Consider the following 64067-nt stretch of genomic DNA (forward strand, 5'->3'; position numbering starts at 1 on the left):
GAGCCCAGTACCGCCAGCCCAGGGATGGTACCACCCACAATGGGCTAAGCTCCATCAATCACTAATTAAGAAAATATTCAACAGCTGGATCTAATTAAGGACTTTTCTTAATTGAGGTTTCCTCCTTTAAGATGTTGCTAGCTTGTGTCAACTTGATATAATACTATCCAGTACATTGGACATGCTAGTTCATACCTACAATTAATATCAGCATTTGGGAACTGAGGCAGGAGGCCTGTGAATTCCAGGTTCACCAAAAGCACACAGTGAAACCTCGTCTCAAAACAACCTCTGTTCCTCAGAACAGTTCAGTAAAAATTTCCAATAAACGAAACAGCCGGAAAAAATACAAGCTGGTATTAGGGGCAGGGTAAGCTTCATGGTAGAATACTTGACTAGTCTGTGTGAGGCCTTGGAACTGGGTCCCCAGTACCCTCTCTGGTCTGTAGAAGAGCAATTTCTATCCATCAGCATTAGTATTAAGTAGTATTTCTCAAACCACTTACTTAAACCACTAGCTTTTCCTATGAACCAACTTGCTTTCTTCACTCCATTGTCACATCTGGATTTTGTTCTTTGCTTCGCTTTACTGGTTCCTGGGGATTTTGTTTTATTTGTTTACATGGCTCCCACGTCACCTTCCAATTTACTAATCTGTAGCATTTCGTTCTCAAAGTCCTCTTCTACCAGGATTACTTAATGAGATATTTTCAGGATTTGGGAGTATTCATGGCAGTTTCTTTGCAGCTCATATGTGGAAAGGTACTGACTAGTGACAAAGGCATGCATCTTGGCAAAAGGACCAGGCTTAACTCTCGAAGCTTACAGAAAAGACATTCAAGGACCATGTCACTGATTAGGAATGTAAGCTTGCATTTGTTGTTGTTGTTGTTGTTGTTGTTGTTGTTGTTAGCCTGAAGATATAGGAATCCTTAAGAGAAACAGTAGCTAATAAGCCTAAACCCAGGCTAGAACTGGTCTCAAGATATAAAAAACAGATGCAGGAACTTCCCCTTAATCTGGGGTGACCCTTCTGGTCAGGTTGTAGGCTGTGGCTTGAGTCATCTTTGTCCAGCAATATAGTCAAGAAACATCATGTGTCTTTCAGATTTTGCCGTGAGAACTCAGGCTGTAGATTTTAAAATATTTGTCTGGTATAGTCATTTTGGTTTTGAAACAAAATCAAAGTAAATAGTAATCTAACCATTTAATCTTTCAGAATAGAATTAATACTGTATCTGTTTCATAGAACCATTCATAGAGTTTAGGTTTTAAGTACACCGACAGTAGCTTAAGACAGGGGAAAAAACCTGTCACTGCAGGGTTCTATCTCCCAGCATTCTAGTTACACTACAGGGTTTTAGTCTACTTTTAGAATGGTTAGAGACAGACAGCATTCAACAGAACCAATATAAATCTTTCAACTGGGCTAGTAGTTTGGAATCATTGGTATGGTGTTTGATTTAAACATTTGAACTAATTTACTGTTTCGAAGAACAGTGATTATCTGAGGTGAAGTGCTTTTTCCTTCTTTGTGTTTTTTTTTCTTTTTTATACTTCTCCATAGTTCACTTTAGACCAGGGTTAAGTTTCAGCATAGAGAGGCCTACTTGACCATTCTGTTAAAGCACACTTTAGTGTCCACACAGTAATGGTAAACACTGTTCAAGTGAGTCATGAAGAAATAATCTTGTCATGGAGTTTTTAGACAAGACACATTTTAAACAACTTGGTTTGTTTCTGGCCACAGTCCCACTGGGCCTTTTGTGTGGCTTTGGCTCATTTTAGTCACAAATTAGACAGACGTATACTATGTATCAGCTTATTCCTAAATATCTGAATTTTTTATTTATTTGTTTTTCTGTTAATACCTTTGACTTTTACCTTGTTAATTGTATATCCATTATTTTCTGTATTATTTTCCTTTAATATTGATCCTATCAAAGAGAAAACTAACATTTGGATTCAAAGGTTTGTTTCTAAATCAAATGTCCACTAGGTGGAACTATTGTCTCAAATGAATGAGACTAGAAAACCTATTTCCAACTTTCCCTGTTGTTAGGGCATAAAATCTAAAGGGTGATTTCCTTCCCTTTCGCTGGTATTTTATTTTAAATATAAGCAACATTAGCACTCCGAATGCATGCCATCTGACAGCTGATATTCAGGACTGCACCGTTGTGGAGACTTCAGCTAAGATGGTTCAGCCCTCCTGGGCGCTATTCTCTTTCTCAGGCTGAATAATAACAAATACAAATACTTTGCTTAAAATTGTGCCTTAAAACTAGAATTTTGGAGACTTCCTTAATAAGCCAGTAATTCAAAGCTCACAGACATGTAAATATATAAAAATACAAAGTACCAACCAAAAAGTTGAGGAAACCCTCAAGACTGGAAACATGCCCACAAAGAGCAAGTTCTAGTGTCTGTCCCCCACGACTGTCAAATTCTCACAAAATACCACTGTGCATTAATTCACACACTCTTACCCAGTGCACACAAGTTACTTAAATTGTGCAACTTACCTTACTTAATGCAAATAGTGCATAGCAAAGTTGTAGAGCACATTTTGTTCTTATTTGAAGTTTCTGCCCTAAATATGAAAATCCCTTCTTACTAAAATTTACCATGCTTTGCAGTAAATTAAATTGAAATACTTATAATTCTGAACATTTTTTAGATATTTTATTTATTTATATTTCAAATGTTATCCCCTATTCTGGTTTCCCTTCTGAAAACCCCCTATCCCATTTCCCCTCCCCCTGCTCACCAACAAACCCATTCCTACTTCCCTGTCCTGGCATTCCCCTACACTGGGACATCAAGCCTTCACAGGACCAAGGGTCACTGCTCCCATTGAATTTTTAACATTTTTAAAGCTCTTACATTTGAAGGAAATATTAATTTTTAAAGTTTTGAGATATAGTCTCCTTTACATTTACAATCAAAATAATTTACCCAATAATTTAAGAGTCTTAAAAACAAACAATTCTCCAGTCTCCCTTTAAATCACTTATCAAAATGCAATTTTGAACATCAGATTTTGATTTGTTTTATATACAAAAATAAAAGTAGTGGACACTCAGTAAATTTCTCTATCCACTCTGTGGGTTTTTTTTTTTTTTTCACTCTGTGTTTTTAAAAGCCTAGAAATTCACATTCTGGGTTGGATGTTGGTCTCCTGAGATCTCTGTCACTGTAAATACAGACAGCAGGCCCTGGCTGAGAGTCCCCAGCACCAAGGATGTGAAGCATGTAGCCCTCCGCCACAGCAGACAGAGTAGAATACTCACTTTCTCACCCATCCAGCTACTTCACCGTTTATTAACCATTTCCATCCAATTATTTATGGCTTTAGAAACACTCAACATTTTTATGTCTTTCTTTTTAGTATTCTACCACATCTTTCTAAATTCTCAAAATTCTAACTTTCAAATATGGGGATGAAAATTTTCTCTGACTTTTTATTGTATTTTAAAACAAATTCAAGCCCCTAGGTCTGACACTCATGGCTTTCTTCTATACAGCTCTAAATTATATTCTGGGATGTAATACGTATATAATACCGCACTGAAATACCTATGCATCATACCCAAAATAGTTTTTTTGATATTTTCTTTTCACTGATATTTTTCTTCTACTACAAAATATCTTTCAACCTTTTCACATATTTAAGATAAATCTTCTTCCCTAATCTTTCCTCTTTTTGGTTTTTTTCTTTCTCTCTGTCATTCTGTCTCTGTCTCTGTCCCTCCCTCCCTCTTCCTCTCCCCCTCCCTCTCTTTCTCTTTCTCTTTCTCTTTCTCTTTCTCTTTCTCTTTCTCTTTCCTTTTCTCATTCTCTTTCTCTCTCTCTTTTTCTTTCTTTCTTTCTTTCTTTCTTTCTTTCTTTCTTTCTTTCTTTCTTTCTTTCTTTCTTTCTTTCTTTCTTTCTTTCTCTGTCTGCTTGTCAGTCTTTCTCCTTTTATTTCTTTGCTTTGTCTATTTATCGTATCTATCATCTATTTTTTCTTTCTTTCTCTTTCTTTCTACTTACCTCTCATCTATCTACCCATCCACCCATATATGACATCACATCAGATCACCTCACATCATATCTATCTGTCTGACCATCCATCCATCTATTCACCCATATATCACATCATATCATATCACATCATATCATATCATATCACACATGTAATACCATATCTATCATCTATTCATTCATGCTTCCATCTATTTATCATCTACCTAAATATCTGAGATAAGCTCTTGAATCACAGAATACCAAATTTTTGGTATGTACCATGTAGCCAATACTGGCCTGAAATCTTCATCCTACTAAATGCTGGCATTTCAGCTTCACATCACCTTAACTGGCTAGATCTCACCTTCTTTATAAGGTTCAAGTCAATTTCTAATCAGGAACAACCTTTCTAGTCTTTATCTTTTGGCAGCTTTGAGTTATCTTTCAGGTCACTTATTGGTTCTACTTGAGTTGGTTCATTTTCAACTTGACACAAACTAGAGTCACCTAAGGAGAGGGAAACTCAGTTGAAGAATGACTTCCATCAGATTGGCCTCTCAGCTAGCTATCTCTGGGAATTTTTAAAATTAAACATAGTAAGAGGGCCCAGCCAACTGGGGGTGGTGTTGGGCTAGATAGAGAAGCATACTGAGCAATCCATGAGGAGCAGGCCAGTTAGCAGCACTTTTTCATGCTTCTGCCTCAGTTCCTGCCTCCAGGTTCCTTCCTGTAGTCCTGCCCTGACTTCTCTTGATGGTGGACTGTGACATGATGGATGTGTAGCCACATGACTCCTTTTCTCCCCAAGTTACTTTTGGTCATGGTGTCAATCACAGCAACAGACAAAAAAAAATGGAGTAACATTTGCAAATGTTATATTTTCTGATAATATATTTTTCACACTGAAGGAAACAAGAGCTTGATAAATACTAATCTAATTATTCCTTGATTGAACACATGAATTACTCTCATGACTTGAAGGACCAAGTCCAAATACCTTCAGATGGTTCTTAAGAGTGAGCATACTATGACCACTACCCATTACCCTCAGCCATTTTCAGCTCAATATTCCTGTGCCTTTAGCTTGACTTTCCTCAACTTACAGTGGACTTTGGCACCCAAGTTGAAGTTGTCATTGTGGTTCAATCAACTTAGGGATACACATCAAATGGAACACGTTTTAACTACCCAAAATAATTAACCACACAATAAAAATCAATAACCAGGAGTTGTGCTTACTTCCTGAAAATGTCTGACCTAACCTGGGCAAGAGCTAGGCAGAGGGTCATCCTCTTCCACGTCCCTATTTTACACATGAGACCAAGAGAGACCCAAGAGAGGTAAGGTAGCACTTTAAAATATTTCCCACCTCAGCAGCAGATTCCCCATCTAGCATGTGTGGAGTCATCTGTCACTCATACTTCCATGTGTGCTGTCCCTTATACCCTGTGTGTGGCTGTTCCTGACCACTCCCTTACCACAGACTGTGAGACATCCTTTGCCAGCCCCTCATGTTCCCATTTCTGTGACATCATGGATTTTTTTTAAAATATATATTTGGTGTAGTTGTAAGCAGACAAACAAAGGTAATGAAGTGTTATATGGAACTGCAATATAAAATAAAAAGTCAATGAACTATATTTTTTCAGGAAATTTAAATCTTTTTTGTTAGTACGGCTTCATTCAATATGTTTTTAAGGAGAAAACTCTGAAAATCTAGAGTTAGAGAAGAGAATATCTAGTCACAGACATTCTGGATTCTGCCACCCAACCAGTCTAGTGCTACCCTTGGGCACAAAATTGGTTGATATAGCAAAATATACTCTCACTGAGGCGGGCAAAGCACACTTTCACCGAAGTACGCTTTACCTTTTTTTTAACCTAACATACTGGTTATATGACATTTCTGAACCTCAATTTCTCCATCTGCAAAATATATATAAAACCCAGTGCCTGCAGTGTTTGCTTCATAGGCGTCTTATTAGTCCCAGAGGGAATTATGGGTATGAAAGTCTTTCAGAAACTGTAAAAGGTGACCTAAATATGAATGGAACATATGTTTTATTTTACTTTTAGGAGATAAAACACACACACACACACACACACACACACACACACACACACACAAATGCTGCATAAACTTTTAGGATTGCAGAATGATACCGAATGGTAGGCAAGTCTTTCCTGTGAGTCCTGAGCCATTCAGATGGTCTCTCTTAGGACAAGAGAAGTGATAATGTTCTTGTTTGTCCTCCCATAGGGCTACATATGTGCAAGTTACTATGGAATTCTTCATAAAACACTTCTAGTGCCCCCTCTATCTTTCTCTAGCCTGGGCTCTTCTTCCAAATTTTGAAGGCTGAGACCCATGGCTGACACCTGTAGCTGGCCTTCTTGCATGGCTAATGCATTTAATATTAAGAGCCTTTCAATCAAGGAGAAGGATTCTGTCTGCAAAAGACATTATTCAATACACACAGGATCCCCCACCTCACAGGAAACTGGGCCAAGAAAGCCCAGTATGGCAGATCTCTTCTGTTTGGAACTATAACTAAGCTGCGTCCTCTCCCCACTCTCCAGTGGTGAGTGAACCTCGGTCTCCTAAAGTCAGATTCTTTTCCTCTATATTACCTTGCTTAATTTAGTTGAATATAAAAATTATGTATTTGTATTTTCTGCTATATTTGTTTGAAAAAAATTTATTTGAAACTCTATTTTAATATTGTCCTGTGAAGTGAAAACTTAAAGGTTCGTTGGAAAGTCGGTTGGAGGGTGTTTTACTGTGCAAACACGTGAAGGGACATTTAGCTGAAGTGGACACAAGTGAAAGACTTGTGCAGACTCATGGTGAAATGTTTCATTGAAGCAGACACAGGAGAAAGGATGTCTTGCTAAAGTAAGTGCACAAAAGGACATGTGATGAAGAATTCTTTGCTAACTACATGCATGTATTGGTCTGCCTTACATTGTGTAGTTGAGCTTCAGTTGTTGAGACTCCATAGAGAGAAATGTACCAAAAAACTTCTGATGGTGAATTGCAGTTTCTGGCCATTTCCGAGGACTTGGGCTGACGGGCAGAGTAATGTCAGCAGAGGCAAGATTCACAAAGGATATGTGATGTTTGGAGGGCATATAAAAAAGGACTTGGTGGACAGTGATGGCTGGGCTAGGCTTGCTTATAGAGCTAGCTGTGCAGTGCTTGTTGGTCTCACGTCATCACCTATCAGTCACATTACTGAGAGAAGCACAGCTGAGAACTTGTCCTGGCATTCCTGCTGGTCCCTCTTGCTGATTTGTGCTGAGGCTGAAGCCTGGCTTTCTTTGCTAGGTAGTGCCACTGCTGCTGGTTCTTGTTTGCTCTCTCAATTCTACTTATCTGGACTGCTGCTGCATCCGTGAAGTGTTTGCAAGCGGATAGAGCTGCCTCTGCTAACCTGTGAACTAAGCTAGCAATTTCCAGACAACACAGACAGGATTTGTTCCAAAGAACCTTTCTAAATAGTTCTACTCCCTGCCCCACCCCCACCATCCTTTCTTTTCCACTACCTCTGGCAGATGGTGGGCTAAAAGTGTTGTTAAAAGGTTTAAGAACCATCATTAAAAATAGCTGTTTGAAAAAATAAAGTAACAGATCTGGTTTATTAGATCCTCTTTATCTTACATCATATTCCTGAGAATAATAAGCAGACTAATCCCAAATATCAGTATTATAAAATCTACCTTTATGTGTTGTATGTGATTATAATATTACAGTGTATCTCATAATAAAACACTTTTAAAATTTTTTAGTCTCATCTATCTCCCTTTAACTGGATATAGTCACAAAATAAAAGTAGTTCACCAGAGTATAACATCAGGTTTTATTGTGCTTCTATAATATGAAATCACTACATGAGATTCATTTCATTACATGTTCACTACCTCAGATATTTTGTATTAAGAATATTTAAGATCTCCTATTTTAGCACTTTTTAAGTTTGTGGATCATCTTTTGCAATACATGCGTAGGGCTCCAGAACAAATTCCACTGAACTAGAACTCTGTACCCTTTGCCAGCCTTTTCTCCTTCCCCACCATAACCCCAGTCCCAGGAACCAACCATTTTTATTACAACTTTTCACTCATTGAAACATTGGTGTTCCTAGATGTCCCACGTGAGTGAGGACATTCAGGATGTATCTCTTTGTCTCTGGTTTATTTCAGTTAGAATGTCCTGCAGGGTTGTCAGAACATGGCTCACGTATGAAGCTGTCTTGTGACCTCAGGTTGTCCAAAATTCAGAGCTGTTCTTGGAATGTCTTTCTGTGCTCCTTACAGATGTAGCAGATAGGAGTTTACTCCAGCTGTTATACATATGCCTCTATGGGGGAAAAAAAAAAGCCATGTTTTTGTCCCCTGTGGCTTGTCTTTGTGATTTTATATTTAGTCAGGTGACGATTCTTAACTTTCAGAGTATAAATTGTCTGATAGTCTGAACAGAGTTGGCTATTGCATGCGATTTTACTCTGCCTCATTTCTAGGCCCTGTTTCCCCCAGCTCATACCATCACCTAGAGCAACAGCAGAGGGTCATCCCTGCTGTTGTGAGTGACTGGCTAGACTTCATTTCTACAACTGAATGGTATTTTATTGTGGCATTTGTGTGTTCACATTTACTTTATTCGTGTCTTGATGCCATGTCTTTGTGCCATGTCTTTCTTGACTATTTATAGTGATGCTACAAATGTGGGAGTGCTAAATTGTATGAGATGCTTTTGTCCCATGTTTTTGCCAATGGTTATTATTGTTTGTTTTTTATAGTAGCTATTTTAAAGAATGTGAATTCGTATCTTCTTGAGCTTTGGACTTTCTTTCAATGATTAATTCTGTTCAGATCTTGGTTTATCTGTTGATCATTTATAGTCCCAGCCTTCTGAGAAATATCACACCCTGACCATGTTTAATAGGGTCACAGATTGTCTTGCTATTGAGATTTTTGAGTTCCTGGAATATTTTGAAGATTGACTCCTTTTTTAAAAAAATTTTTATTCGATATTTTCTTCATTTACATTTCAAATGCTATCCTGAATGTCCCCTATACCTTCCCCCCCTTGCTCCCCTACCCACCCACTCTCACTTCTTGGCCTTGGTGGTCCCCTGTACTGGGGCATATAAAGTTTGCAAGACCAAGGGGCCTCTCTTCCCAATGATGGCTAGGTAGGTCTTCTGCTACATATGCAGTTAGAGACACGAGCTCTGGGGGTACTGGTTAGTTCATATTGTTGTTTCACCTATAGGGTTGCAGACCCCTTCAGCTCCTTGGGTACTTTCTCTAGCTTTTCTATTGGGGGCCCTGTGTTCCATCCAATAGATGACTCTGAGCATCCACTTCTGTATTTGCCATGCACTGGAATAGTCTCACAAGAAACAACTATATCAGGGTCCTTTCAGCAAAATCTTGCTGGCATATGCAATAGTGTATGCATTTGGTGGGTGATTATGGGATAGATCCCCAGGTAGGGCAGTCTCTGGATGGTCCATCCTTTTGTTTCAGCTCCAAACTTTGTCTCTGTAACTCCTTCCTTGGGTATTTTGTTCCCTATTCTAAGGAGGAATGAAGTATCCACACGTTGGTCTTCCTTCTTCTTTATTTTCTTGTGTTTTGCAAATTGCATCTTGGGGAAGATTGACTCCTGATCAGACATATGGGTTGTAATTTTTTTCTCCCTTTACACAGAATGTCTTTGCTGTGTTTCAAAAATGATTTGCTACAAATGTTCAATTTAGCAATTTTTCCAATGGGGGGTCATAGGCCCCAAATCATTGATCATATCAATGTCAAATTTTGTCCCTTTGTATTTTTATAGTACCATTAAAGTTTTAAGACTGGGGTATGGAGCTATAGCTCAGCAGTTGAGCACTGGCTGTTCAATTGCCAGTACCTACATGGCAGCTAACATTCACCTGTTACTGCAGTTCCATGATCTCCAATCCCCTCTCTGGCCTGTATGAACACTATATACACATAGTATGCAGACCAGCATGCAGCCAAACTACCTATACAAATAAAATGAAAATAAATATATTTACAAACGTGTGTCAAGACTTCTATTTGTATTTTTAATCAACTTTACTTACAGGTTTTCAGTATATAATATGACATATGAATCTAATTTTATTCTCCCACATGTGTTTTCCAAATACTATTTAATGAAACTATTCTCTACCACGCAACCTTGGCATTTTTGGCTGAAGATCAATCAGATGTGTGTCTTTCTCACCTCGGCATTCTTACTAGTCTTAATGCCTTATTGTGCTCTTTGGCTTATTAAGAGAATATTTCATATAGTAAATAATACGTATCTTTGTGATCCAATCCTAAGTCAGAAGCTCTATTTTTTTAAAAACAGGAATTGTTAAAAGAACTAAAATGTAAAAGGTGGTCACTATATAACCACACAGGGTGCCCCTGGGAAAGCAGTTGCAACGTGTGGAATGGAAGAGAGAAAGTGCCAGAACCCAGAAGCTTGGAGAGAGAGAGAGAGAGAGAGAGAGAGAGAGAGAGAGAGAGAGAGAGAGAGACCCTGTGAGGTGAAACTCTGATTTTCAAGGCTAAGGCATTATTTATCTATTTCTGTTGTCTATGACCTTGGGAAGAACATTGGACCTCTGAGGAGAGGGCACTGGTCATTTGGTATTGATGTCTCTGAGGAGCTGTGATGAGGAACCACAAACAGAAACTCATCAACTGTAGCCAGCTACTGTGTCCACAAAATTATTGCCACTGCCTGAAGAGTCATCGATACAGAGAGGCAGATGGCAGCAGGCAGTAAAAACAGGTCCAAGAATCAAAGAGAAGGAATATGCTCCTCCTTCCTCCAGCCCTGTGCTCCTCCTCTACCAACTCATCACTGGAGTCATCTAACAGAGCAGGCCATGCAGAAACATGCCCTACAGAGCCCATCCTCAGGACCACCAGGCAGAGTGCAAGAGGTATGTCACAGCACACTAGCACTAGCTTAACACTGGGTACAAAATGCTACAGAAAATTTAGAAAGAAGTATTTTCAATGTTTAGACTTTGAAAAACAAAAGAGAGAGAGAGAAAAGAGAAAAGAAAACCCTTTCCAAAGTAGAAATAAAGTTTAAAACGTAAAACTTGTTATTGCTTCTGGCAGACTTGGGGACTTTCTGTTGCTAGAGGAATGTTGCTAGAGGAATGTTGCTAGCGGAATGTTGCTAGCAGGATGTTGACACTGTCATCTTTTCTATGCTTTTGAGGTGTCGATATCATGCTAGGGGTATTCTGTGAAGTACTGTCATATTTGTTAATTCCATGCATAGGAATTAACAAGTGACATCCAAGTTAAGTCATAGCTGCTGCGGCTCTACTGATCATTTCTCCTCAGGTAGCTTGGGCAATTGTTTACCCCTTGGAGTGTCTTTAAAAAAAGAAACTAAGATTTTTTTGTGTTTTATTCAGATTGAAATAAACTAAATCGATCATTATCTAATTCTGTAAAGCATGGCATGTCTTCAAAGGGGTGGGGGATTGGTCATTGAGCCATTAGAACCTCTTTCCAATTATGCTGCTGACACTGTACTCAGCTATACTGAGCTTTTAGCATGTGATTATAGGAGCTGGAGTAGACAGAACGTGAGCACAAAATTTTTGTTCTTTTATTGGAGGTAGAGTCTAATTCTTCATGTCTGAAACTGAACCATCTTTGTGAGTTTCTTTGACCAGAAACAGTACAGAAGCCATCAATCCTGTCTATTCTCTACTAGATTTCAGGGGCCTTTCTCTTCAGCTCCCTCCCCCTGCCCCAGACATACCCCCATTTTAGATTCATTACTCTGTCCATAGCTCTACTGTATTTCTTGCTTCCTTAAACTCTTTCAGTGACTTCTCACAACTGCAGAAGCCAGATAGGAATTCCTCTCCATTCCTCTCAGCCGACAACCATCTCACCTCTAATGCATACAAGAAACAATGGCATGAGATATTTTAAGTGATTCCATTTTTTAAAATGTTTATTTTAATGTATATGTGGAAAGGAAAAAAAACATAACCAGTCCATGACACTGATATTGCTGTTTAGGTTGTTAATTTCCTTCTAAAATAAGCTATTTTATAGAGAGAGGGTCTACATCTTAAACAAATCAATCACATAAGTAATAGTAGACGTTATGTTTAAATACAGAAAACCTTGGGGAAATTCTACCTTAAGGCAAATTGGCTTAAATCCCACTTGGTTCAAATCCACAATCTAATTTACTTTCTCTCTTTTCACTGAAAAGACTTCTGACTTCAGAGCTTCCGTGTCTCCATATTCTGAAGTTCTCTTCACTTGTCCTGCCATAGATGGAGTGGCCTTGAGCTACCTACCATTCTGTGTTCTTGCTGCATCAGTGTGAGTCTAAGGATGTTACTAGGACATTCTGGCTAAAGCTTTTCTAGTGTTTTCACTTCGCTCTGCTGTGCCTCTCTGCCATGTCTGTCTTTCCCTCCCTGCCCCACATTTCCTATTCGGTGTGCCCCTCTCTGCCACGTCTGCTTTCCCAGCCCACACTTCCTATGTACACTTTGTGCAGTGTCTGCCTTCCCCTTCTCACCCCACATTTCCTATTATATGCACCCTCAGTGCCATGTCTGTTTCCCACCACACCCACACTTTCCGATCTGCGTGCCCCTTTTGACAGCACTTCCTGTGGTGCTGACAAGCTACATAGCATTGTTTTCTCTTGAACTTGATAGTTGGCATGTGCTGTTGATGATGATGATGATGATGATGATGATGATGATGATGATGATGATGATGATGATGTACTCTGACTAGGGTGAGCTGAAAGCTCAACACAGTTTCAATTTGCATTTCCCTGATGGCTGAGGATATTGAGCATCTTTTTTAGATATTAGCTGTTATTACTTCTTTGAAGAAATGTTAATTTGCTCATTCATTGATTTCATTGCATGTTATTTTGTCATTTCAATTTCATTTCTTTACATATTCTAAATATGAATCCATGTCAAATGAATAGTTGTCAAACACTTTCTTCCACTCTGAAGACTGTTTCCTTCTTCAATTAATTGTTTTCCTTGTTGTATAGAAGCTGTAATTTCATGAAATCCCATTTGTCAATTCTTAATACTTTAGAATTCTATTAAGAAAGGTTTTATCTATGCCAATGTCTTGAAGTGTTTCCCTGAGTGGTTTGAGCTAGTTATTTGACCTTTATACATGGTAAGAAGAGGTGTGAGTGGGGTGTGTGTGAGACTTTAGCCATTTTCTTAAGCTTCTTAATATCTAGTTATTAACGAGGCCATCTTTGCTTCACTTCTACACATACTCTAGAATGTCAGCTGGTCATCTTTAATGTTGCTAATGATTTCACCTACTCTCTCACATCTATGATAAGTTCTTAATTAGTATTCCCTTTTCATCCTTCCTACTTCCTTTCCCCTTCGTAATCTGCTATGACCCACTGATATTACTGCTGTTCACTTTGTTGTGTTTTTTTTCACTATATAATGCATTGTCTTGAAGTTAAGATGAGGAGGAAACAGATTCACAAATGTGTCTTCTGGGGAAAAGACAAAGAGAGTCATACTGCTGTGGTTCTGAAGTTCTGTCTGTATTTGAGGCATGGCTGGACTATGTGGCCTCCTCCTTTGAGAAAGTCACACCCGGTATTAAAAGCACTAGCCCAAAGTTGATTGGCTGTAAGTTTGTCTCCAGTCTGTGAGTGGCACTCTGCATTTAGCACAACTTGCTCGTTGCTCGTTAGGTGATTTCCAGTTCCTCACAGAGGTGAGGTGTTTAAAGTTTTTCTTCTTTCCTCTTCCTCCTCCCCCTCTTCCTCCTCTTCCTCCTCTTCCTCCTCCTCTTCCTCTTCTTCCTCCTCTTCCTCCTCCTCCTCCTTCTCCTCCTCCTTCTCCTCCTCCTCCTTCTCTTCCTCCTCCTTCTCTTCCTCCTCTGCCTCCTCAGATGCATAAGTAAATTTAAGTTTCCCATCATCTGAGTCTCATACCTATGTGAATTCTCATTTTGCTCTCTTCTTTTCTCAATTACTGGGAAATATCCTACCTTTAGTAGTCTCTTTGAACTAGAATCCCCTAGGATTTTGATTCAGCTGTTTGAGCTTGGAGGTGAGAAGTGATAAAACATCAAAATTGTCACATTACTGGAAATCCGTCGCTTCAGAAATCCAAAACAGTACATGAGAACAAGACTGGGAACAGAGAGATGCTCAGGATTCACACTGGGGCAATGACAGAATTTTAGTGATTTCAAAGAAGAGGGCAGAGCACATAGATAAATAAATCACTGTGGGATATTTTAACTGACTTAATCTTCTCCACTTGTGGTCTGAAAGGTTGTAGCTAGCATGATACATAGCACACAACTGGCAGAGGCAGCTCCTGCGATGGATCCACTCTTATCAAATGCAAAAGGGGCTCTCAAACATATTCTGTGGTAAAGCCTTTTCTTTTAAGCCTATTAACATGAGAAGAGAAAGAAAACAGAAATGAATTTAAAAATAGTTGATAGAGTAGTTCCTGGCACCGTCCCAGGATTGACAAAATTAGTTGAGAACACCATATTTGAAGTTATGCTGAATGAGACTCAGATCCTGGCTTAACCACTGATGGCCCAAAGCTTCAGCTTTGTCATGTGAGAAGTATAAATAAATGTGCTTTTCTCACAATGTGCTTGTCAGGGATGTGACGTCAACTTTGCAGAGATGTAAAGTCGTGAAGAGTTCTTAGTGCATTTTGTCAAACCTGAAGCTATCATCTGGATGTCCTGTATGCCAGAGCCAAGCAAGTCCTTTCAATTTATTATTCCTTTACATTTTTTTTAATAATCTGGATGAAGCAGATGTCCTGTGTATTTAATTATTTTCTATGTGCTTTACTTGTCAACATTGTTTAATCCTGCTAATAACACTCTGAGGGAAATGTTACTTCCCATGTTACAGATGAGTGGTGACAGCCTCAGAGAGATTCCATGTTTCAAGTTCATACTGTCCTGTAGCCTCTGGAATGGCAGTGTGTGGGAAACAGAACCCAAGATTTCTAGATCAAAAGCCTGTGTTTTTCTCCACTCCATTTGAATCCATTCAGATATATGACATTTAAAAATAAGTAGACTTTGTGTTTGTGTGACCTTAAGGCAAAATGACATCACTGGGAAGTAACGCTAAGAGACTGGACCCAAATTTCTCACGTGAAAGACATTCTTTTTTTCCTTCCGCTTCATCTAAACAAAATGGATTAAATAAGGCCATCCTCACATGAATTCAATTATAGAGACATTATTTGTCACACAACCCCTTATCCTACTTGCATGTAAGAGCCCCCATCCAAGTCTCTCTTTGTGCTCTAGGCTGGTACTGTACTTCCCTCTCCTCTTCCCTGTGTGTGCGTATCCTCAGTGACATCACAGTGCTGGGCTCTCGTTCTCTGTCTTTGTGCTAATAACACAGTTAAACTAGACCAGAGTGCTGGGGCATCACCGACTTCTGCCATTGCCGACTGTAGAAGAAAGAAGGCTCTTGGGAAATATGATTCACATGAAAAGCACTTGGATGTTTTCTTTACCATCTAATGGATAGAGTATAATATATAAATTAATAAAAATGTCCACAGGAAAAGAGATGACTGGGAGAGTATATGCTTTGGAGTGGAACAAATAGGAATTCTATGTGTGAAAGTTCTGTTACTTGAAAGTCAAAAGACTATCTCTGTTATAAGTCACCAGTGTCCTTCTTAAGTGTAGAAAATGGTATTTTGTTTCTTGCTTTTTCTATTTAGGTTTTGTGCATTGCCAAGTGGATGAAGCCAAAGCTTCTAACATGTTATTTCCAGTGTGCCCAGCCGAAAGAACAATTTCTTCTGTTTTTGTTTTTTTTTTTTTCTGGACAAAATCTATTGCAGCAAAATAAATCTATCAACTGCCTCTCAAACGTGCCTTCCTACTTCCTGTCTCTTTCTTGTATATTGCTTCCAGGATTTCTACCCTCCCACTCTCTCCCCTACCAAGTCAAACAGTCCCCAGTGGGAGCAAGTCAGAGCCTGCGTTCTTACTCTTCTGCGCAGCTTCCATTTGTAGTCGGAGGCTGCAACCAGTGGCGGAAAGCCAGCTAGCCTGTTTGTTACGTTCTAAGTTCTCAGAAGACAAAAGTGACACTTATCTTTTGAATCCTATGTCCCCGACTCTGTAAGGTAAGAGGCACCTAAGAAACATTTATTAACTGTCTGGGCAAAGTGCTGTTTTTGGATATCACTGCACCAAGTACTTTGCATGAAGTAGTAGTAGCTCAATACCTTAAAAAAGAAGAACTAAGGATATTGTACGGGAATTACCCCTTGATTTGGTGAAGATTGTAGTTGAGGCTTTAATATATATATATATATATATATATATATATATATATATATATATATATAATTCTTTCTAGAAGATAATAGCATTCTGATTTAAAGTAAATATAATTGAGCATACCATAATATTTTTAAAAGCATTCTAATCAAATTAAGACTCAGTGAAATATATTATTATCCCAATATTTGTTATCAGGTGGTTTTCTATAGTTCCAATTAATTTTTCCAGTTAGTAAGAGTCCCTGAGTGTGTCAAAGTCTAGGCTGTTTCTTGTTCTAATCCTTGCACCCACAGCCACCGAGCTACCAGTTTATATCTATTTAAGTCTTTTCTGGGTGAGAAATTTGTCTAGTGTTGCCGGAGATCAAGCTCCTGCTTCCAACATTTTAAGCAAGTCCTTTACCACTGAGCCACTCTTGCACCCTATCCCTATTTGTTACTTTCTCTAACAATCCTTCCAGGATTTCATCCTGCCAAGCTTCCCCTAGATTTGCATAGCACCTCATTATTCCCCTATACCACATGCAAATTATATATTTCCCTGCTAGACTACAGTTTCTGCAAGGAAAGGGACTCATTTGCTCTTTCCCTTCCAGCTCAATGTGTGCACATAGTAAGCGCCCAGTCTTTTAAGTTGACTGAACTTCCTCAGAAAGTCGGAATGTTGGCTAGGATTTATTTCACCTTCTCACTGGCTACATGTGTCAGAGTAGTCAAATGACCCTTTATGTCTGACAGAACTGTAGAGAATAGGGTTACAACCCCTGCCGCAGAGAGACAGTGTATGGTACTTGAGACATGGAAACTGCATGCATGAACAGGTGTGACATCTGCCAGCAAGACCAGGAGTAAGTGTCTCTTGTATCCATGCTTCAAGGCTTAGAGGATGGTTTGAAATTTTTTTCCTGTCCCACTGCCCCTCCCAGCCACCAGAGGAGAATGTCAACTGTTACACTGTAAAGAATTGGGATTCTTGAAGGATATACTTGCATTTGGTGGGTGGGTAACAAATGTATTACACGATTATGATTAAAATGATGATGCCCCAACCTTGAAGCCCTTACAATCCACTTTTGTGACATGACTGTTTCTTATGCTGTGGTCTTTTTCACTTTACAGGGGACCTTAGATCATGGAATAGAATTGATAGAGGGCCCAGAGGAGCTCAAGTTGCATGAGTTATTTTTATCAATATTTTATATTTCATGACTCAGAAAATTTTAAATATTTATTTCAAAATAACTTATAAGTAAACTCAAGCATCCCCTGTAAAATAATCATATTTTCCAAAGAAAACAATTTAACCAGAAAAGGCATTTTTTTGTTGTTGTTTAAAAATCTCTTTAATGTCTGCATACTAGAAGATAGTTGGTGTTGCATATCTTTTCCATATATGATCTTTTCAGTGTTTACTTTTGTTTGAGGTAAAGTGAGTAAATTCTAGTTGTGTACAGATATACAGCTAGAAAAAAATTAAAAATTAGTAACTTCTTCAATAACTCAAGGTATTCTTTAGTGTGACACCAAACCCAGTGAGGACTAGTCCCTTTAACCTGATCACTGCAGTGTAAAAAAACACGAAGTTGCTTCACTTAGCTTCTAATGCTGTGTTACACTGAAGCCTAGTGGTTTATTTTATGCTTTAAAGGGCACTTTAACTCAGGGCTTATTCTAGGATGCATCCTTTAGAAAATACTGGCTCCCCATTTTATGCAAATCTTGCAAACAATGATATATTTTGCTACACTAAACCACCTCAGATTCAGTACCAGGAGCTATTAGGTTCCCTGGGACTGACTCAAGGTCTCTAAATGTTTAGATTTTGTTTTCACTGGAAATAGATGCTACTTGTTATTACCTTGAAGAGACAGGCTCTTCATTTAAAAATAGTCCATTAGTATACAAACCAAAATGGCACAGAATGTTTACCAGTTATTCTTTAAGTATATATTTCATTCAGAAAGCAGCTAGGGCAGTTCATAGTTATTCAAACATGCCATCTCAGGATAGATGATGTGTGTATGTTAGTGTGCAATGGAAGGGCTTACATACATTGTCTAGTTTGCCCCGGGGAATATTAAAAAGAAATAGAGATGAAATTTCAATAAATGAATAATTTTTGTTGTTTCATCAGAGGCATCCATAACAGTAACTGTCATTTTGAAAATGAAACTGAAATAACCATGAGAAATGTTTCAGGGAGTTGCTTCTTTCAGTTGTGTGCTCACAGATTTCTCCACCAGGGTCTTGGTGTAGCTAGTACCAACATCACTCATGACAAATGGCAAATCAGTGTCTCACAACTGACCTGAAAATAGTCTCCCTTCATAGGAACCAAGGACACCTCTGGGGCACTGTGCCTAAGACACAGGCTTGAATTAGGAGTCCTCTCAAATGAACTTAATGTCATCTCTGAATTTTCCAATTCACTGAATATGAATTTTGTAGTTTTACAGTAAATGTGGACAAAAATAAGCAAATGATTTAATATGTAATACTATTCCATGAGACATGTGTTATAAATTGTTCTATTTTTATATTCTAAAAGCATTAATGTTCAGAAAATGTTTTGCTCTACAATGAAAAGAATTCAAGACTAGAACTAAATATGACGGTCAGTCTAAATAACACATGTCATATCTGTCTTATTCGAGAAAAGGGAGGGACCTTTGATGAAATGCCTGATAGTAGGCAGAGGGAACTTATAGAGCCCACCTCCAGCAGGAAGACAGGGCATCAAATGAGGGAGAGGTTTGCCATCCAACAGTAAGAACACTGACCCATATTCATTCCTGTCTGAAGGAAATGCAGGGATGGAAATGGAGAGGAGCCTGAGGGAAAGAAAGTCCAGTGAAAGGCCCAAAGTGGGATCCACCTCAAAGGGAGGTCCCAAGGCCTGACACTATTACTGAGGCTATGGAGCGCTCACAAAAAGGGACCCAGCATGACCATATTCCAGAAGACCCAACAAGCAACTGAAGGAGTCAGATGCAGATATTTGCACCAATGGACAGAAACTGCTGACCCTTGTGGTTGAATTAGGGGAAAGCTAGAAGAAGCTGAGGAGGAGGGCAACCCTGTAGAAGGGCCAGCAGTCTCAACTAACCTTGGCCCCAAGATCTCTTTAACACCGGACTACCAAGCAGGCAGCATACACCAGCTGATATGAGGCACCCAACAAATACACAGCAGAAGACTGCTGGGTCTGTGTTCAATCAGAGATGATGCACTTAACCCTCAAGAGACTGGAGGCCTCAGGGGGTTTAGAGGTCAGGTGGGGTGGGGGTTGGGGTGGGGACATCCTCGTGGAGACCGGGGTGAGGAGGAGGTACGGGATATGGAACAGTCAGAGTGTTGATGGGGAAGGAATAAACTGGAGTGTAAAAAAATAATAGTAATAAAAAGAAAGAAAGAAAAGCAAATGACCGTAAATGAAGGTGAGTTTAGGAAAGAAGAACTCTGTTCATCACTGGTGGGAATGTAAACCTGTAGAGCAGCCATGGAAGTCTACAATGAAGTTTAAGGAAAAAATAAAACTGAAAATGGGATAAATGGGACTGGATAAATGGCTCAGTGGTTAAGAGCACTGGCTGCTCTTCTATAGGACCTGTGTGCAATTTTCAGCACAGACATGGTGGCTAACGACCAAATGTAACCCCAATTCCGAGAGATCTGATGCCCTCTCCTGGTCTCTGCACGCATCAGGTGGATATTCCAAGCCAGATAAGGGACAGTAGAGTGTTGCCAAGCCGGGGGGGGGGGGAATCTCTCAGCGAGCATGGCAGTAGTGAGGCTGTTCCCTACCCAAATTAGCCTTGGACCTACTCAACTCCAAAGGGACAAAGCCAGTTAGGCTTCTGTTTCCCTACCAGACAACTGGCTTCTTAGAAACCATGTGACTGGCAGTCTGCTAATCTAGCTGGTGTGCTTGACACTAAGGCAGTACTTCTTCCCTTGACCTCTTTCCTCCCCTCCCTAATGACGTGAGCTGTATACGCTAGCCCTCCTATTTCAATAAAGGAGCTGGCCTCTGAAACAGTCTCTTGGGCTGTTCATACCCGCTGTACTCACCAGGTTCCGAGACCCTGCTCCCCAGCTCCCCCCCAGCTGGTGCATAAAGGCAGCTAGGTGCGGGGACCCACAATCGATTATACAAGTGGTGCTTACATGTGCTTGTAGACAAAACAGCCATACACATTAAAAAAATAAATTAATTTAAAAAATTTGAACCCAAAATAGAATTGACTTGTGACCCAGCTATACCACTCTTGACTATGTACCCAAAGGATCCGGAATCAACATACCACAGACGCTCGCATATCTGTATTTATTGATCGCAATACATGTGAGAATGAAATGTGGTATGTTTTATGGAATTTTATGCAGCCATAAACAAAAATGAAATCAGGACACAGGAAAATGGACACAACTGGAAATCATTATGCTAAGCCAAATAAGGAGACTGGGAAAGGTAAGTGCTCTGGTTCTGCTCATGTATAGAACCTAGATTTGACATTGTTTATATGCATACATATATGTGTGGCTTATATATGTGTATGTTTATGGGTCACAAGACTTGAAAAGAAACCATAAGATAGCAGGAAGAGCTCTTAGTAGGAAATAGAGAAGGTGGTAGATAAGCTGTAATAAAGTAAGAATTGGGAGTGACTGGAAAATAAAGGGAAGAGGGACAGCAGTGGGAAGACACATGAGAGCAAAGTGAAATGGCATGGGGACTGTCACCACAGAACCTTTCCCTTGGGGCTGAAGAGGTGGCTCAGGGTTTAAGGGGGCTTGCTGCTTTGGCAGTGGACTTGCGTTCAGTCCCAGCATCTACACTGGGCATGCCCCAGAAGACTGTACACCCTTTTCTGGCCTTCTCAAGGACTGCTCTTACATGCATAACAACACACATACATACCACTAATTAATAAACATTTTATAAACTTGAAAAATTACTCTTCCTCTTAAGCTATTTTTTTAAAAAATGAAATCCCATTTCATTTGGATTCTACTGATCCGTCTGTCACAGCCTAGAATGGTCACCAGCCCCAACTCCTTTGGCTTTACTAATTCTGTTCCCTCCTTGTTTGGTTTTCTTTATGGTCTCTATCTTTGCCAGGCTTTTTTCTTCTTCTTCCTATTTCTGTAGCACTAGTGTCCTGGCGTGATCATTCCCCTGTCTTTTTACTTCTTTCTTCCTCTCAGACTTACAAAACACCTGAATGCGGATGACCCCTGATTCCAACCCGACCTCTCTCAAAAGCCTTCCTCCCTCTCCAGCTGCCAACACAATGCTGAATTCAGACATTACCAACACCCTTACTCCACAAACTTAAAGCCGAGAACATAACCATGTATAAACAGAGACATATATGCATTTATCTATACCTACGCGCACATCTTTATCATCTCTACATCTTTATTTCTCTGCACTGTTTCTTCTTGCTAGTGGCACCACGGCCTGTCGTGTGCCACCCAGACTTAGAACTAACCCTCTTCTTCCACTTCCTATAAGGACTTACTAACCACTGTCAGCGAATTCTAAATGTATCTGAAATGGCCCCGGCCGCTCAGCTTCATTGGTTGAGACCTACTTTTATTTCTACCTTGTAGAAGTCTCCTCACTATTAAGTCACTCCTATTTGTCTTCCTAAGAGATATCAGAGTGACCTTTCTAAATGTATACGCAATGACACAAACCTTATGATCCGCTTCCTCTTAACAACTTTAATCATTTTCCAAACAACGGTCACCTTCAGAAGTTCTGTCTCCCTGAGTCTGGAGCCTGGGGTGGGAGGCCTTGCTCGCTGCACCTGCAATGCAGCCACACCTAACTTCTCCCTGTTCCCAGGGCACCCACCACGTACTCTGGCACGTTCCAAGTTCTTCATTTACTTCTCTGTGGAATGCTCTCCTCCTTCCCCTCCCCCACCCTCGTTTGCCTGGACTCCTTCATACACCAGAGTTCTGCACTGAAACCTATACCCTGAGCACCTTCTAAGCCTTTTATGGCTTTTACAAAACTATGTCACAGCATGGACGCATTTAACAAATCCACCTAGAGTAGTAGTCTCCCTAGCAGCAGAACTTTGGAAAGTGGGCTGAACTGCCTTCCGCAAGATGCTTGCTTTTCAAAGGCATTTAACAGAAAGCCAATAGTTCTAAATAAGGGTTCGATACAGTTGAATTTTATCTTATCTTTGCTTTGATAACAATGGAAGTACATATGCGTTTTCATGTTTTCAGTACAGACACTATTAATAAATCCGGTGTAGTGTATTCTTAGAACTTGATACCCTAGAAGACAGAGTCTGAAGAAAGAAAGAAAGAAAGAAAGAAAGAAAGAAAGAAAGAAAGAAAGAAAGAAAGAAAGAAAGANGAGGGAAGGGAAGGGAGGGAGGGAGGGAGGGAGGGAGGAAGGAAGGAAGGAAGGAAGGAAGGAAGGAAGGAAGGAAGGAAGGAAGGAAAAGAGAGAAAAGAGACTTGCTAATCTAGGTTCTCAGTCACGAAAATGAGATTTCTAAATATTACTCCATACCCCTACACACACCCAGGCTCAGGCCAGGTTGCTAATTAAGCAAGTTCTTCCCATAATTACCTAGTCAGCCTTAATGGCTTTCCAAGTTCTGCTGGGTCTCACTGGTCCTGTAGGGTCATTTTTTTTTTTTTTCCAGTTGTTAAAACAGCTGCTGAGTTTCAAGCCCCAGAGGCTGGATTTGCAGAGGCAAAAGCTCCAGAGTGAAGGCTGGGGCAGGCGGTCTGCGAGAGTCACATTCTGTGCTCTCTTCCTCCAACCTCCAGCCTTCCAACTGAACACTCCGGATCGCTAACCAAGCTCAGAGTTACTCTTCATTGTGTTCCCTGGTTTCTGGACAGTGAGATGGTCCCCCGTGAGCGTCTGGTTGTGCATCATTGTTGGGGGTCTCAAAGGCGCCCTCCCACCCCTCTCCCCACCCCCAGGCGGCAGGGACCTAAAGAAAGCAATGTGTCCTGTGACACCGTGACAACCCCCAACCCCGACCGCAGCCCCACGAGGGTCTTGTGTGAGGAGCACTTGGTCGTTGGACCGGAATGTATGCGAGAAAGAGGCAGCAAAGGAACGTGTGTGTGTGTGTGTGTGTGTGTGTGTGTGTGTGTGTGTGTGTGTTGCACGCTGGCGCGCAGCGGGAGAGAGGGCGCGAGGCACGAAGGGGGAGCGGCGGGCAGAGGAAGGCGGGGCAGCGGGCAGCGGCGGGCGGGCTGGGAGGGGCAGAGGCTCAAGCTCTGCAGTGACACCAGGAGCCAGCGCACACTCCTTGCCCAGAGAGGCGAGAGAGCAGAGCTTAGCGAGCCGCGTAAGAACCGCCGCCGCCTCGGTTGCTGGTGCACCGGGCTCTGCCTCTGCAGCCCGCGCCGGCGTTTAGCGAGCCAGCCTGTCCGGCAGTGCCAGCTCCACGGGCGCGTTCAGTATCCTCCCGCCACCCAGCGCCCGCATCCACCCGCGCTGTCCTGCGACCCCCCAGCCCGGCGCCGCCGTCAGAGCCACTTCGCAGCAACTTCTGCGGCTGCGTGTCGCCGGCCTTCTGCTTGTGTTGGAAGTTTGCAGCGCCCGCCACAAAGTTGGGACACTTGGGCATTACATTTTGCCCTAGAGTGTACGTCCCCTCGGCTCGTGGATCCTGGTATTTGACATCTTGGTAGGATCCCCGGACCTGGGCTTTTTCCGCACATCACACACCCCTCCCCGGGGGAGAGAAAAACAACAACAACCAACCAAACTTTCCTCTTCCCGCTAGAAAAAAAAAATTCTTTAAGGTAAGGAGCAAGATTGAGTCAATTCTCACCTCCCCCGGGCGCCTTCTTGCGCCGGTGCGGACCTGGCCCGACTGCATTTGCATCTAAGGCTGGTTTATGGTCGGGTTTGAGGTGTATCCTCACACAGGGAAGGGAGCGATCAGAGGCTTTCTAGAACACGGACGTGGGCAGCTCTCACTGGGCTGGGTTGGTCGGTCTGTGGCTGGGTCACTGATGTATTAGGTGGGCAGACAGCGCCAGTGCTGGGGAAATGGACTCGCTGCGTCGGGCTGGAGTGGATCCCCGGAACCTCCCGCGTTATCCTAGCCCTGCCTAGACACTGACTTTGGCCGGTTGGCGGTGGGCTCTTGCTTCTCTCCCCGGGTTCGAAGTCCTTCTCCATATATGCTAGTTCTGCGGGACTGAGTGTTGGGGCGGGAGGTGTGTGTGGGGGGCACTAGCGTGAGTCTGCGAAGCTTGCAGGACTCGCGGAGTGGAGCACGGAGGTGGGCTCCGTGCAGACCGTGGCTGAGAGGCGGTGGCAGGAATCTTCTGGGACTAGCCCAGAGACCCCGCGCTTTCTCCTCATTTGTCCTCTGCCAAGCCGACCAGCATCCTTAAAGAAACTTCCCTAAGCTGGGTGGTCTAGGTCCGGCTCATACTTTCCGAAGCTTATCAGAGTAGCTATGGAGGTCCGGACACCCTCCCTCCGCCACAGCGGCCACCCTGTGTGGTGACCTCTCCAGTGTGTGTGTGCCATCCAGAGCTTTTTAGTCCGAGCTACCTTTCTCCTTGTCGCGCCGGCAGGGAGCCTCCAGAGTTAAAGCGCTAGCTTACAGACCGGCTCCGCTCTTCCCGGGCGGGCGCTTCGCGACTGTGATTTGGGGTGCTCTTTCATTTTGTCGCTCGAGCTTCATTCTCACTCTAACTCTCTTCCTCGTCCCAGGCCGAGGTGTGAGAATTCTTGAAGTCGGTCGTTCCAGCTGCAGAAGGGTGGCTCGGGAGCTGGCTCACCCCAATCCCACAGGTCACCGCCCCCCTTGTCCCTGCAGAGCGCTGTTCATTATCTGCTCTGGGGACCGTTAACTCCCTGAAACCAAGACCGTTAGCTCCCTGAAACCAAGAGTGGGAGAATAAACCTTTAAAAGTCGGTTTTGATATATATATATATATATATATATATATATATATATATATATATATATATATATTAAACAGAGTTCTTTTAAGTAACTTGGGGTGGCGGTTTGTTTACTTCTTTTAGTCCCTCTAAATCCTAAGGAATGTTTTATTTGTTTATTTGCCTTGATCTAAGGGTCTCCAACACATAACCTTCTCATTTTCTCTCTACCCCTCCCCCTACTTGCTTTGTGGCCCTCTTTTTCGTTTTTGTTTTTTTGTTTTTGTTTTTGTTTTTGTTTTGTTTTGTTTTGTTTTTGAGAAGGGGGTCTCCACTCCTCCCAATCTCCTCCTGCAGGGTTTCTGAGTGCCTTTGAGACCTTGGAGGGGGGTCATCAATGGTAATAAACAGGACCCCCAAGCCATTCCCTGATCCATTTTAAGCAAGTAAAATCCTCTGCGAGCTCACAGAAGTGGAGATAAAACAGATAAAGCATCCCTCCCTCCCGAGAGAGCTGTTGCTTAGGACTGGATGCTGCCTTTGAATTGTTTTATTATCCTGAAAGAGTGATTGATGGATGCAAGAGGCAATGCGCATTTGGAGCAGAGTGTACTGGGGACCTCCGGTATTTATTATTATTCATTATTAAGTATTAAGAGTGCTAACAAGGCCATCACCCCAGCTGAAGTCAGTGTTTACACTTACTTGGTTTTATGTCAGTCTCTTATTACAGTGATCTCTGAAAGGGCCAACACCACAACTGTATTCATTCCTCACACTCATTCCGCATATGGGATTAATATTAATCAAACTGTCACAAAGGATACTGTCGTTTTACCAGTTTTAACTTGGGATGTTGTAGAGGGCTGCAACCCTATGAAATGCCATTTTCATCGCTTTGACTTTTCAGAGTTTAAAAAACTTGGCAACATAATTAATTATGGTCCCAATTCCCATTTTCAATCTAAACTTATATTCAGGATTATATTAAAATATCTTATCACTCATTCGCTAAAAGGGACTCTTGTGAAATTACATTCCAATTTAGGGGATGGTAGAACAACTGGGAATGTGCCCCCTTCCCAAGTTAGAGGTTAGTACTGTTTCAAATTTCCATCAAAAACTCCTCTTCCAAGGGTTGGAGTGATGTTTCAATGGTTAAGAGCTTTTAATGTTCTTGCAAAGGACATCAGTTCTAGTCCAGCAGCTACAGAGATCAACTCACAACCCCCCTGCAAATCCAGCTGTGGTTGGCACCTGCACATCAGTGCCTGCATACTCATGCACACAAGACGGGCAGACACACACACACACACACACACACACACAGGGGAGAGAGAGAGAGAGAGAGAGAGAGAGAGAGAGAGAGAGAGAGAGAGAGAGAGAACTTTAAAACTCCTCTTTGTCACTTAGAGCCATTGCCCATTTCTTCTCTGCATAGCTCTTTCCTGACTGTCCTTAATCTTCACCATACACTTGAACTTGCAACTTTGTATTCCTATTTTCATTTTTATATCAGAATCTTTTATTCATTAAACTTATATGTCAAAGAATCAGGCAGAAATACTCTTTTAATTAGTAAACATATAAAAAAGAAGCTAAACCTCTGTAATGGGCCTAAATTGTTATTAATTATATGTGGTTTATTATGCATTGATTTAAGTAGAAATAAAAGCATCCTTTAATCACTTGCACACGCAGCTTTTATCTCTGAAGATGTAACAAAATGTGTAATTGCAAACCATCCCTATGAACAAGGGATGCCTGACTTTTATTTTATTTGTCCTGGGTCTTAGCATCCATGTGCTAAACTACAAATCTTAGAGAGAAAAAACTCACATCATAATTTTATCATGTGTTGCAATGGAACGTAACATCCCAAGCAGATGAAACAGGCCATCTTCATGTAATTTAGGGATTTTCCAGTGACATCATGAATTTGGCCTTTCTGACTTTAGGCTTTCTCATATGGACTTATGAACTGGAGTCTGCTTGTGGTGGGGAAAACCATGTATTTTAAAGCTCTAACAAATTGTTTGCAATGTAAGAGAGGTCTGTGTTGGTTTCTTAGCAGTTCTATTGTGCCTCTAACCAGAGGTCAGAATACACTATCTGTTTTGAAGCTGGCTGTATCAGTCTCACTATGGTGAGAACGAAAGCTTTTCAGGTTAACATAAGAACAGATTTTGAGTAATTATCAGAAAACGTGAATGCCATGTGAATCCCACATAATTGCACAGATTCTATTATGGTTGATTCTCAGATGGTTGATGCTTTTTCATAAGTGTTCATTTTCTCCCTGTTTTCTTGTCATGTAGTAGACACAGCACAGATGAGTTGTTTAAAAATTAACAACACAAAACAGTGGCTTCAAAACTAATTTTAAAGCACAACTCTCCCAGTATTTAAATAGTCCCTTAAAAAAATACTCTATATGAAGACTAGAGAGAAGTCCCAGTGACTAAGAACACTTGTTGATCTGGCAGAGGACCTGGTTTCGGATTCCAGAACCCATCTAGTGGCTCACAACTGTCTGTGATTCCTTGTCTATGGAATCCAATGCCTTCTTTTGACCTCCAAGGACAGGAGTCACTTATGTGGTATGTATACATATGTGTGGACTAAAGTTTCATACTCATAAAATAAATAATGAAAAAGTACTCTGTGTTTTATGCTCTGGAGTCCAGATAGTTTTTATTTTTTCCTATATATTAAAAGTGATTTAAAAAGACAGATAAAATAGCAAGATGTATAGAGTCAAATTCCTTTGTTGATTTCCATCTAGGAAGAAGACGAAATTCAGGAAATTCAGTAGTTGCTGTACTGCACAGTAGTACATAGACCATAACCTAGAGCGTGGGGCACAGTATTGCAGTGTGGTTGTGCACGTTCACATATCTTTTGACACATCGAAGATATCACCTGGCACTTGCAAAGAGGTCCATAGTGGGCTGCTCACCTCTTCAATACCAAATTCAGAAACGCCAGACCCGTATCTTTCCTCTCCCTTTACATTCTAATAAAAAAAGCTGCCAAGACCAACTCCACAAATATCACTTTTCTGAAAGATTTGAAAAGCATACATTGTATACGATAACATAGATGTCACAATTAAAAACATTGCTTCTTTTGCCCTTTAGAAATTAAGAGTAGAACATTTGATGGGTGCAGAGAAAGGGGAAACATAGCTTTATGTCCTTCTTCATCTTGTTAGGATGAAGGCACAGGTCTGACCACAGCATTGCTGAACACAGGTCCTTGTAACAATGCCACTGTTGCTAAGGAGCTCATGGAGCAAAGCTCCCTCTAAGCTTCATTTTAAACCTGTGGTCCTCAAAGCTGTAACAAAAGCATGGAGAGCTCAGGATTAAATCCTGTTATTCCTTCCACCTTTTGGAAATAGATTTTAGGTACTTGGTAAATAATTTTAGATTTTTATTTGTTGTTTTTTATTCCTACTGCAAATTTGAATGACACATATTTACCATTTTATAAATTTTTCTGAAGTGTATTAGACTCACATGTAAAACCTCTTTAAAAGTATCTCCTTTATTTTTATTTTCTTTTATTAAGTTATTTATTTACATTACATCCTGAGGGTAAGAAATATGTTATAATATGTTATAATATGTTATAACCCACAAAGTAGTAAAATGTATACAGTTAACTTATCAAACATCTACTTTAGTTTTCTTTGAAATAATATGTTGGTTGAGAATGGTAAAAGACATTTTATTTGTTTTTTTTTATAAATAATTTTTTATTAGATATTTTCTTCATTTACATTTCAGGTTAGTAAAGTTTGGAAGGCCTTCAAATTTTGATTATGCATGAATAGAAATTAACTCACTAAAGTGAAATCCTTGAACACTGTGCAGCATGGAAACTTTTAAACATGGCTAAATTACAAACCTACACATAAGTGTGGTACACGCATGTATACCTGCTTCCTAGCTGCAATAGTGTCAGCTAGTGTCACAGACAGTGGTAATGGACAGAAGTGCAGTGAAGATCCTGCCGTTTGCTCCAAGAGGACTCCAGGTGAATGCTGTCTTCCAGTTGCCATGTCTGAAACACAGACTACAGTTTAAAGGCACAGTAATATATATATATATACACACACACACACACACACACATTTTATTCACAACTGGAAGGCAATACTTCTGGTAACTTCCCTCAGTGGCTTTGTGGCCTTGTCTACAAAGATGGAGCTAAAATGAAACAAGAAGATTAACATTTTTTCTTCTCTTTCTTTTCCTTTTTTCTTTTATTGTTGTTGTTACTTTTGTTTGTTTGTTTGTTTTGTTTTTGAGACAGAGTCTCACTATGTTGCTCTTACTGACCTAAGTTTGCTATATAGACCAGGCTGTCCTAAAAACTCACAGGGATCTGTCTGACTCTGCCTTGTGAGTGCTGAGATTAAGCGCATTTACTGCTATGCCATGTCCGACTGAAGTTTTCTTTTTATAAAATGAACAGTAGTCTCTGAGCACATAATGAAAACAAACTGTAGAATATTATTTCATCTTGTTCTAGCAAAGACTGTGCCCACTTTTAAATTATAACACAATGAGTGAACAAAGTGTTATAGTTAAGAGTGATATTTAGATCACTGGCAAAGATATTGTTTTTTCTATTTACTGGCGGCAGATATGTTTGAGAAATAGTGCTAACTTGAAAAGGCCTATCTGATTAGGATTGGTAGTCTGTCCTGCTTACATGAAGCAAGTGTCAAGAGACTTTTGGCAAGTGAATAGTTACAGTGTATAGAGTATTGTGGTAAAGCACAATCCACAACCTGCTTATACATCTTGGGATACTGATGATGATCCCCGAGATGAACTCACATTATTATACAAGTCAATTTGCACAATATAGACATACACGATCCATCTTTGCTTTAAACTTCATTTAAAAACCCATATAGTAAGTACAGTTTCAGTGGAAAAGACACAGCAGCGTGCAGTTGCATGTCTTCCCGTAGCTTTAAATGCAGTGTGCTGGTCAGCGTCATTCAATGTAAACATTCACCAGACTTCATTATCAAAAGCTTTGGGTTGGGATAGATTCTGACATTTGTGGACCAACTAATTGAAGAGACATTTATTGCCACAGTGGTGACAAAGGTCAGGGGCAGGAGGTTGGCTCCCTGCTGGGCAACTGGTTTCAGTTATTTTTATTCCTTTGCTTCCTTCTAAAAGGTTTATTGGTGACTATTCAAAGTTTGTGGAAATCTGTTATGAAAATTTAATGTTGTTTTTAATGGAAAAATGAAACAGCTTCTTAAATAACTATCAACATCAACAGCATTGGTAGCAGGATTCTCCCGTAACAAATGAGCTAAGAGGTGCCCAGCTGTTACCAAAGTGGTACTGACAGGAAAAAGACTTTTTTTTTTTTTTTTTTTTTTTTACTAATTTAAAAGGAAATTTATTTTTTAGAGTCTTCTATAAAACTAAAAATGCTTCAGCAGTAACAGTAAAATTATAATTATAAATATAAAAATTATAAGCTAAGATCTTAAAAGATAAAGCCAAATAGAAAAGAGACCAATATAACAAAATATGCATATGTATATATATATATATAAACATATTATATATACATGCATGTCCTAAAGCCTCTTCTCTTCTCTTCTCTTCTCTTCTCTTCTCTTCTCTTCTCTTCTCTTCTCTTCTCTTCTCTTCTCTTCTCTTCTCTTCTTTATTTCTTTTTTGAGCAACTTATCTTTCCTGTAGTTTCCTTTTCTAATAATTCTGTCTCTTGTATTTTAACAAAAGTTATAGCTAAGGCCATCTTCATGGGTCACACATACAAATACAAGGGCCTCATGCTTGGTTGCTGCCCTCATTAAATTAATGATGCCCTTCATTCTGATCACAGTTTCTCTTCTCTCACCTCCTCCCAGATCCTGCCAGCCTCTCAACCTACCCAACTTTCTCTCTCTAGAAGACAAACAGGCAAAACAAAACAAACAAAAATCAGAGCGAAATAAAACAAACATATAGAAAAAAGCATGAGAGACTCTCTCTCTCTCTCTCTCTCTCTCTCTCTCACACACACACACACACACACACACACACACACACACATACACAAACACACTATTAAAACACAAAATTGGAAATCATAGTACATAAGCAAAAAAGTACATATTACAGTTTAAAACAACTTTCTAGTTTTTCATGCAAAGAGTGTTGCATTTTGAACTTTTTCTTGAAAATTTGGTTTCCACAAAGTTATCAGTTATTAACTGATATTAAAGTTGTTCCTATATTTTGAATTTTAAACATAGATGACAATGTTTTTACCCATTAACATTAGTAGTGTTCTAGATAAGATTTGTTTGTTTGTTTTTTTTTATGAAACATTTTCACATCCTTTGACTTCCATAACATCTTCCTGCTAATATGATGTCAGCTCAATGAAGACACATAAACTCACAGGAACTTTTAAAAATAGCACTAAATCTTTGGTTCAAGAACAAAGTTGAATTTTAAAATTCTACAAAGTTTGAAATTAATGACCAAATTAATTTGTATAGATAGAATTTGCTTTTTTTCCCTGTATTTATTGACTCTGGAATGTTATTTCCTTATAAAGCCTGAGGACCTGGGCGCTAATTCTTGGGACCCACACAGTGAAAGGAGGCGATGAAGTTTAGCAAGGTGTTCTCTAACCTTCATGTGTGTTAGTGACATGTGTGCACCCCACCCTCCCCGTACACAGAAATAAAGAAAAGTAAAACATTTAAAAACATATATTCCCAATTTAGTTTCCAAGATCACAGTGGTGTGATGTCTACTAAATGTTTTTATTTGTTTTAAAGGATGCTTTATTAAATATTTTAAGGAAAAAATTTTAACTGCTTATGGTTAATTTTTAATTTGAAAGTAAAACAAACAAACAAACAAACAAACAAACCAGCCATTCTGGTTCCAAATAGCACAGAAGGTGAATAGACAAATGTTGGTCCACACCTGTCTTTCTAGAAAGTTATCCTTTTTTTGTTAGGGGAAATCAACTTTAAGTAAAATGGGGTACCCACATACCTCCAACAATGCATTCTGACATAATTTTCAACATCCCCTACCCAACATTGAAGCAAATAATTCTTCACTCATGCTGCTCTGCCGTGGAAAGCACACCAAGTTTTGGTGCTGTTAATCCACCTGTGTTTGGGAAATTGATTCTTGCAGGCTTGCTCTTTTTTCTCTTCTGCCTCCTCTTCCCTCTCACTGACCAGCGCTGGAAGTCTCTGGGTATCGAGTGCTGCCAGACTGCTATTTTTTGAGTCTGTCCTCTGTGTTTCATTATGTAAACGTGTACACGACTACTGACAGGTATGTTACTTTTTGAGTCTTTTCTCTGTGTTTCTTTATGTAAGTATGTACACATATGTACATTCATATGTATGTATTTATGTATAATTGACAAAGATATTCAAGTACTTTAGAATTCATCAGGGAGCAAAGAAATAAAATGAATTTTTTAAGTATGTAGAAATTAATAAGAAAAGCCGGGATTAGAAAATTGAGCTAGACATTTATTTGAGACATGTAGTCTATAATCCTGAAATATTTAAATTATCTTTAGGAACTGTAAACAAAAATACAACTTCTTCAAAACTAATTGTATTTAATTGGTCAGCAGTTATTTTATTCTGTGAACTCTAGTGTTGTTGAGACATAAGAACCGAAGGGAGGTCAGTTCTAAGATTGAAAAAAATTATATCTAAAAACATGAATGAAATTGTACACAGACATTAAAGAAGAGTTTAAATAAAGTGACTCTCTATTTAAGAGGATAATACCTCTCCCAAAAGTCATATGCTATCCAACAAGAAGCCCAGTGCTATGTACAATTTCCTTCCCTTCAAATTGTTAACCAGTGAGCAGACGTCCCAAGACAACACAGACAGGATATTATGCTGCTCTTGGTAACCAAGTACTCCATAGTAAGACCCTATTGTTGAAGCCACCATAGACTTGAGTCCTGGGACACAGGAAAAATCAGGCTGCTGTTGACCTGGGAGCTTCATCTTTACTAGATATGTTTTCATAGTGCTGGAAGGTGCTTCTGCAGGAAAAAAGTTATCAGTTAACTGTGACCTATGCAAGCGCTGATAGTAAGTAGCCCTGGCAAGATATTCCTATTGGTACAACAGTGTCACAAATAAAGGAGTGACCTACCACTTTCCAACTAGATTTAAAGCTTGCTGCAGAAAATGGAGCCTGTGAATGTATTTTAAGTAGGCCAAGAACCTGTGCCTGGATAGACCATAGACCCAGAAAAGAACTTACTATCATTATTTAGCTAAATGGACATAGTATTCAACTCTATCCTAAATGTTTATCTTTATACCCATAAAATAGTGCAGCTCTCAACCTTCATCACAGATGCTTCCTTTTGCAGTATATGGCAATTGATTCATAGACCTTTTGCAGTATATGGCAATTGATTCATAGACTTACAGTTGGTCATAATGCAGAAAATAAGAGACTGTGAAGTGCCTAACCCTAAATGGAACATTTGTATCACTTGCTCCACCCTCAAGGATTAGGGACACCATAGACAAAAAATGGTGGAATATTATAAGGGTCAGGGATAATAGAAGACCTATGTGAAACCAGTGTCTTTGGTCAGGAGAGGAATGTTGCAAGACACAAACTCACAGCAGGTGTGACTGAATGCCCTAAAACTCCACAAGATCAAGCCAGCTAAAATTCCAGGATCAGTGGTGGTGGGGCACTCACCCAGTTCCTCCCCAATATGAAAAGCTATTGGCAGTTGATAGTTGCTGGGAGAGGGAAAATTTGTTTATTTCAGATGTGACCTCCTGACATACAACCCATATTCAAGCAGTATACTGGTAACATGAATGAACTTAGTGGACTTAAAAAATTGGGGAGAAGAATGGGAAGACCCAGAGGCAGAGATGGAGGGGGTGGGTTTGACAAAATCTAACTGTTTCATATATGAAATTCTCAAACAATAGATTTTTTAAACTAAATTTGAAAGTACCCTTTAAGTGCATAAAAGTTTTTAAACCCAAGTTACTAATACATAGGGGAATTTTCTTTTTCCTCTGGAAAAAGTAAGGAAATGTATCACTTTCATTCTATGTGTGGAGTGAGAGCCTAGGCTGTAAGCTTGAAAATACAGATCCGGTAGCCTTTGAAACTCCTTCCCCACCTGTGGTTTTAAAAGTTTGTTATAGACACATCTTTTATTATTTAATCCAGTTTGACACTGACTGTAGCTCAGTGGTATAGTACATGCCTAGTATCAATAAAACCCTAGGTTTCTTCCCCAGTCCCCGGTGTGTGAAAAAAGATTGCATTTGTGCAGCTAGTCTAAGCAGATACCTTACATGTTACATATGTAAATCGAGAACATCTTTAATTTAAAACACTCGTGTTTAATCTGAGGAGTATTGGTCTCCACAGTAGAGGAGGAATGTAAGACTGAGGTTCAGAGATACACTCAAGTTCAAGAGATGGAAGACTAGCTGGCTCTTCTCTGCTCCTTACCCCATGTCCAGCCACACTTTCTTTTCTTTTTTTCACTTTGCTTTGACAGTCTTTGAGCTCTCCAAACATGAGTGAACAGTATAAATTGCATGATAGAGAAGGATGGAAAACAACACAGAACAGGTCCAGACTTAAATCTGTAGGAGATTTTGGTCTTGTATTGATGGGAAAACAAAACGTGAAAGGAGTTCACGTGAGCTGTGGGGATATGAGCTAGATGAGAGAGCTAAATAGAGAAAGTAAAAGAGAACTGTGCTTATACTAGGTTCTCTAAATGACTAGAGGCCAGGAACTTCCTCCTTGGAGGACATTATCTCATCTTTCCAAAATGTGTCTTTGTTTGGGAAAAGGGGCTGGACTTCTATAAAAGAAAAATACATATTTACCAATTATTGTTTTTAAATTTCTTTTTTTACAGTAACAAGACACAAGATGGTAGATATTAATGTTTTGAAAGTTTCAAAATAAAAATTCAGAAATCAAAAGATTCAGAGAGACAAAACCATCTATAACCTGAGTATTTAGTGCAGCCCAGGAGTTACAGCAGTCTTATGTTTCAGGGCTAGTCTGAGGATCCACCCCAGACCTGCTGAAGCAAGTTGATTTGTGTCTGTTAGTTTGAGAATACAACACTTCTTTCTTCAGATCAGAATTTTCAAAGGAAAATAATAGTTACTCCCCAAGTAAATATTGCTATATTCACTGCCAGAATATTTCTATATTCTTCAGGAGAAAAGACACATCTTTCCAGCACATAGCCGGGTCATCTTCCTCATGCCCCTCTGACCACAACAGCCTTGCCAATGGCTGCCCTTTTGATATGTACCTCAAAATACTACGGATATGCTTCCAAGCTACTTAAGTTTCTTATAATAATCTGTTATACATTTGTCAGTTTTAAACTTGTCAAAAGCACACATTCCTTTTTTTTCTCTTCAGCTCAAGCTATTACTTGGTGAAATAATCCCATTTAGTAAAGAGCCCATTTCAATATTCTCATTTTCATTATTTTATGAATTCCTAAAATGCTATGAGCATCTGTGATTAGCATTATTAACTGTAGAACACCTGGGAATCTCATGTGTACAAACAGAATTTAAGATGGTTGTCAGTAAAAATGTATGAGTGGACTTCCCTGTTGTTATCAATGCTTCAGACTTATAGAAGGTACTTGCAAGAAATAGTTTAGTGTTTCAGCACAGGCCATTCCTGTGCTGGGGGAACAAAGCAGAGTAGAAGGTTGAAGAAAGGAGTTTTTCAGAGTGAGGAGGAGCTGGAGTATTAGATGTTCATGCAACCAGAATTTTAGCTTCACATTAATGGAAAGCCATCTGACACACCTATTTTGTTTTCCAGAAATATATGGAAACAGATTTTTAACATGGTTATCATGGGAATATTGTGCAAAGTATTAAAGCAGGCCAGAGTAGTGCAATATGTCGATAATCTTTGGCATTGGAAGTTTGGATAGAAAAGATGACACAGGCTTCGGGTGAGTTGGCAGGATTCGATGGTTAACAGAGCATGGATATTTTTAATGTTCCTCAGTGATAGCTTCAAGGACTGATCCACTATTGTGAATGGGGCACACTATCCCCTTAACACAGCACCTCAGTCCTCCAGCTGCTTCATCAGGACCTCCATAATCAAACACTGGACTCTGAGGCTTAGAGTAGGACCACACACTCCCTACAGTCTTGATGGAACAGGAATGCTCTGCCAGAAGAAGGAAATTTGAGTCTGACTCTGGAGCCTCGCTAGGAGAGGTAACCACTATGCCATTTTCCACTGTTGTGATCAGAATGAACATGGGTCTAAGAAACTTTTGGGATTTTTCTGATAGAAGACAGTCTAGATTGCTTTGGTCTTTGGTATTAGCATTTCAGAAGCAGACACTATAATTCAGAAAATATTTATTCCATGCCCATTTTGTGCAAGCAAACTAAAAGTAACCACTTAAGGAAGTCAAGATAAATAAAAAGAAATTCATGTTTGTAAACTTGTGTCCTTAAGTCTTGTGGAGAACACTTTTATAGGGACAAAATACATATAAAAAAAATCTGTACAGTTCCAATGAGATGGGACAGGACAATAAGAATCAAGTTCTGGTTTCTGCAAAAGACGGATTCTGCCTTATCTGTTTCTGGAGCTCCCTCCCCCTGGGTTGGGGGGACTAATCATAGGAACCTAACAAACACAAACTGGTTTACTGATGCTGTACAGAAAGTGCGAGGATAAGAAACCATACAAGTGAACAGCACCTTGCTACCATCCTAAGAGACTCCTGGAGTCCCTAGAGCTCTGTTTTGGTGCTTGACTCCAGTAGGTTGGAAGGCATCCTTGTACTGTTGCAATAGCTCTGCCATTTTAAAGGACTCCTTTAAGTAGAATGTCCTTGCCAGTACATCTTGATGTTACTACACTGCAGTCTCATCTCCCTTTCCTTTTGGTCCTTGGGATGAGTTGGGAGGTCCCTCTGCTTCTAATATGTATGATAACGGACCCTGAAGCCTCTGTGTCTACTCTTGATTTGGCTCCAGCCCATCATTCCTCACCTGACTTGAGTCAGGACCTGTTTTCCTGGTCCTGTTACCTACTGTAACAGTTTGGAAACCATTTCCTCCAAGACTGGAATATTCTATCATGCAGGAAAGCTCTTTAGGCCAGAAGGTAAGTAACTCAAAATTGCTCCAGGAAGTCCCTGAAACTGACCAGATTCAGTAGGCTCCTTCCTGCCACAGGAAGCAATAAAGGCTGAGAGTCCCACTCAGATAGATGGAAGCTGAGCTGCAAAGAAGATTCTCAGAGAGGCTAAACTACAAAGGAGATTCAGACCTGAAAAAGTGCGGGAAAGAAGTAGAAACCATCCAAGCTGCCTGCACTAGGTTGAGACAACCAAGGCACCTAGAAAGGATACTCTAACCTGTTGAGGTGCCTGCAGGCTGTGCAGTGTGCTCCAGGTTCCCAGCTTTGCTGGCTGTCATTCATGCTGAGGTGGACTTTGATGATGAAGCTGTCCTTTCAGCTCCTGTAAGTAACCTCTCACCCATATTCCTGTAAGCAACCCCAATGAAACTCATTGGATCACCAAGTTGGATTTGGGTGGTATCTGAACTTAGGTCTGTCATGGCTCCCTCTCTGGAAAGAATTCATGTGTGTGTGTAAGTGTCTCCCTGGGAAAATTTTTGTCACATAATACCCTTCTTTCTTGGCTGGGAGTTGTGATTAACACAAATATCGACAGATCCCTAAATGTAAGGCCTGAGAGACCACCGACTGTGCTGCTCCTATTCCTTGGGGTCTGCTCTGTTGAAAGCAGTCCCCAGCTCTGCATAGCTTCCTCCTTAGCCTTTATTAAGACCCCTGCTGAGTTGCTCTTCCTCACAGCTGTCCTCTCTGACCTCAGAGCCTGGAAGACCCACTATCCCTATGTGCTCCAGCCCCTTTGGTGGGTCCATTTTTCCATTCAGGCCGCATTGCTCTCTGGAATAGGCATATTAAGCCAATGTCATTCTCTACTTGTTCTTTGTCTCTCTCAGCACAGTGGGAGCCTGACAGGTGCCAAACACTTCACAAGAATTGCTCCTCATTGTTGTTTCAGGTTTCCTCAGCCAGATCTTAGGGAAGTCTCTGTACCCAAGCCATGCTTGGCCAGCTTCCCACTGAGCACTGTGGTTCCACCATGCTTGCTGTTCTAAAGCAGCTTCTTATTGTTGGTGGGGCTTGCTTTTAATTACACCACTAGGAGCTGGATTATAAAAGCTTTCTGTGATCAAAGCATTATGGAAGATGCAGCCCATGTGTTTAGCAGACACAGCTGGAGAATCACCAAAGCAATTTTCAAAACCAGGTTTGTCATACAAGCAGGAATATCTTTGAAGTTGAATAATTTGAATACCTTCTTTCTGGAGAGTAGAATGTTTATGGTTTTTAGAGAAAGTGACACAGATTACCTGAATTCGAGAGAAAGTAGGTGAAGATTTCAGGTTGTTACCTACGAATGAGAAGAGAGAAGAGTCCATGTGTTTTTGTAGATTCTTCTTTCCTGCTATAGTTTTTCTGTTATTCTGTCATTGTGTTCTCACTCACAAACAAGACTAGCGTTTTTGTATGTCTCAGTGCAGAGGATTCAGTATTCAGCCCATGGGGCCCACAAGAACAGTCCATCTCAAAGCAGAGAGTCCAGTAACTAGCCCAGAAGGCCCAGCACGACCAGCACATCTCAGCATAGAGGGTCCATTAGCCACCCCATTAGGTAACTCAGTCCAGCAGAGCTTAGTAAGCAGCTGGCTCTACTCAAAAGCATACAAAGGAACCCCTAATTTCCTACTCCATCTCCTCAGTGCATTGCCATTCCATGAGGCAGCCAGTTGCCCCTTTTCTGTCCCTGGCCCTGATAGCATTTGGTCCCTTCCATATGAGGCAGCCATGTACTTCCTCAGTGAAAATCTAGTTCTAGAAAGTCACATGGATCCCTGTGCTATCGCACAGCCTGTTCTGTGTGTTTCCTCAAGCTGGGAATGCTTCGTTAAAAAAAAAAAAAATGCTGCTAAGTACAAGTTAAGTCATATTGGGCAAATGTTGACTTGAACTTGGGCTCCTCATTTTTTCTAGCTACCTGTTAAGACACAGCTCAGGAGGAGAGCTGGTCTGTTATGTGTTTCAAGTCAATTTGCTTCAAAACATCTCCGTCTATTTTTCTCATTTTGTTTCCTGCTCACTAGTAATCCACTAAGCTAAGGTACAGCTTCAGGATTCTTAGTTCTCTGTGTACCTTTGATAAATTTGATAAATTAGTGCACCTGAAGTATTTTGCATCCCTCACTTGAAATATTATTTTATTAGGTACAACTGTGTGCATGCGTGTGTTCGTGTATGCGTACGTGCATGCATGTCTGTGTGTGTGTGTGTGTGTGTGTGTGTGTATGTGTGTGTGTGTGTGTGTGTGCGCTTTCCCAGTCTGTCTCACTAGCCTTTTCCATTTCTGGATCCTATTTTGAATTATGACAATTGAAGTCAAGACTTTCACTTTTTGAGGTCACACATGTCACCACTGCATAGAATGTTTCTTCCACTGCATAGAATTTTCATCACATAAAGAGAGTGTTTTCCTCAACTATTTTATTTGGCATAAGAATTACTTAGGCTGGGGAAGATGGCTTCGTGGGTAAAGGTAATGACTGCCAAAGCTGACCATCAAAGTTGATCCCTGCAAGACAGTAGAACAGAAGTGACTGCTTCAACTTTTCCTCTGACCCTTTCACATGCACACTGTGTCATGCACAAATAAAGAAAAATAGATGTAGAATATTAAAAAAAGAAATATATTTAAAAGTTACATCTTAGGTAGTAATTCACTATGACATTCTATCAGTTCAACCTAATTTAAATTCTCTGATTTCTTATGTTTCACCCTAGTACATTATTCTTGATTCTTCACCGCAATTTTGCCTTCATCTTCTCTATATTCTTTATAATCTAGTTTATAAAATATATCCCAAAGCTGCTCCAGTTTTCTTTATCTTTGCCTCCAAGCCACCTACACTCTGCCATGGGCATCTGCCAGAGCCTTCCTCGGTGGTTTTTAAGAGACCAGATTGACTTTTTTATTTCTATAATCACCCTCCCCCTAAAATTGGTTACCTATACAGTACAGAGTTATTGCTTAGATGGATAGATGGGTGAATAGACAGGTAGGTAGGTAGGTACATGGGTAGGTAGGTAGATGACAGATAGATAGATAGGCAGGCAGACAGACAGACAGACAGACAGACAGACAGCTAGCATGGATTAGACCTGGGTCTTGTTCTGCTTACAGAGCTCTCCATCACATTCAAAATAGTCTAAAATCTTTGATGTGATTGTAAAGTTCATGTGACCTGCACTTTGCCTCTTTCCCTCTCCCTCTCCCTCTCCCTCTCCCTCTCCCCCCCCCTCTTTTCCTCTATGTTCCACTAATGACTTTTTCCTTTGTCAATACCCCAAGCTTAGTACCATGTCAGGACCTTAGCTACGGACATTTCTCTGTACAGGATGCTCTTTCCTTTGGCCTTTGCTTCTCTGGCATTCTCTCACTGTTTAAATCTCAACGTAAATGTCATTTTCCCCATGAAACACTCTAAATACTCAACCTGAAGTTGCTATCACCATGTGTTCTTTAATGCAGGCCTATTCTAATTTTCTGCACAGCAATGAATAACAGTCAAGATTGTTATCCTGTTTATATTTGCTATTTATCACTCTGACTACAATATGCACTTTATGATATGTCCCCAGATGAGTTCCTGATATATAGCAAGCACTCATCACAAAGACGCTGAATTAAAAAGTGAGTGAATATCAGTGCTATTGTCTTTGTAAGTAGCTTTCACATTTGTATGATATTTTGTTATCATTGTTGAGTCCCTACATTACCGTGCTCCATTTGGAGTACTAAGTTAGCGACTGGCAAGTCACTTATTAGCATCTTGGCATTTTAATATTAACTTTTTAAACATATTTCAGTTTTGGTAACTTCACATCTCAGCTAAAGTAACTATAAAGTCAAATTGAGGGTGTGTGTTGCTATCTCTGCTTCTCTGCTGACATGTGCTGGGGCTAATGGCCTCTGCTCCATCTCTGCTTCATCTCTGCAGAGAATGAGGTGTGAAGGGAATAGACTGCTTGGGAACATTGCACAGGAAACCATTTTCATTCTGCTGCAAACCAAGAGGAAAAAAACAGCTTAGCTATCAAACATAAGCAAGAAGAGCAACAGAGTATTTTTTTCCCTCTTCACATTGCAAGATGGCAGGAACCCGCCCAGTTATCTTGCATCCAGAGGACATTTTGATAGGTAGAACACACCTTCTCTTTTGTGTCAGTGTTACTTTTCATTCATTATCCTATGCATCGTTCTTGGACTTGGCTATATCTGTGGTCACCCATCCACTGCAGTTTAAATCTTCTTTCATTTGGTAAATTAAGTTTGGTTTCCCACATCAACGACTATGGCTATTCATGGTGCATTTGTTTTGGTCATTTCTGTTGTTATTGCATTCTTTTTGGCCTTAAGAACAGTGAGAAGACAGGGTTACTTACTTTAAAATAAGTTCTCTCAAGTAGTTCTGACTCTTGGCCATTTAAAATTAGAATGCCCTTGACTTTGGCCCTGTCACGAACTGCACACCAGGAGGACCCAAGCGGATGGATGACAGCATGGAAACTTTATTTGAATCTCTGGCAGGTTTTAATTTTACAGTGCTTTTTAATATTAATTCAATTTCCCTTCAGAATGAAAGTTGGCAGTCACTGGGGGAAGTGCTTGAGGATGTTGGAATCACTGGTGTAATGAACTCTAAAGCCCTTCATAATTGTGGCACTATGGAATGACAGCAGATTCTGTTATCAGGGATAAATCCACAAGGGACAGTCTTTGCATGGGAGCACCATTCTCACCTGCTGAGACCACACCACAGGACAAACCAGGAGCCTCCTACTGCAGTTCTTTCTTTTTACATATGGAAATCCCAAACTGCAGTGCATTGATTTCCTGCTTTAATATTCAACCAAAGCAGGGGGTATTTTGGGAATTTTTTTTTTTTTTTTTTACAATCAACTAACTTCAGTCAACATTTTTCTTCTTTGAAAAGACAACAAAATCAAACCACTTCTAGGAATTTAAACATTATTGTTTTGCATTTCTGCCTTGAAGGGTCTTGAGCTCTAAAAGGCTAGCTCTGGCACACTAGGGTACCCAGCCTCCTTCCTCACTGCTAGCAGGTTGATGCAGACACAGGAACAATCCTTAGACCAACGCAGCATTTTCCTTTTCAGCTAGATTAATCATTTTCCTTTCAGCTAGATTAATCACTTAAATATATTAGCACATGTGCTTGGATGATGTAGATAAAAAAGCAAATGCCCTCAAGTTTAATAATAGAAATTTAAATGACTAAATATTTGCATGAAAAGAAAATAACAGAAATCTTTGTGGCATACCATTCCTTAAATTATCCTCACTCAATTATAATCATGCACTTTCTACTCTCTGTAATTAAACATTAAATTTCATTTATTCCAGATGCATCTTCTTCAAGTCATTCAGGACTTTCTTCCCTTTGTGGGGCTTGGGGGTTCCTTTGAATTTATTTCAAGTACTATAAAGTAAATCTCCATGTGGGTGTTTTAAAACTGTGTCCTTTGTGCAGCGTGTTTACATCAGGAATTTGATCTTAGGTTTTATAGCACAGAATGGCTCTCATCACCTGATGCCATTCTTTACAAATACGTTCACATTTCTGTAAAGATATTGCATGCCTTGATTTCCATTGTGGGAGGTTGGATGAGTTTTCTTCGATTCTACTAACACCACTGAAAAGAGCTGTTGGTGGCAGTCCTGAGGAGGCTGGTATGGCCGAGGAGGAAGCTCTGTGTCTTCATTTATATCATGCTTCCCCTTAGTCAGAAATTCTTGGTCAGAAATATCACAAATCACACAGTTCTTATTTACCAGACTTACAGATTACCCCCAACAATAAACTAACTAACAGTAGGCCTACTGTTTAGTTTGTAGCCAATTTGACCCAAGCTGGAATCATCTTGAAAAAAGGGAGCTCAATTGAGAACATGCCTCCATCTGATTGACCTGTAGGCAAGTCTTTGGGAACATTTTGTTGATTATTGATTGACCAGGGTAGGGCCCAGCCCACTTTGGAGAGTGCTACCCGAGGGTAGGATGCTCTTGGTTATAAAAGAAAGCAAATTGAGCTACGAGAGGCTAGCCAGTAAAGAGCATTGGTTCTTCTATGGCCTCTACTTCAGTTACTGATCTCTGGCTCCTGTCTTGAGTTCCAGCCCAGACTTCCCTTCATGATGGAGCGTGGCTTAGAGTTATTAGTCAGAGGAGCCCTTTCTTCCAAAAGTTGCTTTTGGTGATGGTGCTAACTGTAGCTCTAGGAAGCAAACTAGGACAGTAGTCTGCAAATACTAAAGGCAAGACTTCTAGTTGCTTGAAATGGTTTCTACTCAAGATAGCTGTTAGAATTTGTGACTGAATTCCATTGACTATGTTTGTATAACAACCTCATCCAGTTTATTTGCTTTTTATCACTGTTAAAACAGGTTAAATAGTAAATAGTGTTCACCAAGTAAGCCAGTGCTTTGCTCAGGACTGGCAGGTGGGTGAGTCTACCTCACATAATTGCCAGGGCATTGCATGGATGAGCTGTATGGAGATGCTCCAGGTGCCTGGCTAAAGGTTTCACTTGTTTGCGTGTGGGGCCAGTTGTGGTTTTTGGCTTATACAGTGTATTTTAAGATTTTTTTCTGTCCATTTAGCATTTCTCCAAGTTTGTAGGAAAGGAGGCTCCTAGGTCAGTCTGAATTTATTTTAACTACACTAAAGGATCCATAGGATAAAAATTTGAAGATCAGAATGATGGCTAAGTTGGTAAAAGCTCTTGCTGCTAAGCTAGAAAGTTTGAGTGGGATTCTTGGGGTCCACATGTTAGAAAGAGAAAACTAATTCCCTAACACTGTTCTCTGGTCTCCACCCACTCATGCAACAACACACATGCACCAAACCATACCTACTCCCACACATACACAAACAAATGATTGAATAAATATTAATAAATGAAAATTATAAAAGAATAAGAATTTCAAATTAACACGGAATGTCTTAGACTAAATAGTGTATCTTCAGTTTCCCATTAGTTGCACTATTCCTTTGTTTTTGTAATGAAAGCAACTCCTATTTCTTCATTGGTTGTTACTAGAGAAATGTGGCAGCAGTTAAGAGTGTGTAGTGTTCTCTTTGAGAGCCTGGCTTTGGATCCCAGAAATGACCTCAGGTGACTCACATCTTCCTATAATGGTAGTACTAGCAGATCTGAGGGTGAGTCTTAACTGGCCTCTGAAGATGCCTGTACTTACATTCACATATCCATTGCACAGACACACATATCCCAGTAACTGAAAATAAAGCATCTATTTATTCATTGTCTTATTCTTTAAAACTGGTCTTCACTTCGTCCCATGCAATCTGTACTCTTCATAGCAAAGATGAAGAAAATGAGGTAGATGCAAGTCTGCACTGAAGTTCTAACGCAAACTGTTGTCACATCGGCTTCACTGTAGTGTTTTCCCTCTCACCACACAGCAGCAGCAGATGCCACATTTTATCATGAACACACTCTCCCTTTAAGGCTACGCCTCAATGATTTTCACATCTATGTCAGCTGACTGTACTCATACATTTCTACATACTTTGACCTGAAGAATGTAAGCATGTGCATACAGCACACAATTAAATATAAATCTTATGGTACACTAGTCTTGGACCCTCCTCAGGTCATCTTTGTTAGTACAGAATACATGGTGATCTTGAGATGATATTTCAGAAACAACTCATTTCCTCTCCTCTGTTCCCAAGAAAGAGCTAGATAGAGATGGGGATGGTAAACATGATGGAGATGAAGGAGATGGAAACAGACAGAGATAGTGATGTAAACAGAGGTGGAGTCAGGGATAGAGAGGGAGAAAAGAGCTAGAGATGGAGACAGAGATGAAGTGAAGAAGATGGAGAGGGGAGTGGAAGAGAAGTGGAAAAGAGAAAGAAACCTTTTTCTTTGTAACCTTTAATCTGACACATATTGTCCTTCCAAACAAAATTATCTCATGTGTCTGTGGCCTATAATCCCAAAGACTTTGGGACATCCAGACACCCAAATTCTTCCCTCTTCCATCTCCACAAGATTTAAAGGTGAGTGCTGTTTAAAACAAAGGCTTTTGACAACATAGGCACTGTCAGAGATTTGTTAGAATCTCTATGGTCCAGGCAATAGAAATTTTCAATCCAACCATGGTAGTGACCCTACTTGGCATTTAGAACAGCATCATGCTGCTTTTCTGGTTTGTTAATAGTCATACAGTCATGCCGACTTTTGTAGTGCAGTGTATGATCATGCTTAGTTGCATATGTATCTCTATTTGCATACTTATATGATGTAGATGTAGAGCCATCCTGGCAACTTTTTACATCTGTTTGAGCTACACACACGCTGTGGGATAACAAGATTCCTTGCTCCACATGGGCACAATCCCCACATTATCCACCAGATGGCCATGTAAGAAGTCATTCTGAAAGTGAAATTCCGATGAGTGGGTGTTTAATTATTGTTGCGTGGGGGCTTGTATTGTTTTACTTGGGAGAGGGGAGGGATGCTGTTTTTGTTCCTGTTAGACAAAAGGTCTCATTGTAACTTAGGCTAGCCATAAACTGGTTATGTAGCTGAGGGTGACCTTGAAGTCCTGACTCTCCTACTCCTGTCTCCCAAGAGCTGCGATTATATGTATATGCCCCCTTGACTGGCCTGATCAGTGTTACTGAATTCAAAATTCAAGGCTGTGGCTATGGATAGGCAACAAAGAGAAGCAAAAGAAGTTATGCCATTAGAGGGCACTTTTGTAATTTTAGAAGTCTGTTCTTAGAGACTGACTGAGCCAGGCTTCCTCTGAAGAGGGATGAGTTTCCAGTTGTTTATTTAAAGTGGCATGAGGGCAGGAGGACTGTTGGGGGAAGGAAGCAGCCAGGAGAACTGGAGCAAAGGGTGGGGAGGCCTTGAATGATGGAAAAGAGTATTAGTACATGCCAGTGAGAGCCTGGCAATGAAACCTATTACTTGGTACACTAAGTCTTGTTTTTGTTTTTGTAATTTTTTTTTGAATTGAAATGGCTAATTCTTAGAATGAAAGTTTTACAGAGAACACAGGGGTTAAAGAGCTACAAAATTTTAAGACTTCCATTTCAACAATCTCTAAATAAGTCCATTTTTGACCAATGAGTATAAATTATGAATTAAATTCTGCATATTATGCTTACACAGTAATGTTTGATTACCTTCGGTGCTTTCTCAAAACACATTTTGTTAAAAATAAATCTTGTCTATAATCTGATAAAATTGAAGAAATTACTAATGTTCATCCCCTGCTCAATGAACATTCCCCTACTTAATTACTTCATGTTAAAATATTGGATGTTCAGTGAGTCAGACAACCTGAGTTCATTCTCTAGAACACAAATGGTAGAAACTTCCACACAAAACAAATAAATAAATGTATGCTTAAAATACTGAATGTTGAACCATAGTGTGTGATATAACATAAATTCCTGTGTTTTGAGGTTATGTTAATTTTAAACTCTTCTCTGTCTGACATGACAATTATTGATGGGTACAGATATGTAGAAAGGCTAGGTATGGTTGATTGACATGACAATTATGATGGGTGTCAGAAACCAAAAGCATACCTGATGGAACTATATTAAGAAAATATGACATTTTGATAAATAAAAGAGGAAGCTAGGTGTAGATAAAGGTTGGATTATGGACATCAAATTGCAGGTAGCAGAAACAATACTCAAGTTTTTATGGCAAAGCAGAATGGCTATGTGCTGAAATAATTCAGTAAATGCATCCTAAGAACTAGAAGAAAAGGTCTAAAAAGTCCCTAATATAAAGATATAATAATTGTTTAAGAAAATACAATTGCTAATTATTCTGATTTGATCAGTGTATATTATATACTTGCATTAAATTGCCATACTGTTGTTTGTCTTAAGTATACATAATTGTTATATGCCAATTTATTTTTTAATTTTAAAAACTTAACTCTGGACACTGACAGGACATCTTCAGTAAGGATCACATTGGCTTCTTTCACAATGAAGTGCTGACTTTCTTTCTTAGGACTCAGGGAAGTTAATGTCCTTTCATTTCAAAACATTTTGTTTAATGTGTGAGATTCTAGTAAATCTATTCTCAACCTTATGAAATGGTTTAAATGAAACACAGGAGTATTGCTTCAAAATTGTGTGTGTGTGTGTGTGTGTGTGTGTGTGTGTCTGAGACATGTGCTACATCACTGATTCTGTGTAAATGAAGAATTCTGACTTATAAGGAAGTTTCCTACCAGGCCCAGGATCTGGCTTCAGGACTAATTGAAACACTTGCTTCTATTGCCCAGGATGGAGCTGCTCTACTGGTGTTTGCTGTGCCTCCTGTTACCACTCACCTCAAGGACCCAGAAGCTGCCCACCAGAGATGAGGAACTTTTTCAGATACAGATCCGGGATAAGGAATTTTTTCATGATTCATCTGTGATTCCAGATGGAGCTGAAGTCAGCAGTTACCTCTTTAGAGATACACCTAGAAGGTACTGTCCCAGTAGAGCTTTCTGATCAGTGTCATAAAAGAGGCTGCATAGAAGACAGGAAGCTTTCAAATGGTGTTCTGAAAGTCCACTTATGAACAGCATGGTGTATTGTTTCTAAGTAAGACAGACATAGTGGCAATGCGATTTCTGCTCATTAGGGGAGGCTGGCTGGGTCTTCTTTGCTGTGCTCTCCATTTAAGTGCAAGAGGCAAGGCTGGTATTCTTATTTTGAAATGATTGCTTTCTACTCTCTAGGATAGTAAAGGAGTCTAAGACGGGCTCTGTAGGAGGAAACTGGAATTGCTTCAACACGGTGGTACAAGGGGGTGAAATGAATCTCAAATACTGAAAAACTGCATCACGTCTCTCACTCCACCATAAGCAACGGGGCTTCTGTTCTGTTTCTAAATATGTCTATCTTTGAAAGCTAGACACCTATATCATATACATGTGTATGATATACTTGAAAATATTATATTTGAAGTTATCAAACTGTCATGCTTTAACATTTCTTTGCCTTTCATTGTAAATGTTTTGAATTTAAAAAAAAAGTTCTATGGGGTCTGAGATGTGTTGGCATTCCAAAACACTTTCCTAAGACTGAGGTAAGGGATCTTTATATCATATTTTCAACTTCATGGAGAGAGAATTAGGTACTCTAAACCTCTTCTACTTAATGGCCCCATTATTTCATCCTCTGATCAAGAATGAGCACAGATGATCTGATTTTAGGGGTGAAGTGGGCATTGTTTCAACCCTCTGATAGAGTAATGTGTGTGAAGGAATGCAGCAGCCTATGAACTGGCTCGAAGTGTAAATAATTATGAATCTTTAAATGGTACTCACGAGACTGATGAGGTAAGATGAATTGCTTTCATAGTACAAGGAGGGGCTGGCTACACTGGTTCTCACAGAAGTTCAGTCTATGAGAATAAAGAAAGATATGCAAAGCCATGAATGACTTCAGAGGAATCCTTAATAGTAACTGGATTGTCATTGAGCTCAGTTAGATTTGTGTCCTTGAAATATTTTAGTGAAAGAGACCAAACCACAGTCTCTCTTTAGAAATGTCTTTCCTTTTCCAAATACACTTGGGTTCTGTTCTTAGTAGTGTTCTTTAAATACAGCTTACCAATTATATAATCACGTCACTTAATCAAATAAATGACTTACCCCTTTATCTTCTAAAAATTGAGTAAGTTGTAGTTCCAAGGGTAGTACTAAAAATGACATTTTTCCTCCAAAAATTTTCCTTTCATTATGTGACATTACAAAACTGTATTCCTTCCCCTTTTCTTTCATTTACTAATTTTTTATTTTTGTCTTTCATTTCCAAAAAAAAAAAAAAAAAAAAACATTTTAAGGCCCTGTGTAATTCCAGCTGAGTGAACTGTTTGCTTGAACTTGTTAGGTAGAGTTGTAGCTCCAAGAAGAAATGTAACTTCTGAGTTGGGGTTGGACAGTCCTACGTGCACACAGCCACACTGATGTTCTACCTCAGATGGTCGTCTGGAGGAGTAGAAAAAGGCACCAAATGTGCATGTTGTTCTCATGTTTACATATCCATTGCAAGGGTGGGTGGTTTGTGGTGTTCACCCCTCCTCATCTGTGCTTTTCATCCATTCATTTCATTTCTGCCAAACTTCCTAGGGATTACATGTCTGAACACACAGACCGTCTCCTATCACTTCTTACTGTACCTCTCTTCTGCGTGTATTTGGTGCATGCTTAATAATGGATGCGTGGCGTATTGCTGGTTCAGTTTCTCGCTTATCCCTAACTTGAGAGCTTTTAGAAGGAAGTGTTACCTGAGGGATCTCCTGCTGCTGCACATGCACAAGGATCACCTTGCGCAATGCAAACATCCTCCTGTTTGCTAATAGGTACAGTTTGTCATCAAGTTCCTAACACACCATTGCTTAGCTAAGGAAAGGAGCTGCTCTCTGAAAGCAGTCAACAGATCAGCTTGGTTTTGCCTCTGGCATTGCTGTCCTGTGCTGCTCAGAATCCAAGAAACAAACCATGATGTTCCATACTCTATTTGATACTGTGTCTCCTTTTCTCTGATATGAAAGGGCTCAGCTTTAATATCATCTCTGCTAAAGGATTAAAAAAAAAAAAACTCCTCAGAAAGTAGGCAGAATTAAATGGCAAATATTTTAACATGTGTATGGGTGGCCATGGTAAGTCATATATCAGACTTCACACAGTAAACAGTTAAATTATCCACTTGTCTTTTTAGATGACTGCCCAGTATTATTTTTAAGACATTGCATATGTTTAATATGTTCCTCATTCTGTCTTCTCTTGCTCCACATCACCTGACATCTCTAAATTTATCTCTGAATAGTAAAGAGGAAAACTTCTATTTTTGTTCAGATTTTATGTATTCAAATAGAAGCAGATTCTGGATATAATATCCTCAGGCTAGACTAATGAGATTGCTGTTAAGATTCCTGAGTTAGCTCATTGACTTAGTATTCATTCATTCAAAAATGTCTTAGTGAGTGCTTGCTCTATGCATAAATCTGTGCTAGCATGCTGAGAACAGGGATGTTACAGTGACAATGAAAATGAGCCCTAAATGGGCCTTGGGGGAATGGGAGATCAAATAACCACACAGACACATTAGGCACAAATTGTAATAAGTGTGACAAGTGGAGACCATAGGCCCCAAGAGAGAGTTTGCAAACCTCTTCTGGAATGAGTGAGGAAAAACATTTCTGAAGAGGTAGCATCGAAATATGAGTAGAGCATAGCAGGAGTTCTGAAAAACCACATCTCAGAGACCCAGGAATGGGAAGTGTTTTAGAGAACACAGGAGTCCTGTGTGGTTACAGAGACAGAGACAAGCGCAGAACTTCCTGAAGAAGGCAGGACCTCCCTGAGGAAGCTTGACCATGAGATCAGTTAAAGACTGACCCAAAGCTAAAATCTAAAGCTGTCAAGAGACTCAAAGCTGGAAAAGAAAACCTATGGTTTATACAAGTACAATGCAAGTTCTGTAGAGGGGCAGGGCAATGATTTGCCTCCCCTTCTAGGGAAACCTTAGCTTAAACATAAGGGCCTGACAACTGCTCTTGTGCAAAGGATGCTTGTGAGTTGAGCTTGGGGAAAGGTGTATAGTGCCTGTGAGAGATAATGAGGCTTAGACATAGGAAAGGAGCTCCGACATCATCAGTGTTGTGTTGAGTTTTTCTCTTCCATTGAGAATGGAAAATTCTACATACTTCATTTTCAACCTGTGGTAAAAGTTGGAAAAGGAGTGGTCCTTGTTCTGGTCACCGAGTGTTTCACCAGGTTTAGAAACTTGGAACAGGGCTCTGAATAGAGATGACTCCTGTTTCAATGGAAAGAATAGTTGGAAGTAATAAAATGATTTAACAGTGGAAATCACAATTCGTTAATTGTCTCAACAAATACTTTGAATTATTTCAGTGTCTGAATACATACCAATGAAATGAATGGCTACCCTCTTGTAGCTGTCAGTCTAGTTGAGGGAGACAGAAACATTAAAAAGGAATAAATGAAACGTAGTATGTTAGATGTCAATAAGTACTTCAAAAATCAAAGGAAAGTGACACTCATTAGCAAGAAGGAAATCTTTTGCATACAGAGTCCAAGTGGATTCACAATGGTGCTGGCGTAGAGGACTGAAGGGAGACCTTGAGCACATCCGGGCCTCTGTCTCAAGGAGCTCCACTACGTGAAGGAGGTTCAGGGTCCACAGGCAGGAGCTGGCATGCATGCACCACAGACAGCAAAGCTCAGGGTGACATGGTGGCAAGGCATATGCAGTTGAGGTGGATCAGGAAGGGACCTTAGAGATAGCATCAGCTCTGTGGCTTTTACTCTGCAGCACACAGGTCTTGGAGGGTTGTGAGCCAGGGGAAATTCTGAGTTTGAGGTTTACAAAACCAGCGGCCTGATCAGGAGGCCACAGCAAGTCTCAGGCAAGAGGAGCTGAAGATTTAGAGCAGCCAGGAGAAAGCATGAGAGTCTGCATGGATTTCAAAGGCAAAGTAAAACAAAGCAAAGCCAAAACAAACAAACAAACCACCGAGAGAGATTCTAAATTGTTCACCTGGCGTGACCAAAAGTTGATTTACTGAAAGGGTATGACTGTAGGGATTCAGATTAGATGTCTCAAGTTTGAAATGCCACTGTCTTATTGAAGATGGAAAGAGTTCAGGCTGGAGATGTAAACCTGAGAGTTGTTAACATGTAAGAGGTAAATTCAGGTGTCTGATGTGATATGGGAGCAAGTCGAGGTAGAGAAGGGACACTCCTGTGAAGGCCCAGGCTCAATAGAGAGACTCGATGCATGAGAGGTGATCAGAAAGAGCAGAGTAGGAGTTGGGTACTGTTGTCAGCCTGGCCTGTGTGTTGGTGGTGGGCATGTGGAAAAGAGTGACTCGAGGGATGCTGAGCTGAAACAGCACACAGGAAATGAAGTTCACCCACCTCCTTCCCCATAGAGCCTGTGACCTAGCCTGAAGCTACAGCACAAGGTTACAGCCTATGAAAGGTAATTAAGTAAAATTATAAAAGAAATTTAGAGTTAAAATATGACCATTTTTATAGGTAACTGATATTTTTATTCTCCATGAAATATCTTCTGAGGTAATAACAAAGAACAGAATACTTTGATTTTCTTTCTAATTCTGTTTTAAAATTTTAACATACTTAATTTGACAGGACATGTTGGTAATAAATAGATAATAAATACACATGCTATGTTATATTGCAAACCCAGGGTATTATGGTTTTAGGACTATGATGTTGGAAACTGATTTTTTTGACAGAGCAGGTGACATGTCAGAGTATCATCAAGGTAACACAAATTTTGTCAAAGCACGGTGCTATAGGGCACATAGGGAATGCTTAGTGGCTGTAACTTATCTCTTGGTGGGGGCCCCTACAGATGGACAAGAGCTCACCTTGAACTCAGAACAGTTGGTTGAATCTCCTTTTGTTACTTGATATTAACTTTGGCTCCCTCTTTGCATTTGGACTTTAAACTTGTGGACTTTTATGGTTTTATGTTTTCTCTGAAAACTGTTAAATGAGTAAAACTGAAAACCATGTGGCTTTTCTGGTAAGTCTTGATTGTTGTTATTAGAATCATCATAGTCTGAACTTTCCCATAGGTATTTCTTCATGGTTGAAGAAGATAACACCCCACTGTCAGTCACCGTGACACCTTGTGATGCACCTTTGGAGTGGAAGCTTAGCCTTCAGGAGCTGCATGAGGAATCTAGTGCAGATGGGTCAGGTAAGCAGCTGGATATACCTCGCCTCAGAACTCTAAACAACGGTTGAAAGCCCTCCAAAACACAGCCTTCTGCAAGTAAGGGAAACAACCCAGTTCTACATGTGAACAGAGCTTGAAATGAAGAACTGGCCTGAGAGGATAGTGATTTAAGTAAAAGAGGCAAAGAGGTGTGTGGAGGTGAGCAGTTTGGGCAGCCTCTGTGTCTAACCTCTGCAGGCCTGTTTGCTTACTTGCAGCATCTGAAACCCTAGGTGCTTGAGTTAAGCCTCAGATGTTCATTCTGGCTTAGTTGTTGTGGAGTCTAAAATCTTTCCATTACTGGCTTTGAGGCTCAGAAAAGGTGAAGAATGTCTCATCGCTAGGAAATAACAGGTGCATCAAAGAAGTAGAGAGGCTTTTAGCATTGTTTAATGGCCAGAGTGAAAAGCAAGTTGGTAGAAAAAAAGAATTAGTCACCTAAAGATGACAGAGAGGATGGAAAGTTGATAGCAGAAAGCAAGTGAAAAACAGCTGTAGCTCCTTATAAGGGAATCTTAACTGAAAGATAAAGGCCTGCACAATGCACCTATGAGAAGGATGTTTGTGAATTATAGTACTCCATCAATCTGGGAAGAGCCCATGGGCAAGCAATAAGACTTATAATATAGGATCTCTGACATTAACAGATGTGGTAGTTCTGTTCTTCCCAGAATTGTAGAATAAGTTCATTCTACACACTTTTAACTTATGGTAGGAATCTGAAAAACAATTGTTCACTCTGCTCACCAGTGTTCCACCAGATTCTAGAAATTGTATGCTTATGTCTGCATTGTGTTGATGTTAACAATAGGCAAATATTGTTTAATGGGAAAAATAGACTTCCTTTGTACTATCTTGGGAACCAATTCTGAACATTGGTCCTTAAACACACTTATTGATGCTTCATACCCTATATTTTAATTAGGTCATCCAGTTCCACTAACAGTCATGAAATTAGAATAATGGTTGACCATCTGCAAGCAACATGTTTAAATCATTTTGATTCACATCAGACTACCAGTCACTTTGACCTAACTTTTCCTCTAACTGGATTCTGTCCCAAAGAAAAGTCTTGCTCATATATGGGCATTGTTTACAATAACAAAAGATAAACTGATAGTATTATTTTATGACCTAAGCAAAAATAGGGTTATAAAACCAGAGAGTTGTCTAGATTCATATATGTATGACAATATATTGTATTGAGTTATTAATTCCCCCCCCCAAAAAAAAACACGTGTAAAAGACTAGAAAGAAGTACAGGAGTAAGAAATGACTCTGGTGAGAGATTAGTGACCTCATGCTCATCTTGCTTCCATCGGTGCCATTGTCTCTGTTAGGAATATGTCATGCCTTTGATATGAAGATATGATGTTTGCAAACATAGCCTAAGGCCAGTAATCCACAGTAATATGCAGCCTATATTTCTACCTTGTTCTTCAGGTGACCCAGAACTACTTGACCAGCAAAAGCAGCAGATGACTGATGTGGAGGGCACAGAACTATTCTCCTACAAGGGCAATGATGTAGAGTATTTTATGTCTTCAAGTTCCCCATCTGGTTTGTATCAGTTGGAGCTTCTTTCAACAGAGAAAGACACACATTTCAAAGTATATGCCACCACTACACCAGAATCTGACCAGCCATACCCTGAATTACCATATGACCCCAGAGTTGATGTGACCTCTTTTGGACGTACCACAGTCACTTTGGCCTGGAAGCCAAGCCCTACAGCCTCTATGTTGAAACAACCCATAGAGTACTGTGTGGTCATCAATAAGGAGCATAATTTCAAAAGCCTCTGTGCAGCAGAAACAAAGATGAATGCAGATGATGCCTTCATGGTGGCGCCCAAACCTGGTCTAGACTTTAACCCCTTTGACTTTGCCCATTTTGGATTTCCAACAGATAATTTGGGTAAAGATCGAAGCTTCCTGGCAAAGCCTTCTCCCAAAGTGGGGCGCCATGTCTACTGGAGGCCCAAGGTTGACATTCAAAAAATTTGCATAGGAAATAAAAATATTTTCACAGTCTCTGACCTAAAGCCTGATACCCAATACTACTTTGATGTCTTCATGGTCAATACCAACACCAACATGAGTACAGCTTATGTGGGTGCCTTTGTCAGAACCAAGGAGGAGGCGAAACAGAAGACAGTGGAGCTCAAAGACGGGAAGGTCACAGATGTGTTTGTTAAAAGGAAGGGGAAAAAGTTTCTACGGTTTGCTCCAGTCTCCTCTCACCAAAAGGTCACCTTCTTTATTCATTCTTGTATGGACGCCGTTCAAGTCCAAGTGAGAAGAGATGGAAGGCTGCTTCTGTCACAGAATGTGGAAGGCATTCGGCAGTTTCAGTTAAGAGGAAAACCCAAAGGAAAATACCTCATTCGACTGAAAGGCAACAGGAAAGGAGCATCGAAGTTGAAAATACTGGCTACCACCAGGCCCAGTAAGCATGCATTCCCCTCTCTTCCCGAAGACACAAGAATCAAAGCTTTTGACAAGCTACGCACCTGCTCTTCAGTCACGGTGGCATGGCTTGGCACCCAAGAAAGAAGAAAATTTTGTATCTACAGAAAGGAAGTGGGTGGAAACTACAGTGAAGACCAGAAGAGAAGAGAGCAAAACCAGTGCCTAGGACCAGACACCAGAAAGAAATCAGAGAAGGTCCTTTGCAAATACTTCCACAGCCAAAACCTGCCGAAAGCAGTGACTACAGAGACAATCGGAGATCTGCAGCCTGGGAAGTCTTACCTGCTGGATGTTTACGTCGTAGGACATGGGGGACACTCTGTCAAGTATCAAAGTAAAATTGTGAAAACAAGGAAGGCCTGTTAGTTACCTTGAGTGAAGATCGGTGACCTCCAGGAGAAACATGGAGTCACACTGCCTGTAACTGACTACTCTCGTGACAAACGGAAGCTGTACTTGAAAGAAAGGGTAACATGTGTACATAGATGCTTGTCTAATGTAACATGGAGACTTGTACTCACACACACCTGTGGTACTTAGGGTCCATCTGTCTAATGCTGGTTAATGTCAAAGGAAGAGGGTATTTCATTGGATACTACCCCTTGCTTTGACCATTGCATGAACTGCCTCTAAATTATTTTATTACCTAAAATTTTAAAATATGCCATTCATTGCACACATTCACAAATGCAAATAATTCCTCTCTATAGATGTTAGGGGAAATTTATATATAAATATATAAATATAAATTATTTTATAAAGTCTGTTTTAATTGTTGGTGTTTCTATTATTGTAAGCTATTAAATTCTTTCTCTGTTAAAGTATAGATCTAATCTAAGATCGTATCACCCTTTAAGCAGTAATATTGTTGTAAATTCTTATTTGTTCAGTAAAATGTTTAAATGCTGTCTGTATGTATCTCATGTAAAAAGTTGATATACATTATATTCATGTACATAAAATTAAGAATATTAGATTATTACACTGTTCATTTTCCCAAGCAGTACTGTGGTATATTCAATTGCTTATCTGTCCTTAAAAGCGTGCTTTTTTGTAAGTTGGCACCAAAATTTAGTCTTATTTAGTAGCTAGGAGAGAATATTGACTCTCTTGATCTTTACTGGCATTAAGAGCTGGTTATTCAAGTCTGGATTTGGGAACTCAGTGGGAGCTGAAGAACTTTAATGGGTTTTCTTGAGGATAGGAAAAGCCAAACACTATCAACCTGATAAGCAATCATTTTAAACATTTATTTTCCACTTGCTTAAAATTTGGCAAATCTTAACCGCTAGCTGAAGCAAGCGAGAAACCTTGATTATGACTTTCATCAGTCACAAGACAACACTCCATCTGCTGCTTACAAGATTTATAAAACACTGCTGCAGGTAATTTTGAGTTTTCAATTGTTTTTAAAGGTAATTTTAGTTTAAGATACAAGTCTAGCAAATAACATCTGCAGGCTCTACCAAGGAAGCATGATGACAGTTTTATCCTCTACAGATTTTACTTGGAAATTCCAAGGCCACTTGAGACCACAAAAGCAAGATTCAGAAATACTTGTAATTGTTGGTCACCTAAAATAGTATGACTTTAGGAGAATGTTACCGTCCACCATCCCCTTTCCCATTTATAAAGTTGAGGAAGTAGTAGAAGTGGATACAATGACACTGTGAAATACCTTCAGTCATGAGAAGTTGCCACTTGCAAAATCCTGATCCTAAACCCTTACATTCTATGGCTACAGTGAGGACAGGCTCAATGGACCCTCTTTTTGCTGTCCACTGCATGCTGGCACAGCTTTGCTGGTCAGAGTTCACCAGCAGCATTGCTATGGAGTATAGGAGTACTGTGGCAGAGACGGCGTTCTATATGGTTCCCTATTACATGTGTTCTGCTTACCTTCAGGGAAAGTACAGCGTTATGGCATACTCTCTAAATCCTTGGCAGTACCTTTCAGCAAAATTGATCCATCCATGCAATGCAGGAACGACATCTGAAATAATTTTTTTTGGAAGCTGACAACTACATACCCAATGCTTTATTTAAGCAGCTTCAATAAAAGGAGAGACTGGCAAATTAACACCCAGAGAAATTATATTCAGCTATAGATGTGAGAAAAGCAGCTTCCTAATGTTGTTGAGCAACTTGTAAGTGGGACTACAGTGAATCCGATTACTGCTGCTTTGAAGGTCTGGGACCTTGGATACTGCCTAAGTCTCAACATCTGGGAACCAGGTTGAACTGATTTAAACAAACTTTGAATTTTCTGCTAGGTACGATGGTAGTTTCTTCATATTGTAGACAAATACAAGAATCCTCTAATGACCCTAGGATAAAAATCGCCTTTTCAAACTAAGGAAAATTGAGCACACATCATGAAATGCTTACTGCTCATAACAAAGGGGAAAGCCATGAAAATCATGCCTGGCTACTCACTGATGTGCTAAGATTTCAGGAGGAGCCAGTGAACTAGGGACAAGGAGGAAAGACTCATTCATTCACATTTTAGAAATAACTACACGCTTGCTAATATAAAAGCAAAACCTGGCCTATGCTAATCTCTGAGTGAACAATAGATTCTGAGGGGGATGATACCCAATGCCATGGGTAGACGGATATTGAGAAGAGAGGCTTGGAGATATTTAGATCATTATCTTTCCTTTTCAAGCACAATGACAAAGAAAGAACAGAATATATTTAAAACAAGAGAAACAAAAAATAGAAAAGTTTTGTCCACACAAATATATACCAGGAGACAGAGGCAGATGGAGTTCTGTGAATTTGAGTTCAGCCTGGTCTATTTAATGAGTTCCAGGCCCACTAAGGGCTACAAGGCGAGACTCAGTCCAGAAAAATTAAGCAAAGCAAAACAAACAAACAAATGGTTTTTATAGTTGAAAGAGTTAAGCAAAATGATTTCCAAATAAAAGTCATCAAATTTTGTTTGAAATAAATGTTCATTCACAGGTTAGTTTTTAAAAGTAGTCTTTTAGTGTAATTATTCTTAAGTTTCTTAAGAAATGTGATGTCTGTAATTGATCACTTCAAAGTTATAAAAAATAATTTTGAAGATGATTTATTTCTAATGCATGTTTGCATATACAAAGTTAAGACTAGAAGTTTATTAGTCTATTTATTAATGTGTATGTAAACATAAATTAGAAATACTTTGTCTCTAAAACATAACAGAATTTTAAAACTAACTTGTAATCAGTATGTAAATTTTTATGTCTATGAATATTTTGCCTGCATGTATATCTCTATAACAAGTGTGTGCCTGCTGCCTATGGAGGCCAGAATTGGGTGTCAGTTCCCTAGGACTGTGGGTACAGATGATTGTAAGTCCCCATGTAGGGGCTAGGAAATGAACTTCAGTTCTCTGGAAGAGCAGCCAGTACTCTTAATCACTGAGCCATCTCTCCAGACCCTAAATCAGTTTTTAAATATGCATTCAAAGATTAGAGCTAAAAGGACATAGGCAATGCTTAATTTTGATGCCCCAAACCCATCTGAAGTAACTAAAAATTTCTATGTCCTGAATAGTCAAGTGAAATGATGTGTACACATGTCTGCAGAAGTCTGAAGAGGGCATTGGATCCCATGGAACTGCACTTACAGATGGTTATGAACTGATATGGGGATTTGGGGAATTGAACCTGGGTCTTCAGGAAGAACAGCAAGTGCTCTTATCCATTGAGCCATGTCACCAACCTGATAACTTAATGTTTATTGATTACTTTGTGAGGTTGGATATAGGTAATCTCAGTGAAATCATATACAAACACATTTTGGTGAACAGTGTGGCGGTCAGGTGGAGTTTAATCCAGGATCTGTTCTAGCACTTTCTTCCAGCCCTGTCACGCCCCTTACAGTGGGGTCTACTCAGGACACTAACCTGGGTTACTCACCTCCCTTCCTACACCTTGTCAACCGTCCCACAGATATCTAGCAATGACATCCCACTTTACAAGGAGGAAACTGAAGTCTCCCCAGGACTGGAACCTTTATTCCCAACTTACTGCTTTCTCAGGACTTGGTTTTAAGCATGAGTTCACTTTAGGAAGCATATAACAGCTTACCCAGTTTATTTCCACAGATCAGCTGGCTGAACTGCAAAGCAAAAGATAAAAACATGCTGGTTGACTTGAACTAGCTCACTAGGAAATCAAGATTTCTTTCCCACCTTAATAAGGTGTCATAGAGATAAAATCCACTGGGTACCTGCCCTCAGATTCTCTCCCCAAGACCAAGCTGATGTGACTCCATGCAGATGTCAGCTGCCATCTATTTGTCGTTTTCTGAGTGGCCTGGGAGGCATCAAGCCGTGTTCACCACTGGTTTTCCCTAGGGCGTTTTGCTCAGAAGAATATACAGTAGTAGTGTGCTCTCTCAGCCTTTGTTGTTGGCTTGGAAACAGGAAGTGCCAGAGAGAAGAGCAACACAAACAATAGAGTACAGAAAGGGGGCAGGTTTATCCAATTTCTTTCTCTCAGGCCCAGGAGATGAAGAGAAGTGAGAGTGGTAAGACAATCGGTTCTATTACGATTTTGCATGCTGTCCTACATGTAGCTCACACTGTAAGTTCTGACTCAAATTACCATCCTCTGATAAAACTGCATCCTATTGACAGAAACTGTTCATTTCCTAGGTATGCGCAACGTGTGTGGAAACATGATTGGTTTAAGTTCTCTTTACACCTTTCCTTTCGAATCATGAAAAATATGCTCATCTATTTAGAACAACAGCCTTTCAGAGCCACCTATATTTCTTTCACAGATAGTTATGTAAGATTCTCCTCACTTGCAAATAGGAGAGAAAGGTTGGTGATGCACCGCCTAGAAAAATAATTGGCCTAAAAATGGAAGAACTGAGTCTTAGGCATAGCAACACGGCTTCACTGGCTCTATGCAGGTCTCAATACAGACAGGGAGGGACCAGCTTTGGTGTGGGAAGAGACCCTGGGTCCCAGTCAAATCTGAGGATGTTTATATTATTCTTCACCTCCATGTTTTCACAGTTGTAGGGATTACATCCAGAGGCATTACAGACCAAAAATGTTACTGAAACGTGGCCACTACTCACTACACTGCCCAGGAGAACTTTCCAGGAAAATAGGTGTTCCTGAAACTTGTGAGAAATGTACTTAGAGACTAAGCCAAGGGCAGACATATAAGGCAACCTCCCAGAACAGATTAGGTAAGGGAATTGTGTTTGAGTAAATACAAAGGTGTAAATCAGAGGGGTTGGAGGAGATCAGTGCTGATTGAGGGTGACTGGATACAGATAGTGCAGTCTAAAAAACAGGACCAAATTCAAAAAGCAACTGGAATGAGCCTGCTGTTCCAGGTTGGACCTAGCGTGAAACTGGGCTATTTAAGCAGCAGTTCCAAATCATAGTCTCAGGGTTGTTTTGATCTGCATTTCCCTGGTGAGTAAGGATGCTGAACATTTCTTTAAGTGCTTCTCCATCATTCGAGATGCCTCTTTTGGGAATTCTCTGATTCACTTTCCTCCTTCTTTAATTAGTTATTTCAGTTGTTGTTGTCTAACTTCTTGAGTTCTTTATATATTTTGGATGTTAGCGCCCTATTGGATGTAGGGTTTTGTTTTGTTTTGTTTTGTTTTCCTTTTTCTTTTCCCAATCTGTAGGTTGCCATTTTGTCCTATTGACAGTGACCTTTGCCTTACAGAAGCTTTCCAGCTTCATGAGGTCCCATTTTTCAATTGTTGATCTTAAAGCCCGAGCCATTGGTGTTCTGTTTAGGAAAAATTTCACTGTGCATTCATGGCTATTCCCCACTTTTCTTCTATTAGATTCAGTGTATCTGGTTTTATTTTGAGGTCCTTGGTTCTCTTGGATTTGAGCTTTGTGCTCCCTCCTTCTTTCCTTCCCTCCCTTCCCTTCTCTCTTCTTCTCCTTCCCTGCCTTCCTCTAACTCTCTTTCTCCCCCTCTTCCTCTCTTTTTATCCTTCTCCCCTTCACTCCACCTTCTCATAAACTGCCTAAAATTAGTTTCCATTCAAACTATCATGATTTGAAACTAAGTAAATATGTAGTTCTTTTATTTATTTGTCTCTTGGTATAATCTCTCCAACTGTGAAAACGTGGTAGCACAGGATAATATAAGCAGTTTTCAGGGTGAACCTTACAAAGCCCCAAGGTATACATAACTAATCATTATTCTAACAAGATTTTGCTTCTGAGAAAAGTTATCTATACTAAGAAGAACCAAGCATATAGTACTTGGAACACAGAAAGTTGATTGAGGTGTTCTATAAAATGTACCCTGAACTGTCAAGGAAGACAGCATACGAGTGTCTTTATCACTCTGGCTGGAGTAGCCACACAGTACTAGTCAGACACCAGATGAACCACAGGGGAAAGTCTGTTCTAAATATTGTCTGTACCTGAATCTGGGGAAGTGGCTCAGGGGCTAAGAACACTGGCTGTTCTTCTAGAGTACCTGAATTCAATTCCTAGCACCTACATAGCAATTCACAACCATTTGTAACTTCGATCTCATATCCAACACCCTTTTCCAGTCTTTGTAGTCACCAGGCATGAATGTGGTACACAGACATTTTGCAGACAAAACATCCATACACATAAAATAAGTATATTGCTTTTAAATATGTCTGAATGCAAAATAACTAGATTACAACCTAACCATTCCCATAGTATTGACTATGGACACAGATAGCTAAAAGCAGTTAACAGCACCCCTGTAGTCCAACGTTTGGTTTCCATGTGGGTCAGCAATGGCTAAACCTTAGAGCATTTCATGCTTCCTGCATTTTCTGGATATGGTAAGAGCTGTAAGTGGGACAAACAAGCACACATACATTTGCTTTAGTGCGGAAATAAATTCCAGCCATCTTATCATGACAAGTGTTTTATAAGCCATTTAAATTAGTAGCATTATCTTTCTATCTCCTTATGGGAGATTGCTATTTCTGTCTCCCAGCTGTAAGGTATAGACTGTTGAATTCCTCAGCCTTCCACCAACACAAAACACAATGTTTTGGCACAGGGAAATGACAGACATTTGAAAGAAAGGTACTGAGTCACAACACAAACAATTCATTGTTCTATGGGTCTGAGTGAGTAATGTTAGAGACTGGAGCTTTAATTCATCTGTGTGCTGCACATATGAGGCTCCTCTAAATATCAGATGCTAGCCCGCTAGTTGCTCCCATGAGCAGGAGGCCCAACTGGAAGTGGGCAGATGTGTACTGTGTTCTAGAGATTTGGGTACCAAAACATACAGAACATTCATGTTCTGCCATGGAAATCTTGGAGGAGCAGAGCTACAGTTTTTAAGAATTCTTAGATTGCTGATTGCCCTTCATAATGCTCACTCCGACTTTTAGTCTCCATGGCGTACCCATATTAAAAAGGGGAAAATATTCCTTTATTCTACTGAGCTTTCTTTTTCCTGCTAAAGTTATGCTCCTTAATAAGAGAAAGGGGAGTGATAGAAATGAAATTTTGGGTTCTTTTTTTAAAAAAAACAAAATCTGGGAAATAAACTTCTTTATTTGTAAAATGAGGACAGTGGTGGTCATCATGTTTCCTTCTGGAAAAAGCAGGGAAAACAAAGTTCACACTGAATGCTGAACATGTGAAACACAGTAGTTCAGTGCTCATAGCAATGATTAGATGATCAGATGGGGCCAGGGTTGCATTCTTGTTTACCAAGAGGAAAGAACAAAGAAATGGTACACTGTGCCCAAGGCCACACGTTAAGATACAGTAGAACCTGGATGAGTGAGAGTCGTCTAGCTCTGAACATGGGTATCTCTCTGTCTACCCCTGCAGTTAGGAGTGGTAGTACTTTTTCATGAGTCAGAATTTCACTAGGATAGGATCCTGAGAAGTCATATGAAAGAAAAAATGAGAAAGTAGCATGCTTGAAGTTTGCCCTGCACTTCGACACAACACCTGTGAGGTGAGTAAATGTAGGAAACATGAGACAGAAGAGAAACCATTGATAAATGGTTACTGGGTTTTTCATATTGTGTAGAATTTTCCTAGCTTATACTGTGTCATATGCTACCACAATATAATTGGTTGGTACTTGATTCTATCTGTTAGTCTATAGAATTTGCTGTGATTCTCATATATGGTGTGAACATCTGTGATATATATTAATAAAGGTTTCTTTAATGCTCCTGTTCAATACACAAGCAGCTGCTTGTGATTGTCATGGTTTCTGTCTTGCTGTGTGCATATTGCTTTTTTTCTGCTACTTCTTTCTTTAACAGAAGGTATTTGAGAGCTTTTCATGACATAGCTGCCACGCC

The 64067-nt window shown here is 39.9% G+C and overlaps 1 protein-coding gene across 2 annotated transcripts; it reads left to right on the plus strand.

Annotated features, from left to right (window-relative positions):
* Window positions 1-16138: 16138 nt before the first annotated feature.
* Window positions 16139-56737, plus strand: Ndnf (neuron derived neurotrophic factor). 2 transcript variants are annotated; one of them, XM_029535623.1, is made up of 4 exons: window positions 16139-16214; window positions 47811-47999; window positions 53150-53274; window positions 54736-56737. In XM_029535623.1, exons 2-4 carry the CDS (start codon window positions 47812-47814, stop codon window positions 56127-56129), a joined length of 1707 nt encoding a protein of 568 aa, XP_029391483.1. In that variant the 5' UTR covers window positions 16139-16214; window position 47811; the 3' UTR covers window positions 56130-56737. The 2 variants fall into 2 exon arrangements, with proteins under 2 accessions (XP_029391483.1, XP_021046290.1); XM_021190631.1 differs by lacking the exon at window positions 16139-16214 and adding an exon at window positions 23644-24170.
* The last annotated feature ends 7330 nt before the right edge of the window (window positions 56738-64067 follow it).

This window comes from Mus pahari, chromosome 2 (assembly GCF_900095145.1).
Source record: "Mus pahari chromosome 2, PAHARI_EIJ_v1.1, whole genome shotgun sequence".
In the NCBI taxonomy this organism is placed as follows: Eukaryota; Metazoa; Chordata; class Mammalia; order Rodentia; family Muridae; genus Mus; species Mus pahari.

Coding starts and splice junctions, on each gene's coding strand:
- Ndnf (XM_029535623.1), top strand. CDS start 47,812: ATGGAGCTGCTCTACTGGTGTTTGCTGTGCCTCCTGTTACCACTCACC. Junction 48,000..53,149: donor TTTAGAGATACACCTAGAAG/GTACTGTCCCAG, acceptor ACTTTCCCATAG/GTATTTCTTCATGGTTGAAG. Junction 53,275..54,735: donor ATCTAGTGCAGATGGGTCAG/GTAAGCAGCTGG, acceptor CTTGTTCTTCAG/GTGACCCAGAACTACTTGAC.